The sequence below is a fragment of the Scomber scombrus genome, chromosome 18, assembly GCF_963691925.1.
Source record: "Scomber scombrus chromosome 18, fScoSco1.1, whole genome shotgun sequence".
Classification (NCBI taxonomy): Eukaryota; Metazoa; Chordata; class Actinopteri; order Scombriformes; family Scombridae; genus Scomber; species Scomber scombrus.
Window position 1 is genome coordinate 1,783,018 of NC_084987.1, and position 72,089 is coordinate 1,855,106.

General features: G+C 39.2%; 4 protein-coding genes across 6 annotated transcripts in view; 2 read left to right on the forward strand and 2 right to left on the reverse strand.

The window, feature by feature from the left end:
• Positions 1–2,523: 2,523 nt before the first annotated feature.
• LOC133999215 (natterin-3-like) lies at positions 2,524–4,112 on the reverse strand. The gene is made up of 2 exons (XM_062438403.1): positions 4,058–4,112; positions 2,524–3,528 (listed from the first exon to the last, which is right to left on the reverse strand). Exons 1-2 carry the CDS (start codon positions 4,110–4,112, stop codon positions 2,789–2,791), a joined length of 795 nt encoding a protein of 264 aa, XP_062294387.1. The 3' UTR covers positions 2,524–2,788.
• sgf29 (SAGA complex associated factor 29) lies at positions 3,433–20,653 on the reverse strand. Of its 3 annotated transcripts, XR_009927366.1 has the most exons (12): positions 20,592–20,653; positions 19,471–19,573; positions 18,751–18,826; positions 18,220–18,292; positions 17,857–17,921; positions 17,638–17,767; positions 14,108–14,254; positions 13,965–14,000; positions 12,928–13,090; positions 12,166–12,278; positions 4,058–4,259; positions 3,433–3,528 (listed from the first exon to the last, which is right to left on the reverse strand). XR_009927366.1 is itself a non-coding variant. In XM_062438147.1 (11 exons), exons 2-11 carry the CDS (start codon positions 19,534–19,536, stop codon positions 4,211–4,213), a joined length of 918 nt encoding a protein of 305 aa, XP_062294131.1. In that variant the 5' UTR covers positions 19,537–19,573; positions 20,592–20,653; the 3' UTR covers positions 3,439–4,210. The 3 variants fall into 3 exon arrangements, 2 of the variants coding, with proteins under 2 accessions (XP_062294131.1, XP_062294132.1); XM_062438147.1 differs by having other exon boundaries at positions 3,439–4,259; XM_062438148.1 differs by lacking the exons at positions 3,433–3,528; positions 4,058–4,259 and having other exon boundaries at positions 11,657–12,278.
• A 6,870-nt stretch (positions 20,654–27,523) lies between these two features.
• On the forward strand, positions 27,524–33,690 carry LOC133999044 (natterin-3-like). Its single transcript, XM_062438157.1, has 7 exons — positions 27,524–27,578; positions 28,388–28,408; positions 28,643–28,805; positions 29,766–30,034; positions 30,373–30,518; positions 30,610–30,859; positions 32,376–33,690. Exons 1-7 carry the CDS (start codon positions 27,524–27,526, stop codon positions 33,422–33,424), a joined length of 1,953 nt encoding a protein of 650 aa, XP_062294141.1. The 3' UTR covers positions 33,425–33,690.
• Positions 33,691–69,881: 36,191 nt separating this feature from the next.
• The window catches only part of LOC133999218 (serine protease 27-like), a 5,783-nt gene continuing 3,575 nt past the window's right edge, over positions 69,882–72,089 (forward strand). Inside the window, exon 1 of the mRNA XM_062438408.1 lies at positions 69,882–69,936. Coding sequence (XP_062294392.1) covers positions 69,882–69,936 — 55 coding nt within the window. The remainder of the gene's footprint in view (positions 69,937–72,089) is intronic.

The window sequence follows — 72,089 nt, forward strand, 5'->3', positions numbered from 1 at the left end:
GGATTTCTGGCTGAAATGTAAATGGGTTTTTTTCTTCACTCTAATATCAAAAAATGGGTCAAATTAGACCCTGAACAGAATGTAAAGGTTTAAATGAAACTTCAGATCAACTTCCATTAACTCATAAACTATTAGGGAGGGAGGGAAGGAAGGAAGGAAGGAAGGAAGGACTTAAGAAAGGATGGAAGGAAGGAAGGAAGGAAGGAAGGAAGGAAGGAAGGAAGGAAGGAAGGAAGGAAGGAAGGAAGGAATGAAGGAAGTTCAGAGAGAAGGAAGGAAGGAAGGAACGAAAGGAGTGAGGAGGGAGGGAGGAAAGAAGGAAGGGAACGTTGCCAAGGGAACCTATCAGTCTATCAGTGATCAGAATCTAGTTTGTATGATTTGCAGGTTGTCGTTGCTCTGACTGAACTACTGAATGTGTCTGTAGTGTTCTCTGGAAATGTGTCCTTTAATAAAATCACAGAAGATTAAAAGATCAGTCTAAAGCAACCTGGCTCTCAATATCCTGTTTAAATGTCTCTCGGTAATGATGGTTCCTTGCAATGCCAGGCTTTTCAGAATGTCTTTGTAGCTCATTCCCAGCCTAAAATAAAACTCTATCATACTGTCCCTGTCCATCATGTAGCTTTCGCCCCTCTAATGCCTCTACCTTAGACCTTAGAGGTGTCTCTATACAAGTCAATTCTCCATTGACTTGTATAGAGACGGAAGTCCTTTTGACACCAAAACGGTCGCCCCCTGGTGGCCTTTTGATAGAATGCAGTTTTAAGTTACTTCCGTGTTGGCCTCATTTCAGAGGACCGGAACTCCCCGCCTGGATAAAACCAACACACATCACAGTAAATGTATTTCCTTCTTGTCGCTCTGTGCTGTAACACCATGTTTGGCCTGCAGATGGCAGCACAATAATAGAAAGAAAATATAAACCCCCAACGTGTTGTCTACAATTCCATCTGAATATCATTTTTGGCTTTTGTTGTCATTTGAAATATTACATAATTAATTCATAATAGCAGAGGGTAGAGGAGATGGACCAGTTACCTCAGGAATATCTGTTAAATGCCTTTATTCTCAGAGAAAAACACATAAAAATGTTTTTCAACTAAAAAGGATGTTATAAACATGTGAATATATAATATGTGCAAATGTCTTAGACCACCACCATCATACAAAAAGAAAATACACGAACTATGTCCACAAAATGTAACATTAATTATTAAATATAATTATTAATTAATGCTCCATTTAGGTTTAATTGAGCCAGGTTGCTGATATTGCTCCAGTGAAAGGAGAGGTCTGAATACTTACACACTTTAGCCGCTTTCTGTTTTTTAATACAGCATACACATTTCCTGTATTATCTGGTTGTATTCTAATAAAGAGCCTGAGAAATAATTATAATATTATAATTATAATAATGTAAAACCACCCTTTGATGCATGGCCAGTATATACCAGGAATGGTTTGATGAGAATGATGCAGAGATAGGACAGCTCATGCCCAAGAAAATGACATAACCTACAAGGCCAAAAGATTGGTTCACTCCAGGTCCAAGTCGGATATCCAGACACCGGAGTTATTAAGTATTTTTTAAATACACTTAAATACACCGAAGGTCGATGAAATATTTAATATTCATCATTCTTTTGTGTTTACACCACTTGACATTTTCAGGAGCTAACGAGAACAAAAATGGATGTTAAGTTAGTAGGAGGTCACTAAAAGATCTGAAAAGCAAGAAGTGCTTTAAACCAAACTAGTGTATGGTTAAGTGCACAATGGATAAATATCCACAGGATTGAAGAATATTTGAAAATGAGCTGAGTAGAGATCAGGCAGAAACGCTAACAGTAACACAATAATAACATCATTAATGTAGATTGTAAATAATAATAGACTAAGCACAAAACCACAAAACCTTATGTAATCAATGTCTTGTTAAAAGAGAGGTTGATGTGACAGTTCAGCTGCTTTCTATCAGACAAATATGCATAAAACCACTTCTGCGCATGATCATCCAAACCAAGGCAGCATCATTTGTTAGTAAAATGCAGTGGTCAGCAGTATTTAGAGTCTTCTAAAGGTTAACAAACAGTGCAGCACAGTGCTGTTAATGTGCAGAGAATGTATTATATAATTTAATATAAGGGTGGAGGCTGAGATTGTGCTTTGTTGTTGTGATGTTTGACACTAAAATGATAGGGCTGCTTTAATTTTCTGATTCTGGTAAGTGCATGTAACAACACACATCTTAGTTAGACATACTTTATTCATTGCTCTGACTCCAACCACTACTGAAACCTTTGCTGGAGACCAGCAACTTAAACAGAGTATATTAGCCAGTATTTATCATTTTTGCAGTCTGGGGCATTTTCATGGGTCATTCATTTGTTAAACTTTTTCAATTGTTTCTTAGATAATACTTCTCTACAAAACGAAGAAAATACTAGAATAAGGGGTAGGGTTATTATGTTGATGGTGAACAGGGTAACACAAAGTGAAAAACTTCAGGAGACCAGGATGTCTGATGCTGGAAAGTTTATTGAAGCTTGATTGAGAAGAACAGAGTTACATCACAAGAGAAAACACTGCAGTATAACAGCGTTGTTGGTTCAGGGATCCAAAACAGCCTGCTTCAGACTGAACTGAGAGGCTGCATAAAGGGCCACTATAAGATTAATACGTTTTTTTGAACTGTGAATCATTCAAAGCTAGTGGAGTAAAAAAATCAAAAATATAGAGCTGGAAATTAGCATAAGTACCTTTTAAGTATTATTCCATTTTTCTTTTATTCGCAAGGCTTAGCATTGGGTATAGGAACACAGCGATCCGCAACAGTCTTGAAATCTACAACATTGACACCCTTGTACACCCCAGTGATGGTTGTCGATGCGGTTCTCCCATTACGGTAGGTGCGGGTGAGGCGTGCTGTGTAAGGGATATTTGTTGAGTATTTATTTCCTACAATACTGACACTGCAGGAGTGGTTTGGTGGTACATTTACTTCGACATCAACAGCGAGGTTTTTCGACACCTTTAGGGTGGTCCCACTGGAGAATGCGTTGGTTACCTCAGTGCTAACCTGAATACCTATTTCGGCAACAGATGGGATTCCAGCAGTGATGCTAGCTGTGACACCAGCTGAGATGGCAATGCTAGTGTCCCACCTTTTCTCTTCTTCATACGTGTTTGAGATCGTATGTGTTTTTGTAACTTCTCTGCACTGATTATTGACAAGGGTAGACTTGCCCATGGCCTCTGGAGGATGCTGAAATCTTTCAGCCTGATTAATATTGTACCTGACATTAGAAATGCGCTCTTTGGAAATATCTTTGTTCATAGTCAGGACCTCATAGTCCTTGTACCAATACTCAGAACCTTCCCAGGGAAGGAAGAAGGCCTCATTTCTAGCATGCATCTTCCCAAGTCCAGTTTCACCACCGATGTTGGAGGATCTCTTTTGTCTCAACGTTCTGTTCGATGTGATGTTAAGGGTGCTGTCCTCTGATAATGGGTTCGGTATGGAGACTGTATAAAAGAAAGACACAGTTTAGTAAATTAATGTAACTTCTTAAGTCCACTATGCTGTGCTAAAGAACACCCTCTCATTGTAAGTCATGTTGCTGTATATGATGTGTAAACCATACCATGTAAATTGGATGATGTTTGTCACATAAGGTTGACTTCCTGTTGTCAGTAGGTGGCGCTGGGCCCTGGAACTTTTATGGGTCCTAATAAACTCACCAAAACAATACATTCCTCACACTTTCATTGCACCACTTGGTGCTGAGGCCCAAATAATTATCTTTACAAAAACAACAGGTTCCTCACACTTAGAGTGCCAAGGAACGTTGGGCCTCTGTTGGGCAATTTCTTGCTTGGGTGCTAAAAATCTGTCAAGTCTGTTCACAAACCTGAACATGACTATTACTCATACTTGAGTTCAATTGTTTGAGGCAGTCTGTGTGTTACAGCTAAGTTTACTTAATAAAGTATTTTACCTTGTTCAGTATAGATGTCATTGGTTCAGGTGTGTGCAGGTGAAGAGGACCCTTACCTGCTGCCAGTAGAGTCAACAGAGCTGCCACACAGATCACTTTGTAGAGAGCCATCCCTGCTCAGTATGTTCATCTCATCAGATCTGCTGCGGCATAAATACCCTTCCTCTGCCTTCCCCCCTCAAATGCAAACACACCTCTGTTTACCTGCATCACGACCCCGTCCAACACCCCCTCATAGTAAACAGTGTCACTTCAAGCCTGTGGTTGGATGAAAAAAATCTTACTGTTATATTTACTCAAGTACAATTGTGAGGTACCGTAAAAACTGGTGTATCAGTCTCAGTCTATTTTCGGGGGGTTCAAATATTACACCTGAACCAGTGAGTCAGGTTAATGGTTAAAGGTCCAGTAATGATTTGCTTAACTGAACTGGACCAGTATATTAACTCTGACTGTAGTCCGTGAGCCAGAGGGGTTGGTCGTTACCGAAAAAGTGGCAAAGGCTACCATACCTTTTCTGAAAGCCTGGAATCTCAGCTTTTCAATGATGTATGATGGCCATCTGACAAGAGTAGCTGTTTTGAGTTATCACACATAATGTAAACTAAGGTTGAGAAAAATAATGCATATAAATCAAGCAGAACACTGACAGCTGAAAATCTATATTGGACATATTGGAATATTTTATTTTGTTATGTTTGGTATCATTTTAAAGGGGAGACTCTGGGCTTTCATTTAAATCATTTTGTGAACATTTTGGATAAGTACAGCCAACCCTGGAGCTCTTCAAACTTTTGATCACACACATTTTCCTGCCATTTCCGCCTAAGTCATCTTTTGTCTTTTAATCCTGTGGCACCAGGGAGCATCAGAGAAACAAAATCCAAACACTTTAATACTGGCATGACCCTAAGGATTCAGAAAATGTATCATTTACCCATATTATCTGATTTGGAGGGGGTGATTTTCAGTGTTATATCAGACATGGCGTTTGAGAAAATAATGCCTATAAATTAAGCAGAACACTGACATAGCTGAAAATCTAAAAAACGGTATAACAAATAACAAATGAGACATGGATTCCTATGTTTTAAGGTGTGGTAAACCCAATTATGACATTGCCATTACTGTAAAAGGTCAAGGTCATGACTTTTAGGCATGGTCAATGACATTTTATGACATTTTCGTACAGATTGCATCATTCAAGGCCACGACACTAATCAAACTCCTCTTCGGAATCCTCATCAGAGGAATAGGATTGTTTCTCATCAGCAAAGTCATCCTTCTGGTTTTTGCACTGTCTTGCATGGCATAGGTCAGTGCAGGGCAAGTTGTTGGCAACACACTGACATGATGGAGTTACACAGTCCCTCTTGCATGAGCAGGACAGAAACTCAAGTACTGCTTGTGGACCAATGGAGACATTGAACCTAGTCTATGGAGAGCTGCAAGTCACCATCTTGGTCCACTCTAGACCACCCATGCTCAACTGGGGAAGGAACTTCAGGGTTGTTCTCGAGGCATCTTCTCCAGATAGCACCTTGATAGTTAGCTCTGAGACAGTGCTTCCTGAGAGAATCTGAGCATGGAGGTAACTGCCAGGATTCTACGCCTTTCTTTGCACAAAAAAGTGCATACCTCATTTCATTGATGTTGGTGATTCTGGACTTGGAGCTGTACATTTGACATGTGAACTCCTGTAAGACTGCATACAACTCAGGTGTCATTGTCGAGTCTGCCCCAACCTTCTGAAAGGTCTCACAGAAGTTTTCATCCTTCTGAAGAAGTTTTAGGGCTGACACTTTACCACGACCTGCAAATGCACTTACAGTGTCGCAGCCTGTGTATGCGTGTAAACCAGGCAAAGCCTGCCACAACTGTGAACCCAGACCACGAGCGAGTTGTGAGATGTTTACGTAACTAGTGCGATTCTTTGTCCCTGACTTCAGGAACAGGTCACATGTGAGTGCATCACTGGTAGCCAGGCTTATCACCAAGACATCAGTGTCATCAGACACAAGGATGACAGATTTGTGACCAGTCCTTGAAGCATGGCAAGCATGGAGTAGCATACGGGTGTCAGCCTCTTCCTGAGTGGACGACAGGTCTGCTACCTTGTGCACTCCCTGTTGGGTCAGCTTGTAACACTGATCTTTGGTTGTAGTGTACAGAACCTTTTCACAGATTCTTGTTCTAGACTGTTCTTTGCCCCACTCTTTGAGCAAGAAGGTAGCAAGATTTGTTTTGTTGTTGTTGCTTTGTAGGAACTTCTTCCATTGCTGAACTCTGTGCCCTGCAGTGATCTGTCTGACCTCTGTGCCTGAGTCTGCACCTCTGGCCACTCTCTCCATGTGTTTGATAGAAGCCTCATTATATACATCAAAAACAATGTCAACACGGGTGCTGTGACTTGCTTCAGCTAGCACAGTGGACAAGACATAGTCTGCAATATCAGCAAATGTCTTGCCATCACCGTTCAGCTTCTGAACAAGTGCCATGCCATCTATTACGCAGCTTGAATTTAATGGCAATGATTCAGCAACACATGGGAACTTGAGCAGTTGCTTGGCAAGTGAGGATTTGCAAGTCTTCCTCACAAGCAAGAGCCCACGGAAGTGGTCCAAGGGGATGAGATAACACCTCCTTCAGGTTGAGCTGTCTGCTCTGTGCAATCAGTACCATGTGGGCAAATATTCGATTATCAGCTTTGAGGATAACTTCTTTATTCCCAGTTTTGCATGTCTTTGCTTTTCCCTGCATTGAGGAGAATGTTTTCAGTTTCTTCTTGGAGAGTGGTGCATGGAACTGCTTTGCAGGAGGATTACTCTCAACACGCTCAGCAGAGAAGGTTCTGTAGGCATTCTCGCCAATGGTGTGTGCATTCAGAAGGTCTTCAGCAACATCTGCTGGTGCTGTACTTCCAGTAGACAGAGAAACAAGGGACTCACCACCTGCAAATGGATTTATCCAACTAGAATCCAACAGATCCACAGTGCTTGTAATGTGTTCTTCATCTTTGGCAATTCTGCTTTGCCCAAGGTCCTTGTGAGAACAGTCACTTTGTTGGGGTCCCAGGGAGCTTTTCAATATAGACAGGTAAGTGCTTTTGTACTCAGCAGTAAGGTAATATCTTGAGACAGCTGCTGGGTTCAAGCTAAACCCTTTTGTGCCTCCAGCTGTCTGAGTGTCCCGATTGACAGTTTCCTCTAGGGTCTGGTCAATCGGAACCCTGCAAATGTGTTTGTTGCACTCAGCTGGGCCGAAAAGCCACCTTCACAGAGAAACATGTACAGACCTGGTTTCTCATGTTCAATGTGGCTCATCTCTGAGTAGTAAGCAGTGAGTGACCTTGCATAATTCAGATTATCATAGGCAAAGGTCCAGGGGATGATTGATCGAATGCTAGCCATGTGCAATGCCCAGTTTCCTTCACGTGATGCCCTCACAAGGTTTAGTACAACCTCCACCATGTCAATATATGACATCCAGAAGCGGGCCAGTGGACCTTGCTGAGACCTGAGATGCTGCATGAATTCACAGAAGTACTGATGGACCTTTCTGAAAACTGTACGGTCAAGTGATTCTTCTACAGTGGTCTATGATACACCCTCAGAAAAGACACTCAAGACTAGGGGCCGGATATCTAGGAGATCGTGGGCATCAGGATGGTTCTCTGTGAGCCACTGGGGAAACTGATTCCAGACTAGCCTCAGGAGGGCTTCATACATGATTTTGTGGAATCTCAGAGATCTATTGTACTTATGGCCATCCAAAACACCACTGACAGATCCCTCAGCCACAGCTCCAGATTCAATGCATATGTCCCTTAGGCCTGCAGCCTGGAAGCGCTTCCCAATCACACCCAATAACATACAGATAGTGTGAAAGACTCCAAGTCTTGGCACAATGTTGGGAAACCTGTCTCTATGTGCCCACAGAATTTCTATAACTTTACAGTAGAGAGCCTGATCAAAGGCAACTGACATGTTGCTGATGTGTAAGGAAGTCATGATGTTTTTACTTTGAAGGAGAATCTCATGAACAGTTGCCATCTGGGTGGCCGGGGCATTGATGGTTGGCAGATAGCTGACAACACTGGGAATAACATCAACAGAGTTTGATGCTAAGATGTTGTAACCTGTCCAGCTAGGGACACTTTGATTTGTGGCAGAGTGCAGTCTGCATACCAACCATAAGAAGTTCTTCTTCAAAGCATCAGCACAGATATCTGTCTTGACCTCAACATAGGATCTAGTTGGAGGACCACACCTAGTTCCCACAGCATACACTGGCAGAGCTGGCAAAGATACAGAGACAGTGCTGTTGGGCACATCACAAGCTGGTCTAGGCAGTTCAGGACCGAACATCCGAGGCTGCACTGCTATACCATTGACCCTATGGGATGTTCCAAAAAAAATAATCGAAAACATTTTCTGCCATCGTTGCATTCTGTTTTTATTCACTTTTTGTTTTTATTTATACATTACAAGCTCATTATTTATACATTTTATTTCTGACTGGCTATTATTATATGTTTAAACTGCTTAAACCGCAATGATAACTTTTAAGGTGACCTCATCCAATATATACATGTCAAGTTTGAACATTTCTCCAAATTAGCGCCTATTTTAGTAAATGAAGCCTCATTTGTATATTTAGCCATTACTTTTGAGAAAACCTGCTATACAAGCAATACTTGTCTTAATTTATGTGATAAACTGGGAAAGATTTGTGGTTATGTATAAAAGTTTTCTTATTTACCAGAGTCGCCCGAGAACAAGGCATTCATTTTTTAATGTAAATTCCATGAAATTGGGGACCTGATATAAATTATATTTGGTGGATATGTATTAAGGACCCTTTGAACTATCTAAAAATGCTTAAAATGCTGAATAACAACTTTCTCTAAAAAATATTTACCTCAGACTTCAACAAATTAGCATAGGGGTAATAGTACACTACATATTTCTGTCTTTGAAAACGCCATGTCTGATATAACACTGAAAATCACCCCCTCCAAATCAGATAATATGGGTAAATGATACATTTTCTGAATCCTTAGGGTCATGCCAGTATTTCAGTGTTTGGATTTTGTTTCTCTGATGCTCCCTAGTGCCACAGGATTAAAAGACAAAAGATGACTTAGGCGGAAATGGCAGGAAAATGTGTGTGATTAAAAGTTTGAAGAGCTCCAGGGTTGGCTGTACTTATCCAAAATGTTCACAAAATGATTTAAATGAAAGCCCAGAGTCTCCCCTTTAAAATGATACCAAACATAACAAAATAAAATATTCCAATATGTCCAATATAGATTTTCAGCTGTCAGTGTTCTGCTTGATTTATACGCATTATTTTTCTCAACCTTAGTTTACATTATGTGTGATAACTCAAAACAGCTACTCTTGTCAGATGGCCATCATACATCATTGAAAAGCTGAGATTCCAGGCTTTCAGAAAAGGTATGGTAGCCTTTGCCACTTTTTCGGTAACGGTTTCCATATTTTGAGGCCCTGGCTCACGGACTACTGGGTTCAGTTAGGCTGAGTTTCAATTAAACCTTTTAAAACAACACAGTAACTTCACATATTTAATACAGTGTGCAGCTGTGTGCTCACTGAGTCCCAAACACTCTTCATCAGAGCTGTCGCTGTGCTGTAAGGCTCACCAAGCTCACTGTCCTCAGACTCTGTGTCAGTCAGAGTCAAACAAAGTGAATCTTTTATTCTTCAGATCTGTGCTCATACTCTGCGTCTCTGCCACAGCTCAATAAAAGATTTTACATATCGCGCTTTAACATTTGCTGTTGTCCCAAAGTAGTGTCTGAAATACTTCTGATCAACACACTGAATCAGAACCCTCCAGTGAACCGCCTGGTTTTATTTTTTAATTTTCCGCCAACATACAGCAGTAACGGCTCATCAATAGCCTATCTATTTTGTTAGCTGTAGACACAGCTGTTTATAGGACATTATAGTTCATAGTGTGGACGCTCACATCGTTATGTTTATAGTTATAGTTATTGTTCTTGGTGTGGACGGCCTTTAACTTACCTATGATCATATCCAGATCAAACCTCTCTCTGTATTTTACTGCTGTATAGGACACACCGGTGTATAAGTCGCACCCCACTTACAAATGAAAACATATATAATATATAAAAAGGTGCGTTTTATACACCGATTTTTACTGTATTTCTACTTTACTTCAGTATTCCCATTTTATGGTACTTTATACTCCCACTGCACTACATTTCAGAGGGATTTTTTAGATTTTTAATTTGTCTCTCATATAAAATCAGTGTCTAGTTGTGTCTCTTTGTCAAATGATGCAACATTTCATATTTTTGATATTTCAAGTAGATTTTTACTCATGATACTTCTAGATGTAATTTTACATTCATGTATTTATACATTTACCAATAGAAAGGATCTACATACTTCTTCCATCAAACTGTTAAATCAGTGCTTATGTTTGTTTAAGTTTCAGTTAGTGTCAACATGTTTTTTCAGTTTGTCAGAATAAACAGCGAGGAATTGAAGGAGCTCAGGCGTCCCTGCAGATATAAAACTGGAACAACTCTGAACATAAATCTCACCTGGAAGCATTCATGAATGTTTGCAAGAGTTGGGTTGAATTTGACAGGCGGACTGTAATCAGACATCTTTAACGTGTTTATTAACTTCGCAGAATCTTATTCTATCATCATTATTATTAATGAATAACAATGTAAGGAGCATTTTGATGTTGCAGCTGGTCAAGTTTTAACAGCTTTGTATCCTGATGGTTGTTTGATTTATAAATTCATACTTAATCGACTCACCTTTAAGAAAAACTAATATTTCCTCTAAAATGTAGTAGAGTAGAAGTATAAAGTAGCATTAAATGGAAATACAGTTACTTACAGCTCTACTGAATAGATGCAGGTTTTATTGAAGATTTTTTATTTTATCAATTCATGTTTCCCTCAATTCTTTATTATTTTTATAGTTTGTTTTGCAACCTCTTAACTTCACTACTTTGTTGTAATTTTATGTTAAGCTGCACCTTTATGCATGGAAGGTGCTATACAGATAAAGCTGTTCATTCTTTTCATTACTATCCCATTAAGTAAAGTTTGTTCAGGTTCTACTAAACTGAACAAAATGGCAAAATGACATGACCTGACCATCTACGGTCGAAGTCACCGAGTCCATCAACTCCCTGATAGAAGGAGCATTTCCAGGAACTCAACTGTGACAGCACAACTGAACCAGGTTTTACCAGCCACATCCCCCCCACCTGTCAACAACAGGCAAAGATTTGTTTCCTTGCAAACTGACTGCTACCACTGTCTGAGGAAGGACTCTGAGAATCTGTGTGGCTTCGGCCCTTCCAGAGGTACAGCAGACATTGATATTCAAAGCAGGTCAACTCCAGGAAAACTGCTGTGAAAAGGCAGCTGTGTAGATAGACTGACAGCTTCTGTGGAGCGTACTATCATGATATGGCTGCCACGATAACTACATCAGAATACTGAGGCTTCTACATGACAGCAAGCCAACCACAGAGCTCAGCCTTTCACCCTGTCTGCCATCTTCATTTCTGCTAAACTTCACTGATGAAGACTTGCAACAGGAATCCCAAGATACAGCTTTTTGTTGAAAAACCTACATAAACAAACATTATTCAAAGGAGGAGGAAGGTCTTTAAGAAATGAATCAAACAAAATTGTCATTGTGGTCTTTACATACACAGCTGTCATCACAGATGAATGTATTACACATCATTCATTAACACTTATACAAAAATACAGTTTAGGCCCTCAAATTGTCCTTTTGAAGGCAGAAAAACCAAACAACCTTCAGTTTGGCTGCAGTTCCTGTAACAGTCACTAGATGCTGCTCCATATTCCTCTGTGTCTCGGTGGTGATTTGACAAATACAGTCTCATTTAAAAGATGTTCAGGGTTGTTTTAGTTGTTGCTTGATTCGTAGTGCACAGATTCAGATTATCACCTCGGCAACAGCTAATTTCACCATCTATCAATACAAAGTATGATCGGATCAGAGTTGGAGAGTAGACCTGTGCCTATTTTCAGATTTGACAAATAATTCTGAACATCTTTTTGCTATTTAAAGATATGCTAATGTTCCCAGAACAGGCGTGCTCGTGAGCCTGTGCTTACTTCTTCTTGTTCTCCTTGCAGGCGACCACGTAGCGCTGGGCCACGTTGAGTGGCGGAGAGTAACCGTCGGCGTACGATGTGTCCTCAAACAGCACAGAGTAGTCGTCCTGAGGCTGAAAACACACACATGCTGAGGTTAGAGGCTGAAGGAGGTTGTTACTGTTGAGCTCAAACATCCTGAGAAGAGTCTGCTCTACTTCCTCAAGTTGTACAGAGTTTATTTTACTCAAGAATAGCTTCAGTCTGTAATCTGTTATTATTCCTCCTGTTCATACTGACTATTAAAAGATCTCCTTCAAATGTGCTTCCAGTGTTCAGTGATGGAGGACTGTATCACAGTGTGTCACACAGTCATTATAAAGTATCTGATCAGCTTCTATTGAGCTTCATCAGTGTGAGTTAGTCATATCAAGTGATATCTGACACATTTACAGTCTTTTTAGCATCAGATTCCCTCTTAGTGTTTCCCTGTTGAGCTGTGGTGTAACCATAGTAACACAAAGACTTTGCTACTAAAAACACTGAAACGTTGAAACATAGAAGATGAAGATTTGACTCATTCAGACGACTGAAGCTTCATATTAGCTTCAGATCAACTTTTAAATCCATGTTTACACAGAAGGGGGACTGTGTGTTTAGTCCTCCATCACTTCCATTGTAAACATTATGAAGGGATCTCCTTTGTAAGATCATTAGGGAGTCTTTGCTCAGGACAGGTGTCACAGCTAACAGTACAGCTGAGCCGAGTGTTGACAGTCTTACCCTGTGTGGAGGGGTGTGGATCAGGGCCCGGTAGAAGCAGGTGGTCTGAGGGTAGAGAGCCAGCACCAGCTGGTCCTTACTGAACAGGGCCTCGGGGTCCGTCTCTGGATTGGCCTTCCACTGAGGCAGTGGGATGATCCGCCGTCTGCTCAGAGTGTGTCTCCTGATCACACAAGCACACACTTATCAGCACAGATTAAGTTTTTCAGGCAACCAAACTTGTTTCGTCTGATTTTCTACATATTTAGGCTCAAATCAACAATGAACTGATCTACTAAGAATTGTGTGTGTATCAAAGCCTGATATTTCTTATTCCTCTATTAAAAACCATCAGTGAGGCACAGCGCTGCACTGGGTGACATCTTCCTTCATTACAATGACAATGGCAAAGTGCCGAAAAGCTCCAGTGTGTCTTCAGACCTTTACATATATCACACTTTTGATAATTAGGCGCCTGTGAGGCTACTCAAGCACAGGACATGTGTCGGTTTCTGGGCTGCAACTAACTGTTTCTTTATGAAAATGATAGAAAACTGTGAAAAATGCCCGTTATAATCTGCCAGTATCAAAGGTGACTTCTTCATATGTCTTGTTCTGTCTGTCCAACAGTCCAAAACCCAAAGATATTAAGTTTACTATCATGTATGATGAAGAAAAGTGTTGTTTGAAAAAACAACAAAAAACAATTTGATGATCAAACTAGTTGCTGATGAATCAATTATTTGACGAATCGTTGCAGCTCCAGTTGGTTCCGAAGGGAATTAAATCAATTTCTGCTTCGTTGCCCTTCCAACATGTTAAATATCAAACTACATAAAGCTGTTAAATTATGAATTCATGAAGTAAAACTAATGTTTGGAACGACATTTAGACAGCTGGAGGATCATTTTAGCTTCAGTTGAATGAGGCCTGTGGTTCTTTCTCTCTGATTTCTTTACAGTGTCGTCTCGCTTTAGGAACCGTTACAGCAACTGAGCCACGAACAAACGGACACGTCAGTATTGTAATAAAACCGATTTGAACAAAGAAAAACTCACTCTTTGCCTTCTTCATCAATGTCGTCCACTTCATATCTGCAGGGACAGATAAAATAAGTCTGATGAGTTTGTGAATGTACGGGGGGGGGGGGGGGGGGGGGGGGGGGGGGTTTAGTTATGATATCTGTGCTCGATGTTCTCACTTGTTGGTGGAGTGGTTGTAGCTGACCACCTCCGCCAGGATCCACTGCTCGTCTCCGTCCACAGCTTTCACCCTCGCCGCCACCTTGTCGCCCTGCTTGGCCACGTAGTCGCTGCTGGCTGGAGTCGCTCCGCACAGAGGGGGGGGGCTGATGGAGGACAAAAGACGGAAAAACTGTCATTAACTCTGTCTGCTGCTGCATGAAGGTATTCCTGGTAATGGGCCAATTTAAAAATGCATGAGTGATGTTTTTCTATCAATCACACCAATCAATTAATGGAGGTAGTTTAACCCTTTGTAGGTCTGCTCAACCGTTTGGTAGAAAAACTAAAATCTATTGAACCCATTTAACTTTTAAGTCAATCTTTAGCACTTGTATGAGGTATGTAATGCACAGACAGAGCATCAGATTGTGTTATGGTTGCTATAGATACAGGTTGTGTTATGGTTGCTATAGATACAGGTTGTTCTATGGTTGCTATAGATACAGGTTGTGTTATGGTTGCTATAGATACAGGTTGTGTTATGGTTGCTATAGGTACAGATTGTGTTATGGTTGCTATAGATACAGGTTGTGTTATGGTTGCTATAGATACAGGTTGTGTTATGGTTGCTATAGGTACAGATTGTGTTATGGTTGCTATAGATACAGGTTGTGTTATGGTTGCTATAGATACAGGTTGTGTTATGGTTGCTATAGATGCAGGTTGTGCTGACATCAGAGATCCTGCTGGAGACATTTCTGAAGTTGACTTTCATTTTTTCATTTGCAAGGACAAACAGAATGAGTCTCTAACATGTTTTTGAATTAAAGTTTAGAACAAATGAGGTGTGAATGAGTCTGTAGAGGCTGTAAAACATCACATTTAGGCTCAATGAGAGAAATAAATTCCATGTTTTATGTTGTCATGGCAACAAAGAGGAAAAGCAAATAAATAGCCCTTTCTTGGTGTGACCTACAAAGGGTTAAAGCTTCTTCCTGATTTAAAGGCATTTCCCAGGTCCTCTGCTCAGAGATGCAGGTTTCCAAAAATGAGATGCAACTGGTTCAACGTTTTCATGCCATGTTTGATCGCTGCTCTTAATTTTAATGTCAGGGACTAAAATTCATTTTTCAAAATGGGGGGTAATTCCCTCCTTAAATGCTCCATATAGGGGGGATTTTACTTTGTTGGGGGGGACTGTAGGCCGCACCTTGTCCTATTCTTACCGCAGATTGTATTTTGTCACTTTCCTGCAATTTAAGATATTCTCTGAACTATATTATATAGTAATTAGTTATTAGTGCCACGGGTGCTAAGCTCCGAGGCACTCTCTCAGCAGTAATACTGCAGAGAGAGTGCCTCGGGGCATAGCCACGTGCGGCTCGATCGGGAGAGGGGTGCTATTATTTGGAATGTTCAAATTCCAATTTTTCCCAATGTTATTCCAAAAATACCGGGAAAATTCTCCATTGAAAATGAATGGGAATTTTTTTTTTAAACCACAAAATGTCACCTTTTTTCGGAGTCACCTAGCTCTCTCATACCTGCACATAGAAATGTGATTCGAACTTTAAAACGGAGGAAAACTTGTGCACTCTCCAAAACACCAAACTGTTTTTACATAACATGTAAACTTTTCAAACTATGAGCAGTCAAACGAGGAGTGGAAATCACTTTTTTCAATACAACAGCTCTGCTATAAATTCTGCTTTTTTTTTAAGTTTATACATTTTCAGTTTTTGTTAACATTGTCAGAAAAGTGATAATTCTACTTTGTTTATTACTGAGGTCGAACTAAGGTGTACTTGGTGCATTACATTGAACGGTGTTCTTAATATTTTGCCCTCCTCACCTATGTTAATGGAGTGGACAAAATATTAGGAACACCTTTCAATGTAATGCATCCTAATACACCACAATCACTCAATATATAATTTTCACCTTCTTGTCAAAAAATGTATAAGCTTCATAAATGTAGAATTTATAGCAGAGCTGCTGTATTGGATTGAATTAGATTGCACAGGTTAAACCAGTGAGTATCTTATATAGTTAACTTATTCTCTGAATTATATTTTATAGGAATTAAATGTTATATAGTATTATACAGTTAAGTAGTGATATTCAGCTTCAGTAGCATCACGTTTTTGTTGAATCTGCGTCACTCTCTCTCTTCAGGTCTGCTGAATGAGAAACATCTGAGTGACTTAATATTGGCGTTTTGTAACATCAGCTGATAAAACGCGCAGCACCGCAGCATTTTACACATTGCACCGTTAATATCACCTGTTTAGTTGGAGCCGTTCATTTACTCTGAGGCGGTTAGCCTGAAACTTGTTACTATAGCAACGTCACAGTTACCTGTCTGATGATTAACGTTGTTAATGGTGACGCCACATGGCGCTGTTTGCATTGGTTTTTCGGGCTCCGCTGTTTTTTTCTGAGCAGGTTCTGCCTCAGATGATGTAGATTTATGTTTTAACCAGCGGTCTGTGTTTGTTTCCTCAATCTTAATATCACTGTTAGCTTGTCTGTGTTATGCTAGCGGGAGGTACAGCGAGAGCTACATGTGTGTTCAGGGTCGAAGTCAGACAGTCGGACATAGCGGTTCCGGCCAGTCGTCCTGCAGTAAGCACCGCTGCAGACGTTGGTTGAACATTAATATACATCGCTGTAAATGTGTGCAGGAATTTGCCGGATTATAAGTGTTGGATTTGCAGGAATCAATTAAATTGTGCACAATACCCGCAATCCCGCGCTGAAAATCAGACCCTGTGTATTATAAACTGTTTCTTATTTTAACCGTTTATGCATCATGGTTTTGTTTTTATGCCGCCTTTCTACTAAAAATAATTTTCCTCTTAAGGGTAAAAGATGCCTCGTCTGTTTTTAGCTTTTGTGTCCCTAAACTACCAAAATCATCAGACCTAAAAGTCCCTTTGGACATCAGATCAGATTGTACCAACAAAGTTTCAGATTAAGCTTCGTTCCTTCGCTTGATTTATGCTTCTCCGTCGGAACTACGGCGTAGCTACGCAGAGCTCTCTGCGTCGACACGGACCCCTACGCCGTAGCCTGACGTGCACCTCCAAAAAATCCAAACTACGCGTCACGGCAACGCCGACCGCAAGGGCTGTGATTGGTACGCTCAAAACGTCAGTTCCTCCGGCAGTTGCTTCTTCCGGTCTTTCTTCCTGCAACACCGCCATTATTATTAATAATGAACAAAAGGTATGTGTTTTCTGTTATTAGCGCACATAACGCACATAGCGCAATGCTACATGCTACTGTGACCGGAAGATAAACAAGGATACGGATATGACTCCTCTGAAACCACACACACCCCCTAGCGGCATGGCGGTGATTTGCAGAGCAACGCGTTCCCTCAACGCAGAACTATGAAAGGTCAACAGCTTGATTTATACTTCTGCGTCGGAACGACGGCGTAGCTACGCCGGTGCCCTGACGCCGTCGTTGACCTTTCATAGTATAAAGAAGTATAAATCAAGCTTAGAAGCATAACTCAAGCGAGTGGACGAGCAGCAGCTACCTCTCGCCCGGCTTCCCGATCCACAGAGGGAGCGTCATGGCCGACTGCTGGAGGAGCGTCATCAGGACGCCGCGCCTCATCGTCTTCCTGGGAGGGTCGCTGTCGCTGTAAACGCCGGCCATCTTAGCAGCTGCAAATACAGATAAATGAATAAATAAACATAAATCTGTTGTTCAAAGTTACAGAAAGACAAGTTGCAAACCTTCAACACACACATACCTATCCTCCTTTCCTCCAACAGAGACTTGATCTCTGCAATTTTATCGAGAGCGTGTCGCAGAATGCTTTGAGACAGGAAACAAATCAGTCAGTCAATGCAGACAATTATGAAAAGATGAATGATTTGCAACTAGACAGGATTTTAAAACATTTGCATTTGGTTTCTTTTAGTCCTCTATGACAATAAACTGAATTACTCTGGGAAACACAGATCCACATTGTTCACCATTTTAATGGACCAACTAATCTACTAATCTAATCTAATCTAGTCAATAAACAGCTTCAGCTTCAATGACATAAAGCTGAAGCTGTGCAGGCAGGACTTTGAAGAGCTCAGTGTGGTGTGAGTATGTGGCCCCTCACCTACACTCTGCCTCAGCATCTGCTTTGGCTGTGGTGTACAGTCCTCTCAGCTTGGTCCGGTAGTATGGAGACGCTGGAAGACACGGAGGAGCAAGAAAACATGTTTGAATGAATGAAAACAGCATTAATAACCAGATAGAATATGTTCTGCAGCCCTGAATGTTTTCTTAAAATCTATTTAAAAAAATGCTGGTTAAAGTCACTTTTTCTGAACAGTGACTTCAATCAGCCGCTGACTGAATCTGAGTGAGTTTGTAAACTTTGTGATTAAGAGTGCAGTGAATTTCATAATTCCTTACTGATATTCATTTATTTCTATGTGCATTCCTTTTGGAAAATAGTTCATATGGACCAAAGTAAATCAACACTACTACTAATGTTCACAGTTGTCATACACTGCAGTAATATTAAATTCTGAGCATGTGAACCATCCAATAAAATGAAACGCCCCGGATCTTCTAAGCTCCTAGATCCGTCTGACTACAGTGTGTCTTCTTCAGAAAAGGTTTGAAAAACAATGTGGTGACTGACTTTTGTTTTCTGTCTGCATCCTCTCGTGAGTTTTCTGAATGTTCAGCAAATTATGTTCACTGCGTGACCTCTCCTCCTGAAAAACACACAAGGATTATTTGGTTAATGATCGAAGTCATTTTATCGAGAGCGTGTCGCAGAATGCTTTGAGACAGGAAACAAATCAGTCAGTCAATGCAGACAATTATGAAAAGATGAATGATTTGCAACTAGACAGGATTTTAAAACATTTGCATTGGTTTCTTTTAGTCCTCTATGACAATAAACTGAATGTCTCTGGGAAACACAGATCCACATTGTTTACCATTTTAATGGACCAACTAATCTACTAATCTAATCTAATCTAATCTAGTCAATAAACAGCTGCAGCTTCAATGACGTCAAGCAATTCCTTACTGGTATTCATTTATTTCTATGTGCATTCCTTTGTGTGCATGTGAACCATCCAATAAAATAAAACTTGGCCCTGACTCTGGGCTGAGCCACAGATCTTATCAGCTCCTAGATCCGGCTGACTTTAGGGTTTTTTTTTTAAAAACAATGTGGAGACTGATTTTGTTTCCTGTCCCTGTCAAATTATGTTCACTGCGTGACCTCTCCTCCTGAAAAACACACAAGGATTATTTGGTTAATGACCGAAGTCACCATCACATGCAATCAATGAGGAACTTAATTAAAACCCCACCCATACATTAATGAGTAATAACTGTCACCACTTACCTGGGTCTGTTTGATGAGCTGATGGAGCTCTGTGAGCAGCTCAGCAATCTTGGTATCAGCTGACATGTCTGCAGCTTTCAGGTTTTGGCATTCAGACAGAGTCCTGTTCAACAGTGATAAAGGAAAAGTTGTTTTTTCTTTTTAAATTGTGTCTTAAAGCAGCAGTCAGGTTTTCCTCTCTGTAATCATTCCTCCTGTTAATACTGACTATTAAAAGCTTCCAGTGTTCAGTGATGGAGGACTGTAGTCATTATAAAGTAGATGATCAGCTTCTATTGAGCTTCATCAGTGTGAGTTAGTCATATCAAGTGATATCTGACACATTTACAGTCTTTTTAGCATCAGATTCCCTCTTAGTGTTTCCCTGTTGAGCTGTGGTGGAAGTATAGTAACAAAAAGACTTTGCTACTAAAAACACTGTAACGTTGAAACATAGAAGATGAAGATTTGACTCATTCAGAAGACTGAAGCTTCATATTAGCTTCAGATCAACTTTTAAATCCATGTTTCCACAGAAGGAGGACTGTGGATTTAGTCCTCCATCACTTCCATTGTAAACATGATGAAGGATCTTCTAATGGTCAGTATGAACAGCAGGAATCATTACAGACACATAAACTGCTTTAATGTTTAATGTTCAAACTCCTTTACGATCAGTCAGTTTAACTGTACAGTAGTTTTTGGTGAATTAAATAGTTCGCAGGAACGCAACAAAAAACTTCATAATTTTGCCGTAGTGTTGACAATAATTAATTGATTAAAGCCGTATTAAACAGTGAATCTAAGCAGTTTAAAACAATAGTCTATTCGGTTATAATGTTTCCTTAAAGAAGATAAATCATTAAATTAGCAGATTTCTGAATGGAGTCTTCTACACCAGAGAATACGGCTCATATTTCAGCAATGACTGTGATATTAAATGTTTGCACTTAGTAACCTGAAAATGAACTTTACACGTTTTAATAGTAAAGAAACGAGTTAGCAGCTGGTTTGTTTTGCTACGTTTAGCGAGATTCAGTCACGCAGTGGAAACATCAGCTACACGTGTTTACAGTCCGATGGCTCCATGATCATAACACACATCATATGTTTTAATAACTATAGTCTGTAAAGATACTTACCGAGCTGCTTTTAGAGTTTATTTATTATCCTCTTGCTAACTGCACGCAGGAGCTTCTTCTTCTGCGATATTACTGAGTTTTAAAAAGAAGGTTTAATGTGAACATCGCCACCAGCTGGTCAGATTTAGGAACTGCACACAAAAACATGCAATACAGATGAATGGCAGATTGATATGGCTTGAAATCACTAACTAATCACTAACTCAGACTGCTCAATATAGGCTATAAGGGTGAGAAATTAAATGGCTGCTACAGAATGAATAAAAAAAGAAAGAAAAGAAAAAACATTTAAAGGACAATTCAGTTATTCAGATTTGTCTTAAAACAACAGTCAGAAGGCCAAATGAACATTAAAGCAGTTTTTCTTACTCTAATGATTCCTCCTGTTCATACTGACCATTAGAAGATCCTTCATAATGTTTACAATGGAAGTGATGGAGGACTAAATCCACAGTCCTCCTTCTGTGTAAACATGGATTTAAAAGTTAATCTGAAGCTAATATGAAGCTTCAGCGTCTGAATGAGTCAAATCTTCATCTTCTATGTTTCAACGTTACAGTGTTTTTAGTACCAAAGTCTCTTTGTTACTATACTTCCACCACAGCTCAACAGGGAAACACTAAGAGGGAATCTGATGCTAAAAAGACTGTTAATGTGTCAGATATCACTTGATATGACTAACTCATATCAAGTGGTTTTATTCTTTTTTAACAGATAGAACCCAAAATGTCAGGATTAACGACTCACTTTCGGAATCCAAATGCATTACTACAGGTGCACCTCAGGGCTGTGTAAGCTCACCGGTCCTGTTCACCCTTTACACAAACGACTGCACCAATAGTCTCCCGGGCAACCTGTTTTTTTTAATTTTCTGACAACACTGCCATTCTCATTCTGCTTCACCAGAACTCAGACCTGTCATTGTACTTCACGGAAGTTAATACATTTGTTCAGTGGTGTGACGAGAACTACCTCATCATTAACATTAAAAAAACTGAGGAGATGGAGTTTGACCCTCGGTCGGTGGGGGATCATACTACACTGTCCATACACAGGGAGGAGATCAAACAGGTCACATCTTACAGGTATCTGGGTATCCACCTGGATAACCTCTTCAGCTGGAGTGATCACGTACAACATGTATGTTCCCATTTACAGCAAAGCCTGTATTTTTTACGCAGACTGAAGGTGTTTGGTGTCAGCCAGAACATCATGTTTTTATTTGATCAGGCAGTGATGGAGAGTGTCATCAGGTATGGGATGATCTCTGCACACAGTCCAAATCTAAGTTGCAGTGCCTGGTACAGACTGCTATGAAGGTGATGGGGAGGACTGAAAAGCTCTCCCTTCAGTCCATCTATGAGCAGTCTGTACTCAGTCAGGCGCAAAGGGTATTGTCGGACTCGTCCCACATCCTTCAAACGCAGTATACCTCCATCAAAATGTTAAATAGATCTGTACACTGAGGCCTGGGAAGTGTGCAATAACTTGGTGTTCTGTTTGTTTGTTTTTTATTTTGCTTTAATCTTTCATTGGATGGGTCATGAGTGTGTATGTAGCCTACGTGTACGTCTTCAGCTGTTATATGTATTTTATGTGTATTTATTATCTGTAAGGGCAGCTACTACTATGCACTACGCACTTTGAGTCCATGACAAATTTCCCCTAGGGGACAATAAAGTACATTCTATTCTATTCTAACTCAGACTGATGAAGCTCAATAGAAGCTGATCATCTACTTTATAATGACTACAGTCCTCCATCACTGAACACTGGAAGCTTTTAATAGTCAGTATGAACAGGAGGAATGATTACAGAGAGGAAAACCTGACTGCTGCTTTAAGACACACTTTAAAAAGAAAAAACAACTTTTCCTTTATCACTGTTGAACAGGACTCTGTCTGAATGCCAAAACCTGAAAGCTGCAGACATGTCATCTGATACCAAGATTGCTGAGCTGCTCACAGAGCTCCATCAGCTCATCAAACAGACCCAGGTAAGTGGTGACAGTTATTACACATTAATGTATGGGTGGGGTTTGTATTAAGTTCCTCATTGATTGCATGTGATGGTGACTTCGGTCATTAACCAAATAATCCTTGTGTGTTTTTCAGGAGGAGAGGTCACGCAGTGAACATAATTTGACAGGGACAGGAAACAAAATCAGTCTCCACATTGTTTTGAAAAAACCCCTAAAGTCAGCCGGATCTAGGAGCTTATAAGATCTGTGGCTCAGCCCAGAGTCAGGGCCAAGTTTTATTTTATTGGATGGTTCACATGCTTAGAATTAAATTTGACTGCACTTTATGACAACTGTGAACATAGTATTTATTTACTTTGGTCCATATTAACTATTTTCCAAAAGGAATGCACATAAAAAATAAATGAGTATCAGTAAGGAATTATGAATTTCACTGCACTCAGTAACTGAAATATCCTCAGAAGTTTCACTCTTAATCACAATTGTTACAAACTCACTCAGATTCAGTCAGCAGCTGATTGAAGTCACTGTTCAGAGAAAGTGACTTTAACCAGCATTTTTTAAAATAGATTTTAAAAAAACATTCAGGGCAGCCTAAATACTCAAAAGTGTGATATATGTAGAGGTCTGAAGTCAAAGCAACACAACAAAGCACATCAAAGCTTTTCGGCACTTTGCCATTGTCATTGTAATGAAGGAAGATGTCACCCAGTGCAGCGCTGTGCCTCACTGATGGTTTTTAATAGAGGAATAAAAAATATCAGGCTTTGATACACACACAATTCTTAGTAGATCAGTTCATTGTTGATTTGAGCCTAAATATGTAGAAAATCAGACGAAACAAGTTTGGTTGCCTGAAGAACTTAATCTGTGCTGATAAGTGTGTGCTTGTGTGATCAGGAGACACACTCTGAGCAGACGGCTATACTTCCACCACAGCTCAACAGGGAAACACTAAGAGGGAATCTGATGCTAAAAAGACTGTAAATGTGTCAGATATCACTTGATATGACTAACTCACACTGATGAAGCTCAATAGAAGCTGATCATCTACTTTATAATGACTGTGTGACACACTGTGATACAGTCCTCCATCACTGAACACTGGAAGCACATTTGAAGGAGATCTTTTAATAGTCAGTATGAACAGGAGGAATAATAACAGATTACAGACTGAAGCTATTCTTGAGTAAAATAAACTCTGTACAACTTGAGGAAGTAGAGCAGACTCTTCTCAGGATGTTTGAGCTCAACAGTAACAACCTCCTTCAGCCTCTAGCCTCAGCATGTGTGTGTTTTCAGCCTCAGGACGACTACTCTGTGCTGTTTGAGGACACATCGTACGCCGACGGTTACTCTCCGCCACTCAACGTGGCCCAGCGCTACGTGGTCGCCTGCAAGGAGAACAAGAAGAAGTGAGCACAGGCTCACGAGCACGCCTGTTCTGGGAGTATTATCCTATCTTTAAATAGCAAAAAGATGTTCAGAATTATTTGTCAAATCTGAAAATAGGCACAGGTCTACTCTCCAACTCTGATCCGATCATACTTTGTATTGATAGATGGTGAAATTAGCTGTTGCCGAGGTGATAATCTGAATCTGTGCACTACGAATCAAGCAACAACTAAAACAACCCTGAACATCTTTTAAATGAGACTGTATTTGTCAAATCACCACCGAGACACAGAGGAATATGGAGCAGCATCTAGTGACTGTTACAGGAACTGCAGCCAAACTGAAGGTTGTTTGGTTTTTCTGCCTTCAAAAGGACAATTTGAGGGCCTAAACTGTATTTTTGTATAAGTGTTAATGAATGATGTGTAATACATTCATCTGTGATGACAGCTGTGTATGTAAAGACCACAATGACAATTTTGTTTGATTCATTTCTTAAAGACCTTCCTCCTCCTTTGAATAATGTTTGTTTATGTAGGTTTTTCAACAAAAAGTTGTATCTTGGGATTCCTGTTGCAAGTCTTCATCAGTGAAGTTTAGCAGAAATGAAGATGGCAGACAGGGTGAAAGGCTGAGCTCTGTGGTTGGCTTGCTGTCATGTAGAAGCCTCAGTATTCTGATGTAGTTATCGTGGCAGCCATATCATGATAGTACGCTCCACAGAAGCTGTCAGTCTATCTACACAGCTGCCTTTTTCACAGCAGTTTTCCTGGAGTTGATCTGCTGTGAATATCAATGTCTGCTGTACCTCTGGAAGGGCCGAAGCCACACAGATTCTCAGAGTCCTTCCCCAGACAGTGGTAGCAGTCAGTTTGCAAGGAAACAAATCTTTGCCTGTTGTTGACAGGAGTGAGATGCCCCTGAATATGGTCCTGATTAGATTAGCCCCAAGCTTTGAGGGAAGTTCTTTTTCTCAGACCTTAAGGAGTCGGGTATCGATGTGGCACAGGCGATCTAGTCCACCTTTTTTTAAGATCTCAGCTGGGATCCCATCTGGAACCTCAGCCTTGTTATTAAGGCTCTTGATGGCATCTTGAACCTGTCTAATGATGGGAAGTCCCCCCATGTCTCCTCTGATGGGACTCTGGGGGATGTGGCTGGTAAAACCTGGTTCAGTTGTGCTGTCACGGTTGAGTTCCTGGAAATGCTCCTTCTATCGGGGAGTTGATGGACTTGGTGACTTGGACCGTAGATGGTCTCAGTAGCGCTGAAAAGTCCTCTGGTGTCTGGACATCCGACTTCGACCTGGAATGAACCAATCTTTTTAGGCCTTGTAGGTTATGTCATTTTGCCATTTTTTTCAGGTTAGTAGAGCCTGAACAAACTCTACTTAACGGGATAGTAATGAAAAGAATGAACAGCTTTATCTGTATAGCACCTTCCATGCATAAAGGTGCAGCTTAACATAAAATTACAACAAAGTAGTGAAGTTAAGAGGTTGCAAATAAGGTTGCAGGGACGCCTGAGCTCCTTCAATTCCTCGCTGTTTATTCTGACAAACTGAAAAAACATGTTGACATTAACTGAAACTTAAACAAACATAAGCACTGATTTAACAGTTTGATGGAAGAAGTATGTAGATCCTTTCTATTGGTAAATGTATAAATACATGAATGTAAAATTACATCTAGAAGTATCATGAGTAAAAATCTACTTGAAATATCAAAAATATGAAATGTTGCATCATTTGACAAAGAGACACAACTAGACACTGATTTTATATGAGAGACAAATTAAAAATCTAAAAAATCCCTCTGAAATGTAGTGCAGTGGGAGTATAAAGTACCATAAAATGGGAATACTGAAGTAAAGTAGAAATACAGTAAAAATCGGTGTATAAAACGCACCTTTTTATATATTATATATGTTTTCATTTATAAGTGGGGTGCGACTTATACACCGGTGTGTCCTATACAGCAGTAAAATACAGAGAGAGGTTTGATCTGGATATGATCATAGGTAAGTTAAAGGCCGTCCACACCAAGAACAATAACTATAACTATAAACATAACGATGTGAGCGTCCACACTATGAACTATAATGTCCTATAAACAGCTGTGTCTACAGCTAACAAAATAGATAGGCTATTGATGAGCCGTTACTGCTGTATGTTGGCGGAAAATTAAAAAATAAAACCAGGCGGTTCACTGGAGGGTTCTGATTCAGTGTGTTGATCAGAAGTATTTCAGACACTACTTTGGGACAACAGCAAATGTTAAAGCGCGATATGTAAAATCTTTTATTGAGCTGTGGCTGTTATGCTCTAAAGTCACAGTAGCCAAATGTGCCAGGTACCCCAGAGACAAAGACACAGAATCGTGGTGCAAGTTTAACAGATTTATTAAAGGGGCGTTACGTCGGAGTGGAGCTGGGCCGAGGAGGGAGAGAGGGGTTATCCTGGGAGAGGTGAGAGGGTGGAGGGTCCACGTGGTGGTTTGGTGGGGGTGAAGGTGAGGGGCTTGGAAGGCGTGGATGGAGCGAGGAGACACTGGGTTTGCGGAGGGAGCCTGGAACAAACACAAAAGAGAACAGGGTTAGCAAAGAATACACTACACAGTCTTTCACGAGCGCTGAAAATGCTGCTAGGACACAGCCGGCTAAACTGACCACAATAGTCAACGTTCAAGCGGCGGGCGCCTCCTCTCAGCCTCCTCTTATACTCAGGCAGCGTATATGATGTGGAGCAGATGGGCTGCTCGTCGTCCTCATTGCCAGCACCTGTGCTGGGCTGACTGGCTGCTGGCTGCTGGGCAGCCCCAACAGTGGCAGAGACGCAGAGTATGAGCACAGATCTGAAGAATAAAAGATTCACTTTGTTTGACTCTGACTGACACAGAGTCTGAGGACAGTGAGCTTGGTGAGCCTTACAGCACAGCGACAGCTCTGATGAAGAGTGTTTGGGACTCAGTGAGCACACAGCTGCACACTGTATTAAATATGTGAAGTTACTGTGTTGTTTTAAAAGGTTTAATTGAAACTCAGCCTAACTGAACCCAGTCAGAGTTAATATACTGGTCCAGTTCAGTTAAGCAAATCATTACCGGACCTTTAACCATTAACCTGACTCACTGGTTCAGGTGTAATATTTGTGTTTTATTGTGTTTCAAATAAAAGTATAATATATAGACTATAAACGTCTGTGTTTATAAATGAATAGCTACTGGTGCTTTCAAATAAATCAGTCTTTAATAGAAAAGTGTTTTTTCCAGCATGACCCCCCCCCCCCCCCAAAAAAATAGACTGAGACGTATACACCAGTTTTTACGGTACCTCACAATTGTACTTGAGTTAATATGACAGTAAGATTTTTTTCATCCAACCACAGGCTTGAAGTGACACTGTTTACTATGAGGGACGGTGGAACAGGTGATCTGTGATGGGTGTTGGACGGGTTGTGATGCAGGTAAACAGAGGTGTGTTTGCATTTGAGGGGGGAAGGCAGAGGAAGGGTATTTATGCCGCAGCAGATCTGATGAGATGAACATACTGCACAGTGATGGTTCTCTACAAAGTGATCTGTGTGGCAGCTCTGCTGACTCTACTGGCAGCAGGTAAGGGTCCTCTTCACCTGCACACACCTGAACCAATGAAATCTATACTGAACACTGGGGAGGAAGTAAAATCTTTTATTAAGTAAACTTAGCTGTAACACACACACACGCACACACGCACACACGCACGCACGCACGCACGCACGCACGCACACACACACACACACACACACACACACACACACACACACAAAAGGAGCCCTGGCTGAAACACAGAGAGCAGCAGAGAGGAGAGGATGTAGAGTACCCATAAATGACAGAAAAATGCAGCAGAAACTGTTTATTCACTTCATGTTTGTGCACTCCTGTCATTTCAGCTCAGTGTGAAAGTCTCTTCTGCGTTTTACTGTCATTTATGTTCACACTACTTTGTCTCCTCTCCTCTGTTGTGAGGAGCAACGGGCGGCACTCTGCCCTCCATGTGTGCTGCGAGTTAGTCTAAATAGATAGATAGATAGATAGATAGATAGATAGATAGATAGATAGATAGATAGATAGATAGATAGATAGATAGATAGATAGATAGATAGATAGACAGACAGACAGACAGACAGATAGATAGATAGATAGATAGATAGATAGATAGATAGATAGATAGATAGATAGATAGATAGATAGATAGATAGATAGATAGATAGATAGATAGATAGATAGATAGATAGATAGATAGATAGATAGATAGATAGATAGATAGATAGATAGATAGATAGGGCCATAGACTCAATCACTGTTGTATCATCTCATTTGGTGACTCAGGAATGTAAATGTTGAACTGTTGTTTCAATGGTCCTTTGTTTTCTGTTTTTCAGAATCTCATTCACAACTAAATGGTAAGTCAGAGTTTCTACTTGTTTAATTCTCTTCCCCCTTTCAGCTGTGACATTTTAAAAATGTTGTTGGTATTTGTCATCACTTACCTGGGTCTGTTTGATGAGCTGATGGAGCTCTATGAGCAGCTCAGCAATCTTGGTATCAGCTGACATGTCTGCAGCTTTCAGGTTTTGGTGATTCAGGGAGGGGCAAGTATTGTTCACTCTGTGTTTTTATCTTCTGTCTCTCTGTAGTGTGCGGTCGGCCTCCTCTCAACACTAGGAATGGTGGGGGACGGGAGGCCTCTGCAGGCAGCTGGCCCTGGCAGGTCAGTCTGCAAAGATCTGGTGACCACTTCTGCGGAGGATCCCTCATTAACAAAGAATGGGTGCTGACGGCTGCTAATTGCTTCGACAGGTAAATAGAGTAGAGCTATATGAAAAAACAACATGGCATGGTCAAGACCTCTCTTAGGGGTTGCAGAGGGAATCTGAGGGATCTTGAGATGATTAACAGGACAGAAAATAAGTAAATATTATTCTGCTGCTTCAATTTAGATTATGTTTTTCTAGCTTTGTATTGTGAAATAATGGAGAGTTTTACTCCTTTTGGCCTCTAACATTAATTGAAATAAAACAATATAAGTAGGTTTAGAAGAAAAATCTTTGGTTGAATTAAGGATTGCAAGGAGACAATGCCTTATGTTGAGGGTCACCACTCAAAAAGGAACAACTTCTCTAAGTAGTGAAAGGGGCACTCTACCAATAGGTTGAGCTGCATTTTAGGCTTCATTTCATTTCTGTCCTGAGTAGTATTAGCATTAACCAGAAAGGTATCTGAGTGGTTCAAGGTTCTGAGTACAAAGACATGACTGGTAAATTCACAATTCTTGGGAAAAGAAAACACTTTGAAATGCAGAGTCCAAATCTTACCTTAACTGAAAATAAACATTTTTCTATTAAATCAGGTATTTTACATAATGTGACCCTTAACTTACTGTACAGTATCTTGAAATTAGTTTATCTGTACCCCACAACTAACAAGTTGTATAGTCAGTTATTCTGTAGACATATTGATATCTGAACCAAATGATTGCTGATAGAACATGATTTCTGAAAAAGGAAAATTATAATAATGTAGATGTCTTTCAGCTTGTTTGATGGCAACTGGTGCAAAGAACATGGGCCACATGTATAAATTATTCATTTGAGGAACCAGTTCATGTAATTTGAGTATATAAATTTCTAACTGACGGATTTATATCACCTTGTTGCAACATGGTCATAAAAGGTTTTGTGTCTGCTTGACTGAAGTGGTCTCCACTGCAGCCCTGCTTCTCATGTCTTTGCACTGTTTTGTTTCTCTTCTGATTTTCAGCACAAGCACACAACATCTGGTTGTTGTCCTCGGACTCCAGAGTCTACAGGGGTCCAACCCCAATAACGTGTCTCTGACAGTCTCCCAGATCATCAATCATCCCGACTACAACAGAAACACTTTTGACAACGACATCTCCCTCCTGAAGCTCTCCTCACCGGTTACTTTCAATGACTTCATTATGCCAGTGTGCCTGGCAGCCTCAGACAGCACCTTCTACGATGGAGTGAACACCTGGATCACCGGCTGGGGTGACATCGGATCCAAAAGTAAGTTATACAGCAACTTGGTCCCATTAGTTTTCAGAGATAGCGTGACTACAGTGGTGGCAAGAGTAGCATTTTCTCAGATTCATAAATGCATCTCAGTGAGCAACAAAACCTTCCTGTAACTTACAGTTTGTATTGATATTTGTATCATAATCTGCATGTGCTTTGAAAGTTGAAGTAAAATAAATGTTGTAACTATTCTGGGAGTTCTGAATAGACTGAATGTCTGATGATGTTAGTTTTAACTGCTTATTTCTGCTGAAATCTAGTTCCATGAATCCTTTTCAAAGTGTATTTCACCGTATGTGTTGTTCATTAAACTGATTTTGTCTTTTTAGCAACCCGTCCTTCCCAACAAAACCTCATGGAGGTGGAGATGCCTGTTGTTGGGAACAGACAGTGTGACTGTGACTATGGACAGAGCTCAATCACAGGCAACATGATCTGTGCTGGGTTTACCGCTGGAGGGAAGGACTCCTGTCAGGTGATCATTTACCAGCTTTGTTTCCCTCAGATTTCCCAGCCTGCAAAGATTATTTCTTCTGACCCTCTTCTGAATGTTTCTCTTCTCAAAGCTTGATACAGGTGGTCCGATGGTGAGAAAGACAGGAAGTGTCTGGGTCCAGGCTGGAGTGATGAGCTTTGGAGAAGGTTGTTCACTGCGTAATTTCCCAGCAGTCTATGCCAGAGTGTCCCAGTATCAGTCCTGGATCAACAGTCAAATCACCAGCGACCAGCCAGGCTTCGTCACCGCCACGTCCACTGGGACTGACAGTGACGTCAGTGTCAAGTGTTCCAGCCTGCCTCAAACAACTGAACTCAAGTGTAAGTAATAGTTATGTCCACGTTTGTGAACAGACTTGACAGATTTTTAGCACCCAAGCACTGAAAGTGCAAGGTACATATTACTCGCATAAAGATTATTATTATTCTTTGCTGCCATTGAATATTTGAGGGGCTAAATTGCTATGGTCTTTAGTGACTGGGCTCAAGCGTGGCCACTGCCCTTAAGTGAAGGTTCATGTTGGGATAAAGTTCCTTTGATGTTAATGAAATTCAGTGGGATCATGGCTCTCTTCATTCTTGATATAATACTTAAAAAAGAGAGAGAGTCAGCCATTTTGAATTTAAGGCATTCATTTTCATTTTACACACTCATGTTTGATGCCCATGTAGGATGCACAAAATGAACAAAACTAGTAAATATTCCGATTTGATACTGCAACTGAGTGTGGCACGTCAGCTCTACAGCACCCAGCTTGTCCTGCGTAATCATCCTGTTAGCAGGTCTGTGCTGACAGCAGACCCACAACAGGTGTAACATCAGCAGTTGTTAACATTTGCAGCAGAAGACGCCACTGGCTCTGGTTTTTAGAGTCAACTGACTTGGATATTCTTTATAACATCACTGTATGCTGACTACCACATAACAGAGAAATGAATAATGTCCATTCACAGGCTGAGCGTATATTATATTGTCAGTATTTTAGACCCCTCCTCCTCTCTTATTGAGGAGAGCCAAACTCCCTTTGGCTCCCTGAGTAATGGATTATGTCCCGTTCATTAAATTGCACTTCTGAATCCATAATCATGATGACATTACTCTGTTTGTAAAATCATTAGGCTATTTAGTATTAAAGTTTAGGCTATTCAACAAGTCAGGCAGATATATCAGTCATTTAAATTGACAATTGAGACTATGATATAATGCAAGCTTACAGTATAAATATTAGCTGAAACTACAAAGCGACTTGTCCACAGTTACTTTTCCACAATGTAAACTTTATTAATTACTTTTATTCATTTGATTGAAATATTGGTGATCAAAGTTTTAGCTGGCTGATGACTCCACTAGCGAGATGTTTTTGGCATCTAATTCATGTTAAATCATTTTTGTTTTTATCTCTGTGACGGTGCAACAGCTGAGACAGCGTTCATAGCACGGGTCATTTTTCCTCCTTTGTCTTTCTCTGGACTTTTAATTCCACCATTTACACTACAAAATAATCTTCTGTGTTTCTGTTGATCTATTTCTGAGAGCAGGACCTCAGTCTTAGTCTTTAGTGACATTTACATGAATGGAGTTTCTCTGCAGCCTGACCTGGTATTTTGAGGGCATCATTCATGTTAATTTAATATTCTCTGGAACAAGCGTTCATTTAGAAGAGGTGGGATTCACCATGTTTACAAAGGTCATTTACGACTGTTTCCTGGTGATACAAGTGTTTGGAGAATCTGACATGGCGCACAAAAAAAGTACGACAAATTTAAGAAAAAAACCCCAAACATGTTCACGCAACTGGCCCACTGTGTCTGCTTCTTTTCCCTTGCTTTTATACAGTCTCCATACCGAAACCAGTATCAGAGGACAGCACCCTTAACATCACGTCGAAAAGAACGTTGAGACAGAAGAGATCCTCCAACATACCTGGTGCAAGCTCCAACCTGAAATGGGTGTATAGGCATTCTTGCAGTTCTCTTCCTGATGGATCTGTGTCGTTTTACAACAGCTACGTAAAACGCCTTGACTACATCTGCAAATGCGATTGTTATTCAGGTTTCCACACTGCAGGAAGTAATACGTGTAACTATGGCATTCATAAAAAAGAGCGTGTATGCTCTAATTTTGATGTCCTGGTGAGCAAAGACGCATTGGAGGCTTTGGAGTGGAAAACTGGCTCACATGGTTCAGTGCCTCCAAATTCAATCCAGATCTGCTCCTCCCGTAGGCTTTATGTTGCAAAAAACAAGTATGGTCTTGGGTATGCTGATGGTAAATATTTCTACCTTCCCTGGAGAGGTCGTGAAGATAGGTACGAATATTATGAGGCCCTGACCTTTAACAAAGATATTTTCAGAGAGCACATTTCTGATGTCAGGTACAAGACTGATCAGGCTAAAAGATTTCAGCATCCTCCAGAGGCCATGGGCGAGTTTACCATTGTCAATAATCAGTGCAGAGATGTCACAAAAACATCTACGATCTCAAACACGTATGAAGAAGAGAAAAGGTGGGACACTAGCACTGCCATCTCAGCTGGTGTCAGAGCTAGCATCACTGCTGGAATCCCATCTTTTGCCGAAATAGGTATTGAGGTTAGCATTGAGGTAACCAACGCATTCTCCAGTGGGACCACCCTAAAGGTGTCGAAAAACCTCGCTGTTGATGTAGAAGTAACTGTACCACCAAACCACTCCTGCAGTGTCCGTGTTGTAGGACATAGGTACTCAGCAAATATCCCTTACACAGCACGCCTCACCCGCACCTACCGTAATGGGAAAACCAGATCGACAACCATCACTGGGATGTACAAGGGTGTCAATGTTGTAGATTTCAAGGGTGTTGCGGATCGCTGTGTTCCTATACCCAATGCTAAGCCTTGCAAGTGAAAGAAAAATGGAAGAATACTTAAAAAGGTACTTATGCTAATTTCCAGCTCTATATTTTTGATTTTTTTACTCCACTAGCTTTGAATGATTCACAGTTCAAAAAAACGTATTAATCTTATAGTGGCCCTTTATGCAGCCTCTCAGTTCAGTCTGAAGCAGGCTGTTTTGGATCCCTGAACCACCAACGCTGTTATACTGCAGTGTTTTCTCTTGTAATGTAACTCTGTTCTTCTCAATCAAGCTTCAATAAACTTTCCAGCATCAGACATCCTGGTCTCCTGAAGTTTTTTGAAGAACGTTTTCTGAAGTATTATCTAAGAAACAATTGTGATTAATTAAAAAACATATATACAAACTAACTGCAACATCTGTGTTAAAATAATTCAATGTTCAATAAACCTGTAGGATCATCCAGTCAGGGCCAAGAACATGGCAATGGTATGAAACATCTTAGAGATAAGTGGAGCTTGAACAAGTTTAACAAATGAATGACCCATGAAAATGCCCCAGACTGCAAAAATGATAAATACTGGCTAGTATACTCTGTTTAAGTGGCTGGTCTCCAGCAAAGGTTTCAGTAGTGGTTGGAGTCAGAGCAATGAATAAAGTATGTCTAACTAAGATGTGTGTTGTTACATGCACTTACCAGAAACAGAAAATTAAAGCAGCCCTATCATTTTAGTGTCAAACATCCCAACAACAAAGCACAATCTCAGCCTCCACCCTTATATTAAATTATATAATACATTATCTGCACATTAACAGCACTGTGCTGCACTGTTTGTTAACCTTTAGAAGACTCTAAATACTGCTGACCACTGCATTTTACTAACAAATGTAGTGGTTGTATGCATATTTGTCTGATAGAATACAGCTGAACTGTCACATCAACCTCTCTTTTAACAAGGAATGGAGTTGTGTAAGGTTTTGTGCTTGGTCGGTTATTATTAACAATCTACATTAATCATCTTTTTATTGGAATACAGACATACATGTTTATGCGGACGATACAATATTGTATACACATGGCTGTTCTCCAATATGAACTATGTATAAATTACACAATCTGCCCTTAACGTTATTTAGACATCTAAGAACCTCGAAAGCATTGTGCAATCGATCATTTCATTTGACTGTGGAGATCTCCTGTTCTCTCATGCTGCTCACTGTTTAAAAACACTTGATGCAGTAAATCACAGCCCTTTGTTTCATTACAATGGATAAATACTGTCCTCATCACTGTCTGCTATATGTAAAAGTATGGGCTAATCCTCACTAGTAACAAGAGAAATATCTTATATTATTAGTGTTTCTTTGTAAGGGTCTACTGCAAAAACTGCCTCCGTATATCATTTCTCTTCCTAAATGTAACACTACCGTCAGACCAGATCCAGGACTGCTTTACTCCTGATGTCCAACAAGAAAATACTGAACTTGGGAAGACTGCCTTCAATACTTTGCACCATATAAAACCTCAAATGACATTCAAGCTTTAGAGGTATTTTTAAAAATGAGATTTCATTGCCAATAATTATATCAATAATTATATTATATCTCATCTTGAAGTTTTTATTTGTTTATCTTTTAGTCTTTACTGATTGTGTTGATGCAATAGATAGATAGATAGATAGATAGATAGATAGATAGATAGATAGATAGATAGATAGATAGATAGATAGATAGATAGATAGATAGATAGATAGATAGATAGATAGATAGATAGATAGATAGATAGATAGATAGATAGATGATTAATCATTTCTTTCTTTTATGATTTATAATCATCTTCAATAATTAAAATAAACACGCTTTCACAAAATCCAACATATCATTTCTCTTTTTTCTAAATATTAGCTGCTGCTGCTGTGATTGGATGTTATTTTCTGTAATATATCAGTGTGAATGCAGCCAAACAGGCAGGGAAAGCTGCTGTACTTCTGCAATCAGTCCACTAGATGGCGTCATGAAGCTGTAGTAAAGTGAAGAGCAGCACACATGCATGGAGGAGGATTACATTCACTGACAGGCAGAATGACTGAGACCAACTACATTGTCTTTGCAGAAAATTATCTTATGCAACAAATTACAGCAGTTGATTTGAGAAGGCTTCAATATATCATTTCCCCACTGTACTACTATACTTATTATTTACTTTTCCACCATCTACCAAATTCCTACTAATTTCCAAAGTTTCCTGGATTTTGATTAAATGCATTAAATACATTATTTACATCATGTAAAATAGAGTCTGTGTTATAATGATATTCTTCCAGCTGATTCATTAATTTAAGTTTTTTAGTCAGTGATCAGCAGGTCAACCGACGATATATAAATATGAATGAATGGAATAATAAAGTTTCCAATAATGAATAAATGATGAATTAATATTTAATGGAGTATTCTCGAGGAAATTCCTCTTTAAATTAAACAGAGAACTATATGCAGGCTTATTTCAGCCCCCTATATTTGTGGAAATTGAATCACATAAAAAGTAAATTGTCTGTACTTATTGGGCTTATCAGCAGTTTTTCCTTTCCAGAAGAAAGTGTAGCCACCCTTCTCTTCCTTCAGTTGTCCTTTGTCTGCCAGTCGGGTTTCAGAAAGAGCGGCTAGGTCAATCCAGCATCTCTTCAGTTCTCTGATGATGATCATGGTTCTCCTCTCCCCTTTGTCACTGGTTGCACTATCCATTAATGTGTGCACATTCCAGTCTCCACGGTTCATATTTCTCTATTTCTGACCGCAATTAAATTGATGCAAGTTGGATTTGCCTGCTTACTTGTGTTATGAACAATATCAACCATCATTTTGTTTGACTGTGGAAGAGTTAAAAAAGCTAAACTTTGTGAAATGCAGTTTTAAAAACAGCTTTATTACTCTTTCCGTGACCCTTGTAGTCCTCCATACGGTATAAAGTATAAAGAAACACTAAATGGAAATACTGTACCTCACAGTTATTATGTCTCATTTATTAATTGCTCTATTTAATCTAGTCTTTTACTGCTTATCGTGTAATACATTTCCCATCTGGGATAATAAAACACATCCTTGATCCTAGTTGTACTTGAGTAAATAGGCTTGGTACATTAAGTACACAGTGTGGGGGAAAAAGTCCTGTAAATATCTATACTTAGAAATAGGCACTTTGTGACACCACACCTACATGTTTTTACAGATTTATACAGTTATTTATCTCTGTTTCTAAAACTGCATTTTCAAAATGATTTTTGAAATTCATTCATGTATTTTAAGAGGTTTTATTGACTATTTCAAAGTTGATTTCAGAAATTCCTTTTTATAATTCCTCCTTTCAATTGTACTATTAGTTATTGAATAATTTTAAAGTTATGAGCCCAAGAGTCCCGCAACTTTCTAGCACCCTCCACCTGATGTGCTACCTCATGACCAGGAGCTTCCAGACCTCATAATCCTGCCCCGTTGCCACTTGCTGGTCACCATAGGACTTAATCTGGGATGTTAGGGGTGGATTCACCTGTGCAAGACCTTTTCTGCTGCAGCCTTCTTCCACCTTCCCAGCTGTTGTGATGTTCCCCTAAAATCAGCGTCAGCCTGTTCTACCACTTACGTCTTCATTGGATCATTTTTTGTCAGGGTCTTCCCCCTCATCCTCACTGCCGTCAGCAGGATCTCTGGGTAATGCTAGCTTCTGCACCACTAGGTGACAAAAATATGTATATAAAAATGAAAAGAACCTATAAATTAACTGCTTATTTGTGCCTCTTGGAAGTTTTCATTTTTTGTTTTACAACATTGAATCAGAGTAAATGTAATGTGGTTTTTGTGATGTAGATAACCCAGTCACAGTAAGCATTCATCACACACGCTTGTTGGGCCTCAATACAGAACATGGGCCTTTGTCTCTTGTAAGGTCTGCATGGAATCAGGGAACACTGATTTGAGTTTTCCGTTGCCCCCTCAAACAAAGGAAATAGCTCCTGAGGGCCCCTTCAGACCCTTCCCCCAAGCCAAAAGTCAAAAGAGGATTTCTGCGTTCACCTGAATGCAACTTTGAACGGATCAGCTAGTGCAGCTGAAAACCAGTCACGCTGCTCTCAATTGCCTGCAGAAGGGAGAAAAGGAGCAAAACAAAGCTGTAACACAACAGTAGTAAAAAAATCTTGCATTCAACAATCTGTACTCAAGAAAAGAAAAAGTACACAACAGACTCTGTTAGTGTTAAAATATCAATTCATTAACATGAGTAATAGTTAGACATAATTACTATGAGGTACGGTATTTCCATTTAAAGTTACTTCATAACAACATTACAGGCCTGTGGGGTCACCTCGCGTCTTCAATTTTTTTTTAAGGTAATAAAATTAATGTATTTGAGTAAAAAATAAAATATTTCCCTTTAAAATGTAGTGCAGTGGCAGTGTAAAATAGCTTAAGATAGAAATACTCAAGTGAAGTATATGTACCTCTCAATTGTACTAAAATGTGATAGTTGGATTTCTTTGGTTCCAGTGCAGGGTTGAAGCCATGTTAATTGTTTACTATGAGGGGACGGAACAGGTGATATGTGATGGGCGGTGGATGCGTCAGCTGGCAGGTAGAGAGAGGTGTGTTTGTGTGTGAGGGGGCAAGGCAGAGGAAGAGTATTTATGCCGGAGCAGATCTGATGATATGAACATACTGCACAGTGATGGCGCTCTACAAAGTGATCTGTGTGGCAGCTCTGCTGACTCTACTGGCAGCAGGTAAGGGTCCTCTTCACCTGCACACACCTGAACCAATGACATCTATACTGAACACTGGGATGAAGGTAAAATACTTGTTAAGTAAACAAAGCTATAACACAACAGGAGTAAAAAAAATATTGCATTCAATAATATGTACTCAAGTAAAGTAAAATTACACAGCAGACTCTGTCAGTTTTAAAATATCAATGCATTAACATATGTACAAGTTAACATGTTAAATGGGACAATTATAAAGATCTCTTATGTAAGTAAAAGTAGAAATACCACAATAAAATTAAATAAAGTAAAAATGTACTTAAAGTAAGCTATCGAATGTAAGAGGACTCTTAATGTAAAATGGCCCCATTTAGAGTTCAATTTATCAATTATATATTATTAAAACGATAAAGTATTACAATATTTAATAATATATCATTTAAAAATATATATTATTAAATGTATTGATACTGATTAATTGATATAAATGCTTTAAGCAGGATTTTAATGTCGTCAAGTTATAGTAACCACCAGAATATCCAAACACGATCCTTTTCGCTCCTACATAGTTATTAAACTATCAAATGTTATTAAAAATTTCAGCTACTAGAACGTGAAATACTAAATTAATAATATTCTATTTGTATATTTAATGGGCGTGATTTGTCTTTAACAATTTCATATCAGGTTGAACGCACGTCCATTAACCTTTATAAGTTCTGCGTTGTGTTATATGTTGTGCTGAAGGAAGGACCCGGACCACGACCAGCTGCTGGTTGCTCTTTTAATGAAGGCAGGGTGATGGATTTGTCTGTACAAATCAGGCGGGGAGTTCCGGTCCTCTGAAATGAGGCCAATGCAGAAGTAACTTAAAACTGCATTCTATCAAAAGGCCACCAGGGGGCGACCGTTTTGCTGTCAAAAGGACTTCCGTCTCTATACAAGTCAATGGAGAATTCACCAACTTCTCACTTGATTTCTAACCTCAGTAAACGTTTTTAAAATGTGTTTATGGTCTCAATCGCTATTTTAAAGCTTTTTTCAATGCAGTATGATGTTCATTTGGGACATTTTGGTCTCCCTGATTTTTTATTTTATTTATATTTGACGATAAAGCAGTGATTGACAGTGGACTGTGGTAGATCCAGCCCTCGCAACCTCCCCCGCTCCGTCTTCATGCTCATATCAGATCCGAAACTATTGGCTTCCGAGCAGCAGTCCACAGACCAATGGGTGACGTCACGGACGTGACGTCCATTTCTTACAGTCTACGGTACAAATCAACAGAATGCTCAATGTATTTGATAACATGAATTTCTTTTACATGCTTAATGCAACCAGTGTAAACACATGTAAACACTATGCCAGATGAATTATAATGAACATAATGCACACACCTGTACAAATCAACTGCTCTGTAACATGCAGTCTCCTCCACACAGCACACAGGTCTCAAGCTCCTGTTAGCAGGTAAATATACAGAAAACCCTGTAGACTAGCATGTGGAAACATGTCTACTTTAAAGCTTGCAAAAAGATATAATTTCAACCTGGTTACATATATCACCTTTCATACATCATACAAAAAAAGAGCAAATATTAAAAAGGTTGCAAACAAATGTAAAACAGGTAAAATAAGAAAACCCAGAAAACACTACAGCCCCATGTAGACAGCAGATCTGTAAAACATGTAGGTGTGGTGTCACAAAAGTGCCCATTTCCAGTAACTATTGTTATCTGAATTAAATGTAGGACAGTAAAAAGTACAATATTTACATTTGAGTAGTGGAAAAGAAGCATAAAGTTGCATAAAAATAACAAGTACAAAACTGTACTTACGTATAGTACTTGACTAAATGTAAGTACTTTCCACCATTGGATGTTAAATAAAAAAATAAATCTGATCAAATCAGGGCAGAAGAAAAGAGAGAAAAGTCTTGTTCATGTTAAGTAAAATAAGTCCAAATTGAAAATATTTTGAAAATAAAAATGTTTAGAGGACAAATACAACAAATTAGATTCATTTGATGTGTGTGTTTTCTCGTTTATAACTTTGGTATGTTTTCTTCTTTGTGAAGGCACCTTAAAGCAATGGTTCTAAAAGTAAGGTCTGGGGACCTCCAGGGGTCCTTGAAAGTTTCCAGGGGGTCCACAGCAAAGAGGGAAATCATTTATTTTTTACTGTATTTCCATCTATAAGTAACACAATGATAGAATGCATGACTTATTTTGGTCATGGGTTTCATGCACTTTTGTGTCAGTTTAGTGGACCTTGATGTGGAAATGTTTGAGAACCAGTGACGTAAGGTGAAATTATATTTTCCGCATTCTGTGAGTACGCATGGGTCTGCTGGGATGCACATGACATAAATTTCGTCTTCAGAGGGTGTACACATAGGCTCTGTGCAAACATCCACGTACATCCAGTTTGTTTCTGACTTCACTGTCTCATGTGCACCAGTCACAGCGCTGTCTTCCTGTAGATCTACTGTACATGTGTGGAACGCGTCCTCCAAGCGGACTCCAGAAAGTACAATGAACAGAGATACTATGTGCCTGTGCTGTCCGCAGCTGTTGGTGTATGTCTCAGGAGTATATCTGTACTCTTAGACAACATTTGATTGATTGGACTTCTGTGGAACACCTGAAAAGGCACTTTTGCAGTATTTTTTTGTCCTCTGGCACTGGGGAAACTTAATTAGTGTAGTTGTTGTTCAGCTTGAGTAACCATAAATACAGCAAAACACAGCAGAGACTGTTTATTTATGTTTTCATCGCATTTCCTATGGACATAACACGTGACGATAAGTCACATAAAGTATCTTGAATATAAATGTTGAATTGTTTTTTCAAGAGCTGTTTGTTTTCTTTTTTCAGAGTCTCACTCACAACTAAGTGGTAAGTCAGAGTTTCTGCATGTTTAATTCTCCTCCCCCTTTCAGCTGTGACATGTTAAACATACAAATGTTGATAGTTTATTGTTGTTGGTATTTGCTGTAAAAGCCAGAATACCAATGTAAAAAGGACAAGTTCATTATTTTTCAAGTGTGTGTTAAAACAGCACACTCGTAGTTAGTTTATACTGACTATTAAAATGTGCTTTTAATGGAAGTGATGGAGGACTGTATCCAGTGTTTCCACACCGTCATTTAAAAGCAGAAGCTTCTATTGAGCTTCAGCAGTCTGAGTTAGTCATATCAAGTGATATCTGACACATATACAGTCTTTTTAGCATCAAATTCCCTCTTAGTGTTTCCCTGTTGAGCTGTGGTGGAAGTATAGTAACAAAAAGACTTTGCTACTAAAAACACTGTAACGTTGAAACATAGAAGATGAAGATTTGATTCATTTAGACGCTGAAGCTTCATATTAGCTTCAGATCAACGTTTAAATTCATGTTTCCACAGAAGGAGGACTGTGGGTTTAGTCCTCCATCACTTCCATTGTAAACATTATGAAGGGATCTTCTAATGGTCAGTATGAACAGGAGGAATCATTACAGCAAGAAAAACACACTTCATGTTCATTTGGGCTCCTGAATATAGTTTTAAGACAGAAAAATTGTGAGGTTATTGCGTTTTTATCTTCTGTCTCTCTGTAGTGTGCGGTCGTCCTCGACTCAACACTAGGATTGGTGGGGGAAGGGAGGCCGCTGCAGGCAGCTGGCCCTGGCAAGCCAGTCTGCAAAGATCTGGTGACCACTTCTGCGGAGGATCCCTCATTAACAAAGAATGGGTGCTGACAGCTGCTCATTGCTTTGATAGGTAAACAGTTAGAGTAGAGCAAAAGTTTTGTTTGGTGATGAGCTGAATCCTGTGGGCAGGATTTTACTTAAAGTTCTGAGTGATGGGTCTATGACAAAATAAAATGTATTTTTTAACCCATTACAACATCAAGATAATAAAACAAATGAAATCTACATGCATCACTTCAAATATAGCATTCTTACTTTTACTAAGGTGGAACTAATGTCTAAAAATACCTGGACATTGATTTTTTTATTAAGATATTGTTTGGCATAGACACCTTTATTTAGCAGTAGACAGACAGGAAACATGGGAGAGAGGGGGGGGGTTGTGACATGCAGCAAAGGACCTCCAGCCTGGATTCGAACCGGGATCAACTGCGTATGTGGCATGCCCTCTAACCACTCGACCACCTGCGTGCTGGATGTTAATTTTTTTGTCTTTCTTTGTATTCTACACTCTATTCCATGGACTTCAAAACTCCCTCTTTTATTTACTAACGAATGTTGTCAAGCTGTCACTTTGATAGGGACTAGCCAATAAAGACAAAAGTCTTACCTCGTTGATAAAGTCTTACCTCTTTCAGTGTAGGTTCCACCCATGAGATTCGGCTCAACAGCAGGGAATTATAATAATCACCTTGTTGCAACATGGTCACAAAAGGTTTTGTGTCTGCTTGACTGAAGTGGTCTCCACTGCAGCCCTGCTTCTCATGTCTTTGCACTGTTTTGTTTCTCTTCTGATCTTCAGCACAAGCACAAAACATCTGGTTGTTGTCCTCGGACTCCAGAGTCTACAGGGGTCCAACCCCAATAACGTGTCTCTGACAGTCTCCCAGATCATCAATCATCCCGACTACAACAGAAACACTTTTGACAACGACATCTCCCTCCTGAAGCTCTCCTCACCGGTTACTTTCAATGACTTCATTATGCCAGTGTGCCTGGCAGCCTCAGACAGCACCTTCTACGATGGAGTGAACACCTGGATCACCAGCTGGGGTGACATCGGATCTAAAAGTAAGTTATACAGCAACTTGGTCCCATTTGTTTTCAGAGATAGCGTGACTACAGTGGTGGCAAGAGTAGCATTTTCTCAGATTCATAAATGCATCTCAGTGAGCAACAAAACCTTCCTGTAACTTACAGTTTGTATTAATATTTGTATCATAATCTGCATGTGCTTTGGAAGGTGAAGTGAAATAAATGTTGAAAACATTCTGGGAGTTCTGAATAGACTGAATGTCTGATGATGTTAGTTTTAACTGCTTATTTCTGCTGAAATCTAGTTCCATGAATCCTTTTCAAAGTGTATTTCACAGTATGTGTTGTTCATTAAACTGATTTTGTGTCTTTAGCAACTCTTTCCCAACAAAACCTCATGGAGGTGGAGATGCCTGTTGTTGGGAACAGACAGTGTGACTGTGACTATGGACAGAGCTCAATCACAGGCAACATGATCTGTGCTGGGTTTACCGCTGGAGGGAAGGACTCCTGTCAGGTGATCATTTACCAGCTTTGTTTCCCTCAGATTTCCCAGCCTGCAAAGATTATTTCTTCTGACCCTCTTCTGAATGTTTCTCTTCTCAAAGCTTGATACAGGTGGTCCGATGGTGAGAAAGACAGGAAGTGTTTGGGTCCAGGCTGGAGTGATGAGCTTTGGAGAAGGTTGTGCATTGCGTAATTTCCCAGCAGTCTATGCCAGAGTGTCCAAGTATCAGTCCTGGATCAACAGTCAAATCACCAGCGACCAGCCAGGCTTCGTCACGTCCACGTCCACTGGGACTGACAGTGACGTCAGTGTCAAGTGTTCCAGCCTGCCTCAAACAACTGAACTCAAGTGTAAGTAATAGTTATGTCCACGTTTGTGAACAGACTTGACAGATTTTTAGCACCCAAGCACTGAAAGTGCAAGGTACATATTACTTGCATAAAGATTATTATTATTCTTTGCTGCCATTGAATATTTGAGGGGCTAAATTGCTATGGTCTTTAGTGACTGGGCTCAAGCGTGGCCACTGCCCTTAAGTGAAGGTTCATGTTAGGATAAAGTTCCTTTGATGTTAATGAAATTCAGTGGGATCATGGCTCTCTTCATTCTTGATATAATACTTAAAAAAGAGAGAGAGTCAGCCATTTTGAATTTAAGGCATTCATTTTCATTTTACACACTCATGTTTGATGCCCATGTAGGATGCACAAAATGAACAAAACTAGTAAATATTCCGATTTGATACTGCAACTGTCAGCTCTACAGCACCCAGCTTGTCCTGCGTAATCATCCTGTTAGCAGGTCTGTGCTGACAGCAGACCCACAACAGGTGTAACATCAGCAGTTGTTAACATTTGCAGCAGAAGACGCCACTGGCTCTGGTTTTTAGAGTCAACTGACTTGGATATTCTTTATAACATCACTGTATGCTGACTACCACATAACAGGGAAATGAATAATGTCCATTCACAGGCTGAGCGTATATTATATTGTCAGTATTTTAGACCCCTCCTCCTCTCTTATTGAGGAGAGCCAAACTCCCTTTGGCTCCCTGAGTAATGGATTATGTCCCGTTCATTAAATTGCACTTCTGAATCCATAATCATGATGACATTACTCTGTTTGTAAAATCATTAGGCTATTTAGTATTAAAGTTTAGGCTATTCAACAAGTCAGGCAGATATATCAGTCATTTAAATTGACAATTGAGACTATGATATAATGCAAGCTTACAGTATAAATATTAGCTGAAACTACAAAGCGACTTGTCCACGGTTACTTTTCCACAATGTAAACTGACTATTTATTAATTACTTTTATTCATTTGATTGAAATATTGGTGATCAAAGTTTTAGCTGGCTGATGACTCCACTAGCGAGATGTTTTTGGCATCTAATTCATGTTAAATCATTTTTGTTTTTATCTCTGTGACGGTGCAACAGCTGAGACAGCGTTCACAGCACGGGTCATTTTTCCTCATTCTTTGTCTTTCTCTGGACTTTTAATTCCACCACTAACACTACAAAATAATCGTCTGTGTTTCTGTTGATCTATTTCTGAGAGCGGGACCTCAGTCTTAGTCTTTAGTGACATTTACATGAATGGAGTTTCTCTGCAGCCTGACCTGGTATTTTGAGGGCATCATTCATGTTAATTTACTATTCTCTGGAACAAGCGTTCATTTAGAAGAGGTGGGATTCACCATGTTTACGAAGGTCATTTACGACTGTTTCCTGGTGATACAAGTGTTTGGAGAATTAGATATGGCGCACTCGTATAGGTCCACCTAACAAAAAAAGTACGACAAATTTAAGAAAAAAAGCCCAAACATGTTCATGCAACTGGCCCGCTGTGTCTGCTTCTTTTCCCTTTCTTTTATACAGTCTCCATACCGAACCCAGTATCAGAGGACAGCTCCCTTAACATCACGTCGAACAGAACGTTGAGACAGAAGAGATCCTCCAACATACCTGGTGCAAGCTCCAAACTGAAATGGGTGCATAGGCGTTCTGGCAGGCCTCTTCCTGTTGGATCTGTGTCATTTTACAACAGCTACGTAAAACGCCGTGACTACATCTGCAAATGCGGTTGTTTTTCAGGTTTCAACCCTGCAGGAAGTAATTGGTGCGATTATGCCCGTCATTTAATAAAGCGTACATGCTCTAATTTTGATGTCCTGGTGAGCGAAGACGCATTGGAGGCTTTGGAGTGGAAAAATGGCTCCCCTAATTCAGTGCCTCCATATTCAATCCAGACCTGCTCCTCCCATAGGCTTTATGTTGCAAAGAACAAGTATGGTATTGGGTATGCTAGTTCTAAACTTTTCTACCTTACCTGGGGAGGTATTGAATATAGGTACAAATTGTATGAGGCCCTGACCTTTAACAAAGATATTTTCAGAGAGCACATTTCTGATGTCAGGTACAATATTAATCAGGCTAAAAGATTTCAGCATCCTCCGGAGGCCATGAGCGAGTATACCGTTATCAATAATCAGTGCAGAGAAGTTACAAAAACATCTAAGATCTCAATCACGTATGAAGAAGAGAAAAGGTGGGACACTAGCATTGCCATCTCAGCTGGTGTCACAGCTAGCATCTCTGCTGGAATCCCATTTATTGGCGAGACAGGTATTGAGGTTAGCACTGAAGTAACCAACACATTCTCCAGGGGGACCACCCTAAAGGTGTCGAAAAACCTCGCTGTTGATGTTGAAGTAACTATACCACCAAACCACTCCTGCAGTGTCAGTGTTGTAGGACATAGGTACTCAACAAATATCCCTTACACAGCACGCCTCACCCGCATCTACCGTAATGGGAAAACCAGATCGACAACCATCACTGGGGTGTACAAGGGTGTCAATGTTGTAGATTTCAAGGGTGTTGTGGATCGCTGTGTTCCTATACCCAATGCTAAGCCTTGCAAGTAAAAGAAAAATGGAAGAATACTTAAAAGGTACTTATGCTAATTTCCAGCTCTATATTGTTGATTATTTACTTTATGCAGCCTCTCAGTTCAGTCTGAAGCAGGCTGTTTTGGATCCCTGAACCAACAACGCTGTTATACTGCAGTGTTTTCTCTTGTGATGTAACTCTGTTCTTCTCAATCAAGCTTCAATAAACTTTCCAGCATCAGACATCCTGGTCTCCTGAAGTTTTTTGAAGAACGTTTTCTGAAGTATTATCTAAGAAACAATTGTGATTAATTAAAAAACATATATACAAACTAACTGCAACATCTGTGTTAAAATAATTCAATGTTCAATAAACCTGTAGGATCATCCAGTCAGGGCCAAGAACATGGCAATGGTATGAAACATCTTAGAGATAAGTGGAGCTTGAACAAGTTTAACAAATGAATGACCCATGAAAATGCCCCAGACTGCAAAAATGATAAATACTGGCTAATATACTCTGTTTAAGTGGCTGGTCTCCAGCAAAGGTTTCAGTAGTGGTTGGAGTCAGAGCAATGAATAAAATATGTCTATCTAAGATGTGTGTTGTTACATGCACTTACCAGAAACAGAAAATTAAAGCAGCCCTATCATTTTAGTGTCAAACATCACAATAAAAAAGCACAATCTCAGCCTCCACCCTTATATTAAATTATTTAATACATTCTCTGCACATTAACAGCACTGTGCTGCACTGTTTGTTAACCTTTAGAAGACTCTAAATACTGCTGACCACTGCATTTTACTAACAAATGTAGTGGTTGTATGCATATTTGTCTGATAGAATACAGCTGAACTGTCACATCAACCTCTCTTTTAACAAGGAATGGAGTTGTTTAAGGTTTTGTGCTTGGTCGGTTATTATTAACAATCTACATTAATCATCTTTTTATTGGAATACAGACATACATGTTTATGCGGACGATACAATATTGAATACACATGGCTGTTCTCCAATATGAACTATGTATAAATTACACAATCTGCCCTTAACGTTATTTAGACATCTAAGAACCTCGAAAGCATTGTGCAATCGATCATTTCATTTGACTGTGGAGATCTCCTGTTCTCTCATGCTGCTCACTGTTTAAAAACACTTGATGCAGTAAATCACAGCACTTTGTTTCATTACAAGGGATAAATACTGTCCTCATCACTGTCTGCTATATGTAAAAGTATGGGCTAATCCTCACTAGTAACAAGAGAAATATCTTATATTATTAGTGTTTCTTTGTAAGGGTCTACTGCAAAAACTGCCTCTGTATATCATTTCTCTTCCTAAATGTAACACTACCGTCAGACCAGATCCAGGACTGCTTTACTCCTGATGTCCAACAAGAAAATACTGAACTTGGGAAGACTGCCTTCAATACTTTGCACCATATAAAACCTCAAATGATAAATTAAGATTTCATTGCCAATAATTATATCAATAATTATATTATATGTCATCTTGAAGTTTTTATTTGTTTATCTTTTAGTCTTTACTGATTGTGTTGATGCAATAGATAGATAGATAGATAGATAGATAGATAGATAGATAGATAGATAGATAGATAGATAGATAGATAGATAGATAGATAGATAGATAGATAGATAGATAGATAGATAGATAGATAGATAGATAGATGGATGGATGGATGGATGGATGGATGGATGGATGGATGGATGGATGGATGGATGGATGGATGGATGGATGGATAGATAGATAGATAGATAGATAGATAGATAGATAGATAGATAGATAGATAGATAGATAGATAGATAGATAGATAGATAGATAGATAGATAGATAGATAGATAGATAGATAGATAGATAGATAGATAGATAGATAGATAGATATAGATAGATGATTAATCATTTCTTTATTTTATGATTTATAATTATCTTCAATAATTAAAATAAACACGCTTTCACAAAATCCAACATATCATTTCTCTTTTTTCTAAATATTAGCTGCTCCTGCTGTGATTGGATGTTATTTTCTGTAATATATCAGTGTGAATGCAGCCAAACAGGCAGGGAAAGCTGCTGTACTTCTGCAATCAGTCCACTAGATGGCGACATGAAGCTGTAGTAAAGTGAAGAGCAGCACACATGATGCATGGAGGAGGATTACATTCACTGACAGGCAGAATGACTGAGACCAACTACATTGTCTTTGCAGAAAAATATTTTATGCAACAAATTACAGCAGTTGATTTGAGAAGCATTTCCCCACTGTAGTACTATACTTATTATTTACTTTTAATGGGTCTGCAAATTCCTACTAATTTCCAAAGTTTCCTGGATTTTGATTAAATGCATTATTTCATCATGTAAAATAGAGTCTGTGTTAAAATGATATTCTTCCAGCTGATTCATTTATTTAAGTTTTTTAGTCAGTGATCAGCAGGTCAACCGATGATATATAAATATGAATGAATGGAATAATAAAGTTTCCAATAATGAATAAATGATGAATTAATATTTAATGGAGTATTCTCGAGGAAATTCCTCTTTAAATTAAACAGAGAACTATATGCAGGCTTATTTCAGCCCCCTATATTTGTGGAAATTGAATCACATAAAAAGTAAATTGTCTGTACTTATTGGGCTTATCAGCAGTTTTTCCTTTCCAGAAGAAAGTGTAGCCACCCTTCTCTTCCTTCAGTTGTCCTTTGTCTGCCAGTCGGGTTTCAGAAAGAGCGGCTAGGTCAATCCAGCATCTCTTCAGTTCTCTGATGATGATCATGGTTCTCCTCTCCCCTTTGTCACTGGTTGCACTATCCATTAATGTGTGCACATTCCAGTCTCCACGGTTCATATTTCTCTGTTTCTGACCACAATTAAATTGATGCAAGTTGGATTTGCCTGTTTACTTGTGTTATGAACAATATCAACCATTGTGTTGTTTGACTGTGGAAGAGTTAAAAAAGCTTAACGTTTTGAAATGCAGTTTTAAAAACAGCTTTATTACTCTTTCCGTTACCCTTGTAGTCCTCCATACGGTATAAAGTATAAAGAAACACTAAATGGAAATACTGTACCTCACAGTTATTATGTCTCATTTATTAATTGCTCTATTTAATCTAGTCTTTTACTGCTTATCGTGTAATACATTTCCCATCTGGGATAATAAAACACATCATTGATCCTAGTTGTACTTGAGTAAATAGGCTTGGTACATTAAGTACACAGTGTGGGGAATAAATATCTTTCCATAGAAATAGCCACTTTGTGACACCACACCTACATGTTTTTACAGATTTATACAGTTATTTATCTCTGTTTCTAAAACTGCATTTCAAAATGATTTTTGAAATTCATTCATGTATTTTAAAAGAGGTTTTATTGACTATTTCAAAGTTGATTTCAGAAATTACTTTTTATAATTCCTCCTTTCAATTGTACTATTAGTTATTGAATAATGAAATGCTTTATTACTCTTTGTGTGACCCTTGTAGTCCTCTACAGTACCACACTACATTTTAGAGGAAAATATTGTACTTTTTTCAGGAAATAAGGCTGTTAAAATTAGCTCCACCTCAACTAGCTGCCGCAACAGCAAAATGCTGCTTAGAATTTAATTCATCAACAATAATATTAGATTAAGCATATGGACAACATATTCTGTAGTTAACTAGAAAAACAATATGAGAACACCTGCAAAGTGTATAAACGCGTTAAAGATGTAATTTTTCCAGGCGTGGAAGTTTTTTCTTTTCATGAACATGAGCTGTTCTATCTCTACATCGTTCTTGTCGAACCAGTCCTGGTCTTTTCTGGACATGAACCAAAGGGTGGTTTTACAGATAACGAGGATGGTGGATTTGAACAACCTCTAGTACTCCCCAATGTCATCAGGAAATTCCTGTGGGAGACTTTTCCTGAGAGAGGCCTGAAGATGCTACTGGGTGGCAGTTTCATTCAAGCCTTCAAGGATCAGTCTTGGCCAGATGTGCCTCCTTTGAACCATACTCTTCCTCTTGAGTTTGATGGACACCAATGGAGCAAATGAGGTGATCTGTACCGCCATCATCTGAATTGATCATGGCTCTTGTGATGTGGACCTCATAATCTTATCCTCCCTGGGTTTTTGGCAGTGTCTCATGTAAGTAGGCATAGAAGGTCTCTTTCACTACCTCTTTAGATACTAAATTAGGTTTCATAGGCGCTCACAATGATTGCATCTGGTTGTTTGCAAGCACCAGACGAATGGTCATATGACATTTAGTGATGCCCACAGGAAGTTCAGAGAGGTGACTGACGAGCTGGTTCCTGATGGCAAATCCAACACTATGGATCTTGGGCTTATCAGCAGTTTTTCCTTTCCAGAAGAAAGTGTAGCCACCCTTCTCTTCCTTCAGTTGTCCTTTGTCTGCCAGTCGGGTTTCAGAAAGAGCGGCTAGGTCAATCCAGCATCTCTTCAGTTCTCTGATGATGATCATGGTTCTCCTCTCCCCTTTGTCACTGGTTGCACTATCCATTAATGTGTGCACATTCCAGTCTCCACGGTTCATATTTCTCTGTTTCTGACCACAATTAAATTGATGCAAGTTGGATTTGCCTGTTTACTTGTGTTATGAACAATATCAACCATCATTTTGTTTGACTGTGGAAGAGTTAAAAAAGCTAAACTTTGTGAAATGCAGTTTTAAGAACAGCTTTATTACTCTTTCCGTGACCCTTGTAGTCCTCCATACGGTATAAAGTATAAAGAAACACTAAATGGAAATACTGTACCTCACAGTTATTATGTCTCATTTATTAATTGCTCTATTTAATCTAGTCTTTTACTGCTTATCGTGTAATACATTTCCCATCTGGGATAATAAAACACATCCTTGATCCTAGTTGTACTTGAGTAAATAGGCTTGGTACGTTAAGTACACAGTGTGGGGGAAAAAGTCCTGTAAATATCTATCCTTTGAAATAGGCACTTTGTGACACCACACCTACATGTTTTTATAGATTTATACAGTTATTTGTCTCTGTTTCTAAAACTGCATTTTCAATAAGATTTTTGAAATTCATTCATGTATTTTAAGAGGTTTTATTGACTATTTCAAAGTTGATTTCAGAAATTCCTTTTTATAATTCCTCCTTTCAATTGTACTATTAGTTATTGAATAATTTTAAAGTTAAAGTTAAAAAAGCTAAACTTTGTGAAATGCAGTTTTAAAAACAGTTTTATTACTCTTTCCGTAACCCTTGTAGTCCTCCATACATCCCTTTTGATGTCGTAATCCAGTCAGACGGTTTGAGGGAGGCGTTTTTTAGGGCACCTTTTCTAGCACCTTCACCAATTGAGGTGAATAGCTGGCTAAGGAGGGGTGCTTGGTCATGGGTGAAGCTGCTGAAGTGCTTCTTATGAGCCCAAGAGTCCCGCAACTTTCTAGCACCCTCCACCTGATGTGCTACCTCATGACCAGGAGCTTCCAGACCTCATAATCCTGCCCCGTTGCCACTTGCTGGTCACCATAGGACTTAATCTGGGATGTTAGGGGTGGATTCACCTGTGCAAGACCTTTTCTGCTGCAGCCATCTTCCACCTTCCCAGCTGTTGTGATGTTCCCCTAAAATCAGCGTCAGCCTGTTCTACCACTTACGTCTTCATTGGATCGCTTTTTGTCAGGGTCTTCCCCCTCATCCTCACTGCCATCAGCAGGATCTCTGGGTAATGCAAGCTTCTGCACCACTAGGTGACAAAAATATGTATATAAAAATGAAAAGAACCCACAAGTAAACTGCTTATTTGTGCCTCTTGGAAGTTTTCATTTTTTGTTTTACAACATTGAATCAGAGTAAATGTAATGTGGTTTTTGTGATGTAGATAACCCAGTCACAGTAAGCATTCATCACACACACGCTTGTTGGGCCTCGATACAGAACATGGGCCTTTGTCTCTTGTAAGGTCTGCATGGAATCAGGGAACACTGATTTGAGTTTTCCGTTGCCCCGTCAAACAAAGGAAATAGCTCCTGAGGGCCCCTTCAGACCCTTCACCCAAGCCAAAAGTCAAAAGAGGATTTCTGCGTTCACCTGAATGCAACTTTGAACGGATCAGCGAGTGCAGCTGAAAACCAGTCACGCTGCTCTCAATTGCCTGCAGAAGGGAGAAAAGGAGCAAAACAAAGCTGTAACACAACAGTAGTAAAAAAATCTTGCATTCAACAATCTGTACTCAAGAAAAGAAAAAGTACACAACAGACTCTGTTAGTGTTAAAATATCAATGCATTAACATGAGTAATAGTTAGACATAATTACTATGAGGTACGGTATTTCCATTTAAAGTTACTTCATAACAACATTTCAGGCCTGTGGGGTCACCTCGCGTCTTCAATTTTTTTTTAAGGTAATAAAATTAATGTATTTGAGTAAAAAATAAAATATTTCCATTTAAAATGTAGTGCAGTGGCAGTGTAAAATAGCTTAAGATAGAAATACTCAAGTGAAGTATATGTACCTCTCAATTGTACTAAAATGTGATAGTTGGATTTCTTTGGTTCCAGTGCAGGGTTGAAGCCATGTTAATTGTTTACTATGAAGGGGTGGAACAGGTGATATGTGATGGGCGGTGGATGCGTCAGCTGGCAGGTAGAGAGAGGTGTGTTTGTGTGTGAGGGGGCAAGGCAGAGGAAGAGTATTTATGCCGGAGCAGATCTGATGAGATGAACATACTGCACAGTGATGGCGCTCTACAAAGTGATCTGTGTGGCAGCTCTGCTGACTCTACTGGCAGCAGGTAAGGGTCCTCTTCACCTGCACACACCTGAACCAATGAAATCTATACTGAACACTGGGATGAAGGTAAAATACTTTGTTAAGTAAACAAAGCTATAACACAACAGGAGTAAAAAAAATATTGCATTCAATAATATGTACTCAAGTAAAGTAAAAGTACACAGCAGACTCTGTCAGTGTTAAAATATCAATGCATTAACATGAGTACAAGTTAACATATTAAATGGGACAATTATAAAGATCTCTTATGTAAGTAAAAGTAGAAATACCACAATAAATTTAAATAAAGTAAAAATGTACTTAAAGTAAGCTATCGAATGTAAGAGGACTCTTAATGTAAAATGGCCCCATTTAGAGTTCAATTTATCAATTATATATTATTAAAACAATAAAGTATTACAATATTTAATAATATATCATTTAAAAATGTATATTATTAAATGTATTGATACTGATTAATTGATATAAATGCTTTAAGCAGGATTTTAATGTCGTCAAGTTATAGTAACCACCAGAATATCCAAACACGATCCTTTTCGCTCCTACATAGTTATTAAACTATCAAATTTTATTAAAAATTTCAGCTAGTAGAACATGAAATACTAAATTAATAATACTCTATTTGTATATTTAATGGGCGTGCTTTGTATTTAACAATTTCATATCAGGTTGAATGCACGTCCATTAACCTTTATGAGTTCTGCGTTGTGTTATATGTTGTGCCGAAAGAAGGAAGGATGAAGGAAGGAGGGAAGGAAGGAAGGACGGAAGGAAGGACCCGGACCACGACCAGCTGCTGGTTGCTCTTTTAATGAAGGCAGGGTGATGGATTTGTCTGTACAAATCAGGCGGGGAGTTCCGGTCCTCTGAAATGAGGCCAATGCAGAAGTAACTTTAAACTGCATTCTATCAAAAGGCCACCAGGGGGCGACCGTTTTGCTGTCAAAAGGACTTCCGTCTCTATACAAGTCAATGGAGAATTCACCAACTTCTCACTTGATTTCTAACCTCAGTAAACGTTTTCAAAATGTGTTTATGGTCTCAATCGCTAGTTTAAAGCCTTCTTCAATGCAGTATGATGTTCATTTGGGACATTTTGGTCTTCCTGATTTTATATGTGACGATAAAGCAGGGTATGCATTAGGGCGTGGTTACGTCGTGATTGACAGGTTGATTGGTTCACAGGTTCAGGAGCGCGGACAGATAGACTTTCAGGAAATAGCTGTGAACTTGTTTCACACCGACAGTTTTCTCCGGAGTTTTTTGTGGTTATAGTCGTAACAGCTAACTTGGTTAGCATCACCAAGTTGCCGGTGTAGACTGTGGTAGATCCAGCCCTCGCAACCTCCCCCGCTCCGTCCTCATGCTCATATCAGAACCGAAACTATTGGCTTCCGAGCAGCAGTCCACAAACCAATGGGTGACGTCACGGACGTGACGTCCATTTCTTACAGTCTACGGTACAAATCAACAGAATGCTCAATGTATTTGATAACATGAATTTCTTTTACATGCTTAATGCAACCAGTGTAAACACATGTAAACACTATGCCAGATGAATTATAATGAACATAATGCACACACCTGTACAAAACACATAAGGCTCTGTAACATGCAGTCTCCTCCACACAGCACACAGGTCTCAAGCTCCTGTTAGCAGATAAACATACAGAAAACCCTGTAGACTAGCATGTGGAAACATGTCTACTTTAAAGCTTGCAAAAAGATATAATTTCAACCTGGTTACATATATCACCTTTCATACATCATACAAAAAAAGAGCAAATATTAAAAAGGTTGCAAACAAATGTAAAACAGGTAAAATAAGAAAACCCAGAAAACACTACAGCCCCATGTAGACAGCAGATCTGTAAAACATGTAGGTGTGGTGTCACAAAAGTGCCCATTTCCAGTAACTATTGTTATCTGAATTAAATGTAGGACAGTAAAAAGTACAATATTTACATTTGAGTAGTGGAAAAGAAGCATAAAGTTGCATAAAAATAACAAGTACAAAACTGTACTTACGTATAGTACTTGACTAAATGTAAGTACTTTCCACCATTGGATGTTAAATAAAAAAATAAAACTGATCAAATCAGGGCAGAAGCAAAGAGAGAAAAGTCTTGTCAATGTTAAGTAAAATAAGTCCAAAGGGAAAATATTTTGAAAATAAAATATTTTTAGAGGACAATTGACAACATTTGATGTGTGTGTTTTCTCGTTTATAACTTTGGTATGTTTTCTTCTTTGTGAAGGCACGTTAAAGCAGTGGTTCTAAAAGTAAGGTCTGGGGACCTCCCGGGGTCCTTGAATGTTTCCAGGGGTCGACAGCAAAGAGGGAAATCTTTTAGTTTTACTGTATTTCCATCTATAAGTAACACAATGATACAATGTATGACTCATTTTGGTCATGGGTTTCATGCACTTTTGTGTCAGTTTAGTGGACCTTGATGTGGAAATGTTTGAGAACCAGTGACGTAAGGTGAAATTATATTTTCCGCATTCTGTGAGTACGCATGGGTCTGCTGGGATGCACATGACATAAATTTCGTCTTCAGAGGGTGTACACATAGGCTCTGTGCAGACATCCACGTACATCCAGTTTGTTTCTGACTTCACTGTCTCATGTGCACCAGTCACAGCGCTGTCTTCCTGTAGATCTACTGTACATGTGTGGAACGCGTCCTCCAAGCGGACTCTAGAAAGTACAATGAACAGAGATACTATGTGTCTGTGCTGTCCGCAGCTGTTGGTGTATGTCTCAGGAGTATATCTGTACTCTTAGACGACATTTGATTGATTGGACTTCTGTGGAACACCTGAAAAGGCACTTTTGCAGTATTTTTTGTCCTCTGGCACTGGGGAAACTTAATTAGTGTAGTTGTTGTTCAGCTTGAGTAACCATAAACACAGCAGAGACTGTCTATTTATGTTTTCATCGCATTTCCTATTGACATAACACGTGTCGATAAGTCACATAAAGTATCCTGAATATAAATGTTGAATTGTTTTTTCAAGAGCTGTTTGTTTTCTTTTTTCAGAGTCTCGCTCACAACTAAGTGGTAAGTCAGAGTTTCTGCATGTTTAATTCTCCTCCCCCTTTCAGCTGTGACATGTTAAACATATTGGATAAAAATGTTGATAGTTTATTGTTGTTGGTATTTGCTGTAAAAGCCAGAATACCAATCTAAAAAGTTCAAGTTCATTATTTTTCAAGTGTGTGTTAAAACAGCACACTAGTAGTTAGTTTATACTGACTATTAAAATGTGCTTTTAATGGAAGTGATGGAGGACTGTATCCAGTGTTTCCACACTGTCATTTAAAAGTAGAAGCTTCTATTGAGCTTCATCAGTGTGAGTTAGTCATATCAAGTGATATCTGACACATTTACAGTCTTTTTAGCATCAGATTCCCTCTTAGTGTTTCCCTGTTGAGCTGTGGTGGAAGTATAGTAACAAAAAGACTTGAAACATAGAAAATGAAGATTTGACTCAAAGCTTCATATTAGCTTCAGATCAACTTTTAAATCCATGTTCACACAGAATGAGAACTGTGGATTTAGTCCTCCATCACTTCCATTGTAAACATTATGAAGGGATCTTCTAATGGTCAGTATGAACAGGAGGAATCATTACAGTAAACATTATGAAGGGATCTTCTAATGGTCAGTATGAACAGGAGAAATCATTACAGCAAGAAAAACACACTTCATGTTAATTTGGGCTCCTGAATATAGTTTTAGGACAGAAAAATTGTGAGGTAATTGTGTTTTTATCTTCTGTCTCTCTGTAGTGTGCGGTCGTCCTCGACTCAACACTAGGATTGGTGGGGGACGGGAGGCCCCTGCAGGCAGCTGGCCCTGGCAAGCCAGTCTGCAAAGATCTGGTGACCACTTCTGCGGAGGATCCCTCATTAACAAAGAATGGGTGCTGACAGCTGCTCATTGCTTTGATAGGTAAACAGTTAGAGTAGAGCAAAAGTTTTGTTTGGTGATGAGCTGAATCCTGTGGGCAGGATTTTACTTAAAGTTCTGAGTGATGGGTCTATGACAAAATAAAATGTATTTATTTAACCCATTACAACATCAAGATAATAAAACAAATGAAATCTATATGCACCACTTCAAATATAGCATTCTTACTTTTACTAAGGTGGAAGCAATGTCTTAAAATACCTGGACATTGATTTTTTAATTAAGATTTTGTTTGGCATAGACACCTTTATTTAGCAGTAGACAGACAGGAAACATGGGAGAGAGGGGGGGGTTGTGACATGCAGCAAAGGACCTCCAGCCTGGATTCGAACCGGGATCAACTGCGTATGTGGCATGCCCTCTAACCACTCGACCACCTGCGTGCTGGATATTAATTTTTTTGTCTTTTTTTGTATTCTACACTCTATTCCATGGACTTCAAAACTCCCTCTCTTATTTACTAACGAATGTTGTCAAGCTGTCACTTTGATAGGGACTGGCCAATAAAGACAAAAGTCTTACCTCGTTGATAAAGTCTTACCTCTTTCAGTGTACGTCCCACCCATGAGATTCGGCTCAACAGCAGGGAATTATAATAATCACCTTGTTGCAACATGGTCACAAAAGGTTTTGTGTCTGCTTGACTGAAGTGGTCTCCACTGCAGCCCTGCTTCTCATGTCTTTGCACTGTTTTGTTTCTCTTCTGATCTTCAGCACAAGCACAAAACATCTGGTTGTTGTCCTCGGACTCCAGAGACTACAGGGGTCCAACCCCAATAACGTGTCTCTGACAGTCTCCCAGATCATCAATCATCCCGACTACAACAGAAACACTTTTGACAACGACATCTCCCTCCTGAAGCTCTCCTCACCGGTTACTTTCAATGACTTCATTATGCCAGTGTGCCTGGCAGCCTCAGACAGCACCTTTTACGATGGAGTGAACACCTGGATCACCGGCTGGGGTGACATCGGATCTAAAAGTAAGTTATACAGCAACTTGGTCCCATTTGTTTTCAGAGATAGCGTGACTACAGTGGTGGCAAGAGTAGCATTTTCTCAGATTCATAAATGCATCTCAGTGAGCAACAAAACCTTCCTGTAACTTACAGTTTGTATTAATATTTGTATCATAATCTGCATGTGCTTTGGAAGGTGAAGTGAAATAAATGTTGAAAACATTCTGGGAGTTCTGAATAGACTGAATGTCTGATGATGTTAGTTTTAACTGCTTATTTCTGCTGAAATCTAGTTCCATGAATCCTTTTCAAAGTGTATTTCACAGTATGTGTTGTTCATTAAACTGATTTTGTGTCTTTAGCAACTCTTTCCCAAAAAAACCTCATGGAGGTGGAGATGCCTGTTGTTGGGAACAGACAGTGTGACTGTGACTATGGACAGAGCTCAATCACAGGCAACATGATCTGTGCTGGGTTTACCGCTGGAGGGAAGGACTCCTGTCAGGTGATCATTTACCAGCTTTGTTTCCCTCAGATTTCCCAGCCTGCAAAGATTATTTCTTCTGACCCTCTTCTGAATGTTTGTCTTCTCAAAGCTTGATACAGGTGGTCCGATGGTGAGAAAGACAGGAAGTGTTTGGGTCCAGGCTGGAGTGATGAGCTTTGGAGAAGGTTGTTCACTGCGTAATTTCCCAGCAGTCTATGCCAGAGTGTCCCAGTATCAGTCCTGGATCAACAGTCAAATCACCAGCGACCAGCCAGGCTTCGTCACCGCCACGTCCACTGGGACTGACAGTGACGTCAGTGTCAAGTGTTCCAGCCTGCCTCAAACAACTGAACTCAAGTGTAAGTAATAGTTATGTCCACGTTTGTGAACAGACTTGATAGATTTTTAGCACCCAAGCACTGAAAGTGCAAGGTACATATTACTTGCATAAAGATTATTATTATTCTTTGCTGCCATTGAATATTTGAGGGGCTAAATTGCTAAGGTCTTAAGTGACTGGGCTCAAGCGTGGCCACTGCCCTTAAGTGAAGGTTCATGTTAGGATAAAGTTCCTTTGATGTTAATGAAATTCAGTGGGATCATGGCTCTCTTCATTCTTGATATAATACTTAAAAAAGAGAGAGAGTCAGCCATTTTGAATTTAAGGCATTCATTTTCATTTTACACACTCATGTTTGATGCCCATGTAGGATGCACAAAATGAACAAAACTAGTAAATATTCCGATTTGATACTGCAACTGAGTGTGGCACGTCAGCTCTACAGCACCCAGCTTGTCCTGCGTAATCATCCTGTTAGCAGGTCTGTGCTGACAGCAGACCCACAAAAGGTGTAACATCAGCAGTTGTTAACATTTGCAGCAGAAGACGCCACTGGCTCTGGTTTTTAGAGTCAACTGACTTGGATATTCTTTATAACATCACTGTATGCTGACTACCACATAACAGGGAAATGAATAATGTCCATTCACAGGCTGAGCGTATATTATATTGTCAGTATTTTAGACCCCTCCTCCTCTCTCATTGAGGAGAGCCAAACTCCCTTTGGCTCCCTGAGTAATGGATTATGTCCCGTTCATTAAATTGCACTTCTGAATCCATAATCATGATGACATTACTCTGTTTGTAAAATCATTAGGCTATTTAGTATTAAAGTTTAGGCTATTCAACAAGTCAGGCAGATATATCAGTCATTTAAATTGACAATTGAGACTATGATATAATGCAAGCTTACAGTATAAATATTAGCTGAAACTACAAAGCGACTTGTCCACAGTTACTTTTCCACAATGTAAACTTTATTAATTACTTTTATTCATTTGATTGAAATATTGGTGATCAAAGTTTTAGCTGGCTGATGACTCCACTAGCGAGATGTTTTTGGCATCTAATTCATGTTCAATCATTTTTGTTTTTATCTCTGTGACGGTGCAACAGCTGAGACAGCGTTCATAGCACGGGTCATTTTTCCTCCTTTGTCTTTCTCTGGACTTTTAATTCCACCATTTACACTACAAAATAATCTTCTGTGTTTCTGTTGATCTATTTCTGAGAGCAGGACCTCAGTCTTAGTCTTTAGTGACATTTACATGAATGGAGTTTCTCTGCAGCCTGACCTGGTATTTTGAGGGCATCATTCATGTTAATTTACTATTCTCTGGAACAAGCGTTCATTTAGAAGAGGTGGGATTCACCATGTTTACAAAGGTCATTTACGACTGTTTCCTGGTGATACAAGTGTTTGGAGAATCTGACATTGCGCACAAAAAAAGTACGACAAATTTAAGAAAAAAAACCCAAACATGTTCATGCAACTGGCCCACTGTGTCTGCTTCTTTTCCCTTGCTTTTATACAGTCTCCATACCGAACCCAGTATCAGAGGACAGCACCCTTAACATCACGTCGAAAAGAACGTTGAGACAGAAGAGATCCTCCAACATACCTGGTGCAAGCTCCAACCTGAAATGGGTGTATAGGCATTCTGGCAGTTCTCTTCCTGATGGATCTGTGTCGTTTTACAACAGCTACGTAAAACGCCTTGACTACATCTGCAAATGCGATTGTTATTCAGGTTTCCACACTGCAGGAAGTAATACGTGTAACTATGGCATTCATAAAAAAGAGCGTGTATGCTCTAATTTTGATGTCCTGGTGAGCAAAGACGCATTGGAGGCTTTGGAGTGGAAAACTGGCTCACATGGTTCAGTGCCTCCAAATTCAATCCAGATCTGCTCCACCTATAAGCTTTATGTTGCAAAGAACAAGTATGGTCTTGGGTATGCTGATGGTAAATATTTCTACCTTCCCTGGAGAGGTCGTGAAGATAGGTACGAATATTATGAGGCCCTGACCTTTAACAAAGATATTTTCAGAGAGCACATTTCTGATGTCAGGTACAAGACTGATCAGGCTAAAAGATTTCAGCATCCTCCAGAGGCCATGGGCGAGTTTACCGTTGTCAATAATCAGTGCAGAGATGTCACAAAAACATCTAAGATCTCAAACACGTATGAAGAAGAGAAAAGGTGGGACACTAGCACTGCCATCTCAGCTGGTGTCACAGCTAGCATCTCTGCTGGAATCCCATCAATCATTGAGACAAGTATTCAGGTTAGCACTGAAGTAACCAACACATTCTCCAGTGGGACCACCCTAAAGGTGTCGAAAAACCTCGCTGTTGATGTAGAAGTAACTGTACCACCAAACCACTCCTGCAGTGTCCGTGTTGTAGGACATAAGTACTCAGCAAATATCCCTTACACAGCACGCCTCACCCGCACCTACCGTAATGGGAAAACCAGATCGACAACCATCACTGGGATGTACAAGGGTGTCAATGTTGTAGATTTCAAGGGTGTTGCGGATCGCTGTGTTCCTATACCCAATGCTAAGCCTTGCAAGTGAAAGAAAAATGGAAGAATACTTAAAAAGGTACTTATGCTAATTTCCAGCTCTATATTTTTGATTTGTTTACTCCACTAGCTTTGCATGATTCACAGTTCAAAAAAACGTATTAATCTTATAGTGGCCCTTTATGCAGCCTCTCAGTTCAGTCTGAAGCAGGCTGTTTTGGATCCCTGAACCAACAACGCTGTTATACTGCAGTGTTTTTCTTGTGATGTAACTCTGTTCTTCTCAATCAAGCTTCAATAAACTTTCCAGCATCAGACATCCTGGTCTCCTGAAGTTTTTTGAAGAACGTTTTCTGAAGTATTATCTAAGAAGCAATTGTGATTAATTAAAAAACATATATACAAACTAACTGCAACATCTGTGTTAAAATAATTCAATGTTCAATAAACCTGTAGGATCATCCAGTCAGGGCCAAGAACATGGCAATGGTATGAAACATCTTAGAGATAAGTGGAGCTTGAACAAGTTTAACCAATGAATGACCCATGAAAATGCCCCAGACTGCAAAAATGATAAATACTGGCTAGTATACTCTGTTTAAGTTGCTGGTCTCCAGCAAAGGTTTCAGTAGTGGTTGGAGTCAGAGCAATGAATAAAATATGTCTATCTAAGATGTGTGTTGTTACATGCACTTACCAGAAACAGAAAATTAAAGCAGCCCTATCATTTTAGTGTCAAACATCACAACAACAAAGCACAATCTCAGCCTCCACCCTTATATTAAATTATATAATACATTCACTGCACATTAACAGCACTCTGCTGCACTGTTTGTTAACCTTAAGAAGACTGTAAATACTGCTGACCACTGCATTTTACTAACAAATGTAGTGGTTGTATGCATATTTGTCTGATAGAATACAGCTGAACTGTCACATCAACCTCTCTTTTAACAAGGAATGGAGTTGTGTAAGGTTTTGTGCTTGGTCGGTTATTATTAACAATCTACATTAATCATCTTATTATTGGAATACAGACATACATGTTTATGCGGACGATACAATATTGTATACACATGGCTGTTCTCCAATATGAACTATGTATAAATTACACAATCTGCCCTTAACGTTCTTTAGACATCTAAGAACCTCGAAAGCATTGTGCAATCGACCATCATTTCATTTGACTGTGGAGATCTCCTGTTCTCTCATGCTGCTCACTGTTTAAAAACACTTGATGCAGTAAATCACAGCACTTTGTTTCATTACAAGGGATAAATACTGTCCTCATCACTGTCTGCTATATGTAAAAGTATGGGCTAATCCTCACTAGTAACAAAAAGAGAAATATCTTATATTATTAGTGTTTCTTTGTAAGGGTCTACTGCAACTGCCTCCGTATATCATTTCTCTTCCTAAATGTAACACTACCGTCAGACCAGATCCAGGACTGCTTTAATCCTGATGTCCAACAAGAAAATACTGAACTTGGGAAGACTGCCTTCAATACTTTGCACCATATAAAACCTCAAATGACATTCAAGCTTTAGAGGTATTTTTAAAAATAAGATTTCATTGCCAATAATTATATCAATAATTATATTATATGTCATCTTGAAGTTTTTATTTGTTTATCTTTAAGTCTTTACTGATTGTGTTGATGCAATAGATAGATAGATAGATAGATAGATAGATAGATAGATAGATAGATAGATAGATAGATAGATAGATAGATAGATAGATAGATAGATAGATAGATAGATAGATAGATAGATAGATAGATAGATAGATAGATAGATACATGATTAATCATTTCTTTCTTTTATGATTTATAATTATCTTCAATAATTAAAATAAACACGCTTTCACAAAATCCAACATATCATCTCTCTTTTTTCTAAATATTAGCTGCTGCTGCTGTGATTGGATGTTGTTTTCTGTAATATATCAGTGTGAATGCAGCCAAACAGGCAGGGAAAGCTGCTGTACTTCTGCAATCAGTCCACTAGATGGCGTCATGAAGCTGTAGTAAAGTGAAGAGCAGCACACATGCATGGAGGAGGATTACATTCACTGACAGGCAGAATGACTGAGACCAACTACATTGTCTTTGCAGAAAAATATTTTATGCAACAAATTACAGCAGTTAATTTGAGAAGCATTTCCCCACTGTAGTACTATACTTATTATTTACTTTTAATGGGTCTGCAAATTCCTACTAATTTCCAAAGTTTCCTGGATTTTGATTAAATGCATTATTTCATCATGTAAAATAGAGTCTGTGTTAAAATGATATTCTTCCAGCTGATTCATTAATTTAAGTTTTTTAGTCAGTGATCAGCAGGTCAACCGATGATATATAAATATGAATGAATGGAATAATAAAGTTTCCAATAATGAATAAATGATGAATTAATATTTAATGGAGTTCTCTCGAGGAAATTCCTCTTTAAATTAAACAGAGAACTATATGCAGGCTTATTTCAGCCCCCTATATTTGTGGAAATTGAATCAAATAAAAAGTAAATTGTCTGTACTTAGTTAGCGCTTTTCTAGTCTTTCGACCACTCAAAGTGCTTTTACACTACATGTCACATTCATACACTGATGGCGCACCCATCTGGAGCAATTTGGGGTTAAGTATCTTGCTCAACAATACATTGCAATGTGGACTGGAGGAGCCGGGAATCGAACCACTGATATTCCAATTAGTGGATGACCACTATACCTCCTGAGTCACATACAGTATAGCTGCAGCTTAATAGCTTTACCCTAACATGGTTAGTTTCTATTTAATTATGACTAAAGTTTATTTCAGTATATTAATATTTGTATATCAAGTAGTCTATATTTTCTCTGCTCAGCTTTCCTCAGAAGTTCTGAAATCTCTCTTTTTCGCTCATCTCCAGCTTGGTACTTTTCAGCAAATCCTGGGTGCTTGTTGGAAATGACTTTCACCATTACATTTGTTGTTGTTTGCTGTTTCTTGCCACATATCAAGCATACAGGTAAGCCAACATCAATTGCAGAATGAAACTGTATTTTCCTTTGAGACTTTTCCTTTTTTGGGTGTATCAGATTGGATTTGCCTGTTTACTTGTGCTATGAACAGTATCAACCATTGTGTTGTTTGACTGCGGAAGAGTTAAAAAAGCAGTTTTAAAAACAGCTTTATTACTCTTTCTGTGACCCTTGTAGTCCTCCATACGGTATAAAGTATAAAGAAACATTAAATGGAAATACTGTACCTCACAGTTATTATGTCTCATTTATTCATTTCTCTATTTAATCTAGTCTTTTACTGCTTATCGTGTAATACATTTCCCATCTGGGATAATAAACACATCCTTGATCCTAGTTGTACTTGAGTAAATAGGCTTGGTACGTTAAGTACACAGTGTGGGGGAAAAAGTCCTGTAAATATCTATACTTAAAAATAGACACTTTGTGACACCACACCTACATGTTTTTACAGATTTATACAGTTATTTATCTCTGTTTCTAAAACTGCATTTTCAAAATGATTTTTGAAATTCATTCATGTATTTTAAAAGAGGTTTTATTGACTATTTCAAAGTTGATTTCAGAAATTCTTTTTTATAATTCCTCCTTTCAATTGTACTATTAGTTACTGAATAATGAAATGCTTTATCACTCTTTGCGTGACCCTTGTAGTCCTCTACAGTACCACACTACATTTTAGAGGAAAGTATTGTACTTTTTTCAGGAAATAAGGCTGTTAAAATTAGCTCCACCTCAACTAGCTGCTGCAACAGCAAAATGCTGCTTAGAATTTAATTCATCAACAATAATATTAGATTAAGCATATGGACAACATATTCTGTAGTTAACTAGAAAAACAATATGAGAACACCTGCAAAGTGTATAAACGTGTTAAAGATGTAACTTTTCCAGGCGTGGAAGTTTTTTCTTTTCTTGGACATGAGCTGTTCTCTACATCGTTCTTGTCGAACCAGTCCTGGTCTTTTCTGGACATGAACCAAAGGGTGGTTTTACAGATAACGAGGATGGTGGATTTGAACAGCCTCTAGTACTCCCCAATGTCATCAGGAAATTCCTGTGGGAGACTTTTCCTGAGAGAGGCCTGAAGATGCTACTGGGTGGCAGTTTCATTCAAGCCTTCAAGGATCAGTCTTGGCCAGATGTGCCTCCTTTGAACCATACTCTTCTTCTTGAGTTTGATGGACACCATGGAGCAAATGAGGTGATCTGTACCGCCATCATCTGAATTGATCATGGCTCTTATGATGTGGACCTCATAATCTTATCCTCCCTGGGTTTTTTGGCAGTGTCTCATGTAAGTAGGCATAGAAGGTCTCTTTCACTACCTCTTTAGATACTAAAATAGGTTTCATAGGCGCTCACAATGATTGCATCTGGTTGTTTGCAAGCACCAGATGAATGGTCATATGACATTTAGTGATGCCCACAGGAAGTTCAGAGAGGTGACTGACGAGCTGGCTCCTGATGGCAAATCCAACACTATGGATCTTGGGCTTATCAGCAGTTTTTTCTTTTCCAGAAGAAAGTGTAGCCACCCTTCTCTTCCTTCAGTTGTCCTTTGTCTGCCAGTCGGGTTTCAGAAAGAGCGGGTAGGTCGATCCAGCATCTCTTCAGTTCTCTGATGATGATCATGGTTCTCCTCTCCCCTTTGTCACTGGTTGCACTATCCATTAATGTGTGCACATTCCAGTCTCCACGGTTCATATTTCTCTGTTTCTGACCACAATTAAATTGATGCAAGTTGGATTTGCCTGTTTACTTGTGTTATGAACAATATCAACCATCATTTTGTTTGACTGTGGAAGAGTTAAAAAAGCTTAACGTTTTGAAATGCAGTTTTAAAAACAGCTTTATTACTCTTTCCGTGACCCTTGTAGTCCTCCATACGGTATAAAGTATAAAGAAACACTAAATGGAAATACTGTACCTCACAGTTATTACGTCTCATTTATTCATTTCTCTATTTAATCTAGTCTTTTACTGCTTATCGTGTAATACATTTCCCATCTGGGATAATAAACACATCCTTGATCCTAGTTGTACTTGAGTAAATAGGCTTGGTACATTAAGTACACAGTGTGGGGAATAAATATCTTTCCATAGAAATAGGCACTTTGTGACACCACACCTACATGTTTTTATAGATTTATACAGTTATTTATCTCTGTTTCTAAAACTGCATTTTCAAAATGATTTTTGAAATTCATTCATGTATTTTAAAAGAGGTTTTATTGACTATTTCAAAGTTGATTTCAGAAATTCCTTTTTATAATTCCTCCTTTCAATTGTACTATTAGTTATTGAATAATGAAATGCTTTATTACTCTTTGCGTGACCCTTGTAGTCCTCTACAGTACCACACTACATTTTAGAGGAAAGTATTGTACTTTTTTCAGGAAATAAGGCTGTTAAAATTAGCTCCACCACAACTAGCTGCCGCAACAGCAAAATGCTGCTTAAAATTTAATTCCTCAACAATAATATTCAATTAAGCATATGGACAACATATTCTGTAGTTAACTAGAAAAACAATATGAGAACACCTGCAAAGTGTATAAACGTGTTAAAGATGTAACTTTTCCAGGCGTGGAAGTTTTTTCTTTTCATGAACATGAGCTGTTCTATCTCTACATCGTTCTTGTCGAACCAGTCCTGGTCTTTTCTGGACATGAACCAAAGGGTGGTTTTACAGATAACGAGGATGGTGGATTTGAACAGCCTCTAGTACTCCCCAATGTCATCAGGAAATTCCTGTGGGAGACTTTTCCTGAGAGAGGCCTGAAGATGCTACTGGGTGGCAGTTTCATTCAAGCCTTCAAGGATCAGTCTTGGCCAGATGTGCCTCCTTTGAACCATACTCTTCCTCTTGAGTTTGATGGACATCAATGGACAGCTAGGTCAGTCCAGCATCTCCTCAGTTCTCTGATGATGATCATGGTTCTCCTCTCCCCTTTTTCACTTGTTGCACTATTTTTGGCAGTGTCTCATGTAAGTAGGCATAGAAGGTCTCTTTCACTACCTCTTTAGATGCTAAATAGGTTTCATAGGCACTCACAATGATTGCATCTGGTTGTTTGCAAGCACCAGATGAATGGTTATATGATATTTAGTGATGCCCAAAGGAAGTTCAGAGAGGTGACTGACGAGCTGGCTCCTGATGGCAAATCCAACACTATGGATCTTGGGCTTATCAGCAGTTTTTCCTTTCCAGAAGAAAGTGTAGCCACCCTTCTCTTCCTTCAGTTGTCCTTTGTCTGCCAGTCGGGTTTCAGAAAGAGCGGCTAGGTCAATCCAGCATCTCTTCAGTTCTCTGATGATGATCATGGTTCTCCTCACCCCTTTGTCACTGGTTGTTTCTGACCACAATTAAATTGATGCAAGTTGGATTTGCCTGCTTACTTGTGTTATGAACAATATCAACCATCATTTTGTTTGACTGTGGAAGAGTTAAAAAAGCTAAACTTTGTGAAATGCAGTTTTAAAAACAGCTTTATTACTCTTTCCGTGAAACCTTGTAGTCCTCCATACGGTATAAAGTATAAAGAAACACTAAATTGAAATACTGTACCTCACAGTTATTATGTCTCATTTATTCATTTCTCTATTTAATCTAGTCTTTTACTGCTTATCGTGTAATACATTTCCCATCTGGGATAATAAAACACATCCTTGATCCTAGTTGTACTTGAGTAAATAGGCTTGGTACGTTAAGTACACAGTGTGGGGGAAAAAGTCCTGTAAATATCTATCCTTAGAAATGGGCACTTTGTGACACCACACCTACATGTTTTTACAGATTTATACAGTTATTTGTCTCTGTTTCTAAAACTGCATTTTCAAAATGATTTTTGAAATTCATTCATGTATTTTAAAAGAGGTTTTATTGACTATTTCAAAGTTGATTTCAGAAATTCCTTTTTATAATTCCTCCTTTCAATTGTACTATTAGTTATTGAATAATTTTAAAGTTAAAGTTAAAAAAGCTAAACTTTGTGAAATGCAGTTTTAAAAACAGTTTTATTACTCTTTCCGTAACCCTTGTAGTCCTCCATACATCCCTTTTGATGTCGTAATCCAGTCAGACGGTTTGAGGGAGGCGTTTTTTAGGGCACCTTTTCTAGCACCTTCACCAATTGAGGTGAATAGCTGGCTAAGGAGGGGTGCTTGGTCATGGGTGAAGCTGCTGAAGTGCTTCTTATGAGCCCAAGAGTCCCGCAACTTTCTAGCACCCTCCACCTGATGTGCTACCTCATGACCAGGAGCTTCCAGACCTCATAATCCTGCCCCGTTGCCACTTGCTGGTCACCATAGGACTTAATCTGGGATGTTAGGGGTGGATTCACCTGTGCAAGACCTTTTCTGCTGCAGCCATCTTCCACCTTCCCAGCTGTTGTGATGTTCCCCTAAAATCAGCGTCAGCCTGTTCTACCACTTACGTCTTCATTGGATCGCTTTTTGTCAGGGTCTTCCCCCTCATCCTCACTGCCATCAGCAGGATCTCTGGGTAATGCAAGCTTCTGCACCACTAGGTGACAAAAATATGTATATAAAAATGAAAAGAACCCACAAGTAAACTGCTTATTTGTGCCTCTTGGAAGTTTTCATTTTTTGTTTTACAACATTGAATCAGAGTAAATGTAATGTGGTTTTTGTGATGTAGATAACCCAGTCACAGTAAGCATTCATCACACACACGCTTGTTGGGCCTCGATACAGAACATGGGCCTTTGTCTCTTGTAAGGTCTGCATGGAATCAGGGAACACTGATTTGAGTTTTCCGTTGCCCCGTCAAACAAAGGAAATAGCTCCTGAGGGCCCCTTCAGACCCTTCGCCCAAGCCAAAAGTCAAAAGAGGATTTCTGCGTTCACCTGAATGCAACTTTGAACGGATCAGCGAGTGCAGCTGAAAACCAGTCACGCTGCTCTCAATTGCCTGCAGAAGGGAGAAAAGGAGCAAAACAAAGCTGTAACACAACAGTAGTAAAAAAATCTTGCATTCAACAATCTGTACTCAAGAAAAGAAAAAGTACACAACAGACTCTGTTAGTGTTAAAATATCAATGCATTAACATGAGTAATAGTTAGACATAATTACTATGAGGTACGGTATTTCCATTTAAAGTTACTTCATAACAACATTTCAGGCCTGTGGGGTCACCTCGCGTCTTCAATTTTTTTTTAAGGTAATAAAATTAATGTATTTGAGTAAAAAATAAAATATTTCCATTTAAAATGTAGTGCAGTGGCAGTGTAAAATAGCTTAAGATAGAAATACTCAAGTGAAGTATATGTACCTCTCAATTGTACTAAAATGTGATAGTTGGATTTCTTTGGTTCCAGTGCAGGGTTGAAGCCATGTTAATTGTTTACTATGAAGGGGTGGAACAGGTGATATGTGATGGGCGGTGGATGCGTCAGCTGGCAGGTAGAGAGAGGTGTGTTTGTGTGTGAGGGGGCAAGGCAGAGGAAGAGTATTTATGCCGGAGCAGATCTGATGAGATGAACATACTGCACAGTGATGGCGCTCTACAAAGTGATCTGTGTGGCAGCTCTGCTGACTCTACTGGCAGCAGGTAAGGGTCCTCTTCACCTGCACACACCTGAACCAATGAAATCTATACTGAACACTGGGATGAAGGTAAAATACTTTGTTAAGTAAACAAAGCTATAACACAACAGGAGTAAAAAAAATATTGCATTCAATAATATGTACTCAAGTAAAGTAAAAGTACACAGCAGACTCTGTCAGTGTTAAAATATCAATGCATTAACATGAGTACAAGTTAACATATTAAATGGGACAATTATAAAGATCTCTTATGTAAGTAAAAGTAGAAATACCACAATAAATTTAAATAAAGTAAAAATGTACTTAAAGTAAGCTATCGAATGTAAGAGGACTCTTAATGTAAAATGGCCCCATTTAGAGTTCAATTTATCAATTATATATTATTAAAACAATAAAGTATTACAATATTTAATAATATATCATTTAAAAATGTATATTATTAAATGTATTGATACTGATTAATTGATATAAATGCTTTAAGCAGGATTTTAATGTCGTCAAGTTATAGTAACCACCAGAATATCCAAACACGATCCTTTTCGCTCCTACATAGTTATTAAACTATCAAATTTTATTAAAAATTTCAGCTAGTAGAACATGAAATACTAAATTAATAATACTCTATTTGTATATTTAATGGGCGTGCTTTGTATTTAACAATTTCATATCAGGTTGAATGCACGTCCATTAACCTTTATGAGTTCTGCGTTGTGTTATATGTTGTGCCGAAAGAAGGAAGGATGAAGGAAGGAGGGAAGGAAGGAAGGACGGAAGGAAGGACCCGGACCACGACCAGCTGCTGGTTGCTCTTTTAATGAAGGCAGGGTGATGGATTTGTCTGTACAAATCAGGCGGGGAGTTCCGGTCCTCTGAAATGAGGCCAATGCAGAAGTAACTTTAAACTGCATTCTATCAAAAGGCCACCAGGGGGCGACCGTTTTGCTGTCAAAAGGACTTCCGTCTCTATACAAGTCAATGGAGAATTCACCAACTTCTCACTTGATTTCTAACCTCAGTAAACGTTTTCAAAATGTGTTTATGGTCTCAATCGCTAGTTTAAAGCCTTCTTCAATGCAGTATGATGTTCATTTGGGACATTTTGGTCTTCCTGATTTTATATGTGACGATAAAGCAGGGTATGCATTAGGGCGTGGCTACGTCGTGATTGACAGGTTGATTGGTTCACAGGTTCAGGAGCGCGGACAGATAGACTTTCAGGAAATAGCTGTGAACTTGTTTCACACCGACAGTTTTCTCCGGAGTTTTTTGTGGTTATAGTCGTAACAGCTAACTTGGTTAGCATCACCAAGTTGCCGGTGTAGACTGTGGTAGATCCAGCCCTCGCAACCTCCCCCGCTCCGTCCTCATGCTCATATCAGAACCGAAACTATTGGCTTCCGAGCAGCAGTCCACAAACCAATGGGTGACGTCACGGACGTGACGTCCATTTCTTACAGTCTACGGTACAAATCAACAGAATGCTCAATGTATTTGATAACATGAATTTCTTTTACATGCTTAATGCAACCAGTGTAAACACATGTAAACACTATGCCAGATGAATTATAATGAACATAATGCACACACCTGTACAAAACACATAAGGCTCTGTAACATGCAGTCTCCTCCACACAGCACACAGGTCTCAAGCTCCTGTTAGCAGATAAACATACAGAAAACCCTGTAGACTAGCATGTGGAAACATGTCTACTTTAAAGCTTGCAAAAAGATATAATTTCAACCTGGTTACATATATCACCTTTCATACATCATACAAAAAAAGAGCAAATATTAAAAAGGTTGCAAACAAATGTAAAACAGGTAAAATAAGAAAACCCAGAAAACACTACAGCCCCATGTAGACAGCAGATCTGTAAAACATGTAGGTGTGGTGTCACAAAAGTGCCCATTTCCAGTAACTATTGTTATCTGAATTAAATGTAGGACAGTAAAAAGTACAATATTTACATTTGAGTAGTGGAAAAGAAGCATAAAGTTGCATAAAAATAACAAGTACAAAACTGTACTTACGTATAGTACTTGACTAAATGTAAGTACTTTCCACCATTGGATGTTAAATAAAAAAATAAATCTGATCAAATCAGGGCAGAAGCAAAGAAAGAAAAGTCTTGTTCATGTTAAGTAAAATAAGTCCAA

Bases quoted from the DNA above. Each gene is read 5' to 3' on its own strand.
- LOC133999215 (XM_062438403.1), bottom strand. From the start codon at position 4,112: ATGGCTCTCTACAAAGTGATCTGTGTGGCAGCTCTGTTGACTCTACTG. The intron at 3,529-4,057 runs GTAAGGGTCCTC...TCTTTTATACAG, and splicing joins GTTGACTCTACTGGCAGCAG to TCTCCATACCGAACCCATTA.
- sgf29 (XM_062438147.1), bottom strand. From the start codon at position 19,536: ATGTCAGCTGATACCAAGATTGCTGAGCTGCTCACAGAGCTCCATCAG. The intron at 18,293-18,750 runs GTCAGTCACCAC...CGTGTCTTCCAG, and splicing joins GATGCAGACAGAAAACAAAA to CGTCTCCATACTACCGGACC. The intron at 17,768-17,856 runs GTATGTGTGTGT...CTGTATTTGCAG, and splicing joins GTTGGAGGAAAGGAGGATAG to CTGCTAAGATGGCCGGCGTT.
- LOC133999044 (XM_062438157.1), top strand. From the start codon at position 27,524: ATGGTTCTCTACAAAGTGATCTGTGTGGCAGCTCTGCTGACTCTACTG. The intron at 30,035-30,372 runs GTAAGTTATACA...TTGTCTTTTTAG, and splicing joins GGGTGACATCGGATCCAAAA to CAACCCGTCCTTCCCAACAA. The intron at 30,860-32,375 runs GTAAGTAATAGT...GCTTTTATACAG, and splicing joins TCAAACAACTGAACTCAAGT to TCTCCATACCGAAACCAGTA.